The 72089-nt window shown below is 41.1% G+C and overlaps 3 protein-coding genes across 4 annotated transcripts in view; 2 read left to right on the top strand and 1 right to left on the bottom strand.

Moving 5' to 3' along the window:
• Positions 1-1012: 1012 nt before the first annotated feature.
• LOC137884991 (ras and Rab interactor 2-like) lies at positions 1013-33752 on the top strand. Of its 2 annotated transcripts, none has more exons than XM_068727110.1 (13): positions 1013-1152; positions 8525-8620; positions 16471-16565; positions 16808-17006; positions 17088-17202; positions 18410-18482; positions 18688-18779; positions 23332-24750; positions 28404-28486; positions 28749-28974; positions 29303-29434; positions 31905-32108; positions 32452-32541. In XM_068727110.1, the coding sequence occupies exons 2-12, from the start codon at positions 8561-8563 to the stop codon at positions 32084-32086; spliced, it is 2676 nt and encodes an 891-aa protein (XP_068583211.1). In that variant the 5' UTR covers positions 1013-1152; positions 8525-8560; the 3' UTR covers positions 32087-32108; positions 32452-32541. The 2 variants fall into 2 exon arrangements, with proteins under 2 accessions (XP_068583211.1, XP_068583210.1); XM_068727109.1 differs by having other exon boundaries at positions 1015-1152; positions 31905-32068; positions 32452-33752.
• A 4235-nt stretch (positions 33753-37987) lies between these two features.
• Positions 37988-49756, top strand: LOC137885332 (NACHT, LRR and PYD domains-containing protein 14-like). Its single transcript, XM_068727554.1, has 9 exons — positions 37988-38145; positions 39691-41320; positions 42110-42454; positions 42709-42876; positions 42967-43137; positions 43345-43560; positions 45472-45645; positions 46211-46384; positions 49203-49756. The coding sequence occupies exons 2-9, from the start codon at positions 39708-39710 to the stop codon at positions 49216-49218; spliced, it is 2877 nt and encodes a 958-aa protein (XP_068583655.1). The 5' UTR covers positions 37988-38145; positions 39691-39707; the 3' UTR covers positions 49219-49756.
• A 4775-nt stretch (positions 49757-54531) lies between these two features.
• The window catches only part of tmem132a (transmembrane protein 132A), a 20683-nt gene continuing 3125 nt past the window's right edge, over positions 54532-72089 (bottom strand). Inside the window, exons 5-13 of the mRNA XM_068727167.1 lie at positions 67547-67687; positions 67174-67428; positions 66892-67044; positions 66180-66375; positions 65907-66050; positions 62030-62232; positions 60588-60807; positions 60305-60496; positions 54532-56878 (exon numbers count right to left, since the gene is read on the bottom strand). Coding sequence (XP_068583268.1) covers positions 55958-56878; positions 60305-60496; positions 60588-60807; positions 62030-62232; positions 65907-66050; positions 66180-66375; positions 66892-67044; positions 67174-67428; positions 67547-67687 — 2425 coding nt within the window. The 3' untranslated portion in view covers positions 54532-55957. The remainder of the gene's footprint in view (positions 56879-60304; positions 60497-60587; positions 60808-62029; positions 62233-65906; positions 66051-66179; positions 66376-66891; positions 67045-67173; positions 67429-67546; positions 67688-72089) is intronic.

Raw genomic sequence — 72089 nt, forward strand, 5'->3', positions numbered from 1 at the left:
TGCTTTTGTCAGAGGTGCTAAGACGCTGACAGCAGAGGCATAGCAGAACAGGTTAGAGGTTGATGATGATGGTGCAGTGATGATATAGTAATGAAGGTAAATATGGGAAACACAGGTGGTGCTATGACTGGGGGGTAACTGAAACAAGGTCCACTGAAGGCTGTTTAATAAGAATAAACCAAATGTCTCTTTATTTTTCAACTGCCATCATTTATTGCCTCATGATAAACACATGCTCAGGCTTCCATGTAGGTATGTTTGGTTCTGAATTTACATAACAATAACAAGTACATACATAATATATACAATTAGGTTGCAAATTAACCATGAACATCAAATATCAGATGAAATAAACACAATTAAATAAATCTGTATCAATAACCTAGATAATTAACAAAGACACAGATAAATATAACTAAATCTATGGTTTAAATACACTTATACTGCCATCTAGTGGTAGAAATGGTAAACACTTTTACTCTGTGTCTCCTTTTACAGGCTGTGCTCTGCCTTCAGTCAAGGAACAGAATACGGTGGAAAAATAAATATCAGTGCAAACCGCAACCACTCTGCACACACAAATTGTTTGATTAAACTATATTGCGAACTGTATTCTATTAAACAATGCACTGATTAATCGAAAAGATGATTCTTGCTGTTTACATGGATAAATTAATATTAAACCACCATTTTACCTTTAGTTCATCAACCCACATCTATTCATAAAAATATTCATAAGTAGTCAGTATCTAATGATAACATTATTCATGTTCAATATCATACTGTGTAACATTCTTGCAGTAATACCTGTAGTGTCTCATAGTTGTGCTTGTCAATATCAGCTGCTTATGAAAAACAATGAGACACATACAAAACGCTTTTGACGTCAAACTTACAAAATGTAAAGTCAAGGTGAAAAGTCGTCACGACCTCCTCAGCCAATCAGGCAGAGGTGTCATATTACCACGCCCCCCACATCTGGATCTCTCTCGGTCCGTTACACCTACCCGGTGTCTCGGTCTGTCTGTCCGACATTAAACCATGTAACCGAGCGGGTCCGGGGGACAGGGAGGCTCCTCTGTGTCACTACGAAACCAAACCCAACGGCGACAGAGCGGCGTAACGGAGCGGAGCGGAGCGTAACGGAGAAAGGTGAGTAAAGTTGTCTTTGTGCAGCGGGACTCTGGTGGACTCTGGTTCATACCAGCGAGGAAGTGGATCTATGCACTCTGTTGAAAAGGAAGCGTTAGTTTTCTATCAGAGAGAAGCATGTCCCTGTTCATATGATGCGCAGTGACTCTGCAGAGACGATGGAACAGAAGGTTCAAAGCTTTCTAACCTGCTGCTCACTCTTCATTGTTTTCCAAGCAGCGCTGTTGTTTTGATACAGGAGTCATGAGAAAGTTTGCCACAGACCCACCTCCAGAAAACCAGACTCAGTAATCTAACGCTCCTGGTGAAGAGAGGAGGAGCTGGAGTCTGAGCAGGAAGCATTGGGAGTTTTCTGCATGTTGAGTGATGCAGATGGAATGCTGTCGCCCTTCTGTTTTTTTTATTATCTGTGGCTGTTATCTTTTTTTATTTCATGCTGCTTGCTCCCATTTCTTCTGCAGAAGCACATGCTGCATCTGATCACAGCTTCAGGAGAAGACTGCTATTGGGCCCAAATGCCTCAAACATTTCCTGACAATATAAAGCGTCATACATGTGCACGGCTATACATCACACACATGTTAGACCCCCCCCCCCCCCCCCCATACCGCAGTTTTATATCAGTTAGGGAACAAATGATCATGAAAATAATACCTTCCTTTAATAATAACTAAAATAGTCAAAGCATCTTAAATCCTAACGTGTTGATGGAATATTCATTTCTACCAATTTGTACAATGGAATTAAATGTTGACAAAAGTTAGAACAAAAACAATGAGAACATAAGCTTTTCCCACTGGACAAAAACCTTGCTAACACCCACCAACGTGAGGCTTTTGTCTTCAAAGGTTCAGCATTGATTCCCGGCTCAGATCACTCTGCAGCAGTCTGCTTTATTAATCGACTCCGGCTTCGATCAGCAGTGATGGAAACATCACACGATCATTTTTAGCCCATTTTTTTTCGGTGCCATGCTATGGGACGCACTTTGAAGTCCAAGATTTTATTAGATACGATTTATTATTAGAATTTATCAACAAACAAAACATACAATCAATATGCTGTATCCTCAAAGCCACCAGACTCCAGTCAGACACAATTGTTTTACCTTGACAGAAACAAAATGAACGTCATCAAAACTGTCTCCGTTAGTCCAACAATCACCAACTCTGGTGTGAGAGTTGAAAAGAGGGACTGAATAAGCAAGATACAAAAAAGAAGCACCATAACACTTTCACTGATTACTAACCCTGTGTTCAACAGTGTTGTTGAATGTGACATACCAGAGTAAAAACCAGACCATCGCCTATTTTCAGTGGGTTTTCCCATGTGTAAAAAAACCTGCATATACGCATTCAATTTGGTGGAAAAAGAGTAAGATTCTGCAACTCAAGCTGTTAAGAGTCACTGAATAAACGAGTCCTTCTGTGGCTTCTGAGGGACTTTGTCCTGACCCCTGGATTTTAAATAACAATAGTTCTGTGAATGAATATGAATAATAAAATCTAAATCTTTGCTGAAAATAATCGCACACATAAAATATTGTTCCCTGCTCTCCCAAAAAGTCAGCTGAATGAAAGTACATACTATCCCTCACTTGTTTATTTCTCAGGAATTATTCCACTGTCAAGTTCTAAGAGCATTTTAAACATCTTCACACACCTCCACATGATCTGTGAGACCCGTCTAAACCTGAACACAACATGTCGTCCTCTGCTACTCAGTTTTCTCCATGAGCAGTGAGCTGATGTTTATCCATGTAATAAAGGGGACAATTTCCTCATCTAAGCTGCTTTGGAATCTGTTAGAGAGATTAGCTTCACTGAAAGACCAAGGCTTTTTGGCACACAGAGCCCGAGTTGCATTCTGCTTTGTGGAAATGAATCAGCTACAAGGTATTTTAATGAATCCTAACTTCAGTCAGTACTTGGTAGGGTTATGGAGCTGAGGGTGTTTTTGTCCACTGACTGGGACCTTAAAAGGACTGTTAGTTATTGTTGCCATCTGCTGTATTCAGGTGCTGTTGTTTTTAATGGCCTAGAGAGATTGTTCTGCCTTGTGTCTGTGATTTCTGTGCTTTTATATTTTTAAGTAAACTCTGGTCAAACCACTTCTCCCTGAAAGTTCAAGGCAGAACTGAGAACATGGCAGCTTTATGAAAGCAGCCACTCTAGTTTCTGCCGTGAGAGAGTAAACTGTTAGCACTGAATGCTGTCACAGGAGCTAACTGCTAACTGGACTGAATATCCGCTTCATGCATTGATTCAGACCGTGTTGGTGAGCTATGGAGCTGCCAAAAATATGGCTTCTTCCATCCCTCCATTGGAACTACAATTCCCATCATGCTTTGGGGGATGCAAGCAAAACGTATAATGTTGCCATGAAGACAGTGAGTTTGCTTTTTGCTACACATTGAGCTCTGTTTTTGAGCCTATATTTGTTTACAGTTGAGGATTTGTACCATGCTGCATCAGCTACTAGCACTTCCCGTTTACTCTGTAACCACGGAAACAGACAACAATCACTGGGTCACTGGATACTGAAGAAAATCTGATTGTTAATGATTATCAGGAAAGATCTGAAGCTATAAGAGACATCTGTTTTCTGTGATTTCTAAGTGGATTTATTGATCTTTATGTGTGTATCATGTCTGCGTATTGAGATTTGAGTTATGTTTCCCATAAAAGGCCTCTGCAGAGATATTCAGTCACCAGCTACTAACCTGTAGAGGTGTTGCAACTTGGGAAATAGGTTCAAAATCTTCTTTTTTGTGCAGCATCCAGTGTATTGTTTTGAGATCTCCCTGCATGCATTTCTTTAGTAAAGTGGAATCTCATCTCTGACTTGAATCAAACGGGGACATTGAGCCCCCTTAAAGCTTCCCTTTCATTTGAGTTGATTTTGTGCTTTAGTGGTGCATATTCACAGGGAAATATACAATAATTCTGAATACCACTATCTAGTTGTCACACAGTGAGCATGAGGCCTTTGGGGCCCCTGAGGATCCGGGGTTTGTAGTACGGTCTTGGTTAGAGCCAGGCTTGGGCTGAAGTAATTAAAATCCACTTTCCGGTGTATGTTTACCCTTTGCTTGTCTTTCATATCTCCTCCATGACTCAACAACAACAAGTGCTGCTGTAATGGTGGTATTGGACTATTATCTGCTCATCTGCTCGCCTCCCCCTCTTCCTTTATACATCTCAAAAATAGAAGTTATGCAGAGACATTGCCCCCCTCCTTCCTTGGCATGTCCAGTGTTCCTGGTACTAATTTAAAGGGGAGTAGCCCAGAGAAAACAGCCCAGGCTTTTCTCAGTTGACCTTTTGGAAAGTTGTGGCTGGGCGGGGCTGGTGTCTGGTTTTTAGTCCAGCGGCAACCTCGATATATATATGTGAAGTTTGATCGGTGTGATTTTGAGGGTTTCTATTGCAAGCCTTCTAAATCTATAATTAGAGGTTAGGCTGTTAGTCCGACTGGTGTTTGACAGACAGAACGTCCATAAACATTTCATGGAAAAAAGCTGTGGGTGTTTAGACTCCTTCCTGGTAGAGCTGTTTTTAAGGAATAGCCTTTCTGGTTTAAGTAAGTAAGTAAGGTAAATGGCCAAGTCAGTGTATTTAAATCAAACGCACTTTTTCCATCCCTGCCTGTCCTGTGAACACACACACACACACACACACACACACACACACACACACACACACACACACACCCTTCATCTGGTTTGCCTCAGGGCAACAACATGACCCAGGTGTAGGAGTTTTTTTCTGCAGTTCTGACAGCAGCATGGAGCCCAGTTAGCTTAAAGCCTTGTTTATAGTCGCTAAGCACCGTGGTGTGGGACTTCACAGTCGGCTCATGAGCTACGAGCACGCATAACAACGTTTGTGCTCAGCCCAACTTTCAATGCAATACTTGCTAAAACGCCAGGAGGCATTTAAAAAATAAAGGAAATGCACCGATACCAGTATCGTAAAACTATTCTATACATCCGATAAGAAATCCAATACATCCTTTACAGCAATGTAACGTTAACCTCTGGTCAGTTGAGCAGGTAAGCAGAGGAAGAGCAGTGGGAAAATTATTTTAGGATAAGCGATGATAACAAAAGTAGTAACAAAACTTAGATTTAATTAAGAAATATTTTTTGGAATATAGCCGACCCTGTTAACTATTCATTAACTGACAAGATTAGTACAACAAACAGGTTAAATCCATAGTTTAGCACCAGCTGCAGTGTGTGTACATTTTACTTGTCATTGAGTAAATGCTACAAGTCCTCCATACCCAAGCTCCCTTCCTGTGTCTGGTTTGCCAGCTGATGATTAAAGTGTCTCAGCTAGACACCACTCAACTACGGTGCTGAGCCGTTGGGTCTGGTGACGTTACTGGTCTAGTGTAAAGTTAGCCAAACTGTGTCAAAACTTCCGCAAATGTCAACTAATCTTTGTGAATGCCATAACTAACTAATTTTTCAAATGTTAATATGACTGTTATTGTAGAGTATAAATCTATAATGTAATATAAATATAAGTAGGCTACATTAGACCATGCCCAGTTAGAAGAAAGGGCATGTTTATCATTTCATACCATTAGCACAACTTGTAATGCCTCATATTTGTTATAGAGCATCTCTGATGCAGCTCCTCAATAAAGAGGAACAATTGTAATATACTGTAAACTCATATGTCATACTAAAAATGTATGGACCTACTTTATCTCCTTGTTACAATCCATGCAAAGAAAGGAGTTAAATATTTGGAACAACAAATGTATTATAAAAAAAATCATCCTGTAAACAATTAGATTTGTTAATTAATTCAAGCTATTTGCTTTTATCAGTATTAATGGCGGTTAGGTCTAAAAAGACCTACGCATTCAGCAGGCTCCTAGTAACAAAGATTCAGAGGTGCACGACCAAGCACCGTGATAACTGTGAAGCAATGATTAAGAACTGACAAAGAACAAAGGAACTTAGATATAGAGACTAACTGACAAGGGAAGTGAGAACAGGTGAGGTGAGTGCATGACTCCATTCTAACACATACTGTAATAAAGAGGCCATGGTGGGATGTGGTGGTACTTAAAAGCCTGGCAGTTCAGCAAACTTAATATTCATGCATTAGTGCCACAGTTCTATGTAGCATGTACTCACTATTTGCCTTTCAAAACGGCAAAAATTGCACCACACAAACCTGCTTGTGATACCAGCGATATAAACTTGTCATAGTGTGCCATCAACAGGCAACAACAAAGAGAGGAGAAGCTCTGATAACAACACACACAGAGGGAGGGACTTAATTCTCTACTCAGGTAGATGTTACTCCTCTAGATTTGTACATAAATGATGGTTGTTTGGTATATTGATCATTTGAATGTTGAATAGAGAACCTTTTAAAGATGAATGACTTATTATTTCAATTTTTCTGTAGATAATATATAATATTGATATCGTGAATTCTTTAGGACACGATAATCATGTAGTAAAATATCTGATACTGAGACAGCCCTTAAATGTACTCATTGGCTTTCTTGCCAAGTGTGTGATGAGATTCATATCAAGCGTCACATCTAACTCTCGGCACAAAAGTACAACAAGTACATTTCCTAAAATGTTGAGCTTTAAATAGGCCACTTTCTAAATAGGCACCTTCTATAAATGGTTTGCAACACCCAGGCATCAACCTCCAGGTTTTAAAAGTGAAGTCAATGTTGAAGTGTCTTAAAGCTATTCTCTCTAATGTCCATCAGGGGGTGACTCCTCTGGTTGTCTATGAGAAAATGACTCTACTTCTCTCTTGATTTATTACCTCAGTAAACATTGTAAACATGAGTTTATGGTCTCAATCTCTAGTTTCAAGTCTTCTTCAATACAGCATGATGTTCATTTAGTAAATTATGGTCCATTTAGAGTCAAATAGACCATAAAGCAGTGTATGCTTTAGGGCGGGGCTACACGGTGATTGAGAGGTTGCTACCACAGCGTTTTCTGGTCTGGAAGTTCTTCGTGGTTTCATCTTACAACTTTAACCTTTTCCCAGTGTGTATATTATATTATATAAACATTAGTAATAATAATAACTTTTTTTATATAGCAACTTAAAAACAGAGTTTACAAAGGGCTTTGACAGACAAAGCAGCAAAAGTGTGGCAATAAAACAACAGAAAGCTCAATAGTGAGGCCCAACAAAGCACGACAACTAAGGTAAGAGTTCAACCTGATAAAACAGTACAATAAATGAAATGGAAAAAACAGTCAATACAATGAAATAAATTAAGAAATTAATAAAATAAAAGAACTTTGTAAAATAATTGAATAAAATCAACAAATAAAAATAAAACAGAAAAGCGACAAGATCGCATGAAAGTCAGTGTGTAAAAATGTGTTTTAAGAAGTGATTTAAAAGAGATTACTGATTCTGTGAGCCTTATCTCCTCAGGCAGCTCGTTCCAAAGCTGAGGGGTCCTGATGGACACATAAAAGCTAAAAGCTGGGTTGAAACCACTTTCTTTAAAACTTAAATTTAGAAATGGGTCTAAAATTTAAATTTTTAAAAGAAAAGAGGGATCAAGATTAGGTTTCTTTAAAAGAGGTTGGACCACAGCATGTTTAAGAGTCAATGGAACAGTTCCTCTTGCTAATGAGCTATTAATAATCAATAAAATACTGGGCCTACCTGTATTAATAATGTCTTTAAGAAATGTATGGTATAAAATCAAGACAGCGATACAGGTTTACAATTTCTAAAATAACTAGGAATAGAATATCCCTCCGGACATGTAAAACACGGTCTGCGGGAGTAATTTGATTCTGTTTGTAAAAAAGTAAAAAAACTGCTCACACATCTCTTGTGAGGCAGCAGTAAAATGACAGAGGTAGGGAGTGACCACCAAGTCAATTATCTTAAAAATTATTCGCGGATTTAAGTGGTTTGCTAAAATTAAATTGGAGAAGAAGGAAGTTCTTGCTTCTTAGAGATAAACTATGGTGGGAAAGAAGGGCAGCTGTGCTGGAAAATGAATTATGTATGTAGGACATGGGAACTAAGTCTAGGAAAATAGAGAGTGAAATGTGAGAGAGGGAGGAAACAGGGGAGACAGGTAATGAGAAAACAGAGGCTAAGGATTAGGATTAGAATGAGATAAAATAGGATTGAGGCAGTTGTCAGATCAAGGGGCGAGGGAAAGACAGAACAAAGAGAGAGGAGGCAGGAAAATTAAAGGAGAAGAAGAGGTAAATGTGTTAACAGCTACCAGAGAGGGAGGAGGGGGGACCAGCACCTCCATATTACTGGCTGTGGCCAAAGCAGGAATGTCCTCTGGTTGCACCACAGCTGAAGTGTCTGGACTGAAACATACTTTTGACCCACAGAGCTCCTGCAGACGCTGTCCCAGACAGGAAAACAACATGGCCTCCAGCTCTAACCCCCTCAGTGGCCTCACAGACAGGAGCGGGAGCTTCTTTAAGGTGAGGACTGATGGATGAATCATGTAGCTGACTTTGCAAAAAATCACTTTGAAATATAAAACACATCACTTCCTGTGTAACAAATGTGCTTTTTCGGATATTCTGACTCAACGCTTGTTTGTTTAGAACAGAAAAAACCTCACGAATGTTAATCACAAGCATTATGCTGCAAAACTAGGCAACATCTGGTCACATTGTTGTACTTTCTGACATATGTTTTACCTTCATAAAGAAATGTATCATTTCCATGAACAGCATGTAAAACTGGTTGGTGAAATAGACACACCTAGCTCTGGCGGAAGCTAAATGAAGGCCACTTAATTTTTCCACTTGGTGTTTCCTGGACAAAAGCGGTCATGTTTTCCCAGAATGAAGACTGCATTTCCCATGAGCACCACTGCCTCTTGTGGTAAATATCTGGCTGGCACATGCTTTTGTTTTGGAAGTGAGTTAGACTCAACTTCCTTTTCTTACTATTTTTCTTTAGTGACCACTGCCTCTTGCAGGATGCATAGCGATACAGATTGCTGTCCATTACCTGCATGTTGCCCATCATGCTCATGATAACAGAAAGCTTGCTTTGCTCTATGAATGCTGCTAACCAAAGCATCAGCTGGCTTAGTTTTAGCCACCAACGTAAATGTATATACAGTGGGGAAAAAAAGTATTTAGTCAGCCACCAATTGTGCAAGTTCTCCCACTTAAAAAGATGAGAGAGGCCTGTAATTTTCATCATAGGTACACTTCAACTATGAGAGACAGAATGGGGGGAAAGAATCCAGGAAATCACATTGTAGGATTTTTAATGAATTAATTGATAAATTCCTCTGTAAAATAAGTATTTGGTCACCTACAAACAAACAAGATTTCTGGCTTTCACAGACCTGTAACTTCTTCTTTAAGAGGCTCATCTGTCCTCCACTCATTACCTGTATTAATGGCGCCTCTTTGAACTTGTTATCAGTATAAAAGACACCTGTCCACAACCTCAAACTCCACTATGGCCAAGACCAAAGAGCTGTCAAAGGACACCAGAAACAAAATTGTAGACCTGCACCAGGCTGGGAAGACTGAATCTGCAATAGGTAAGCAGCTTGGTGTGAAGAAATCAACTGTGGGAGCAATTATTAGAAAATGGAAGACATACAAGACCACTGATAATGTCCCTCGATCTGGGGCTCCACACAAGAGCTCACCCCGTGGGGTCAAAATGATCACAAGAACGGTGAGCAAAAATCCCAGAACCACACGGGGGGACCTAGTGAATGACCTGCAGAGAGCTGGGACCAAAGTAACAAAGGCTACCATCAGTAACACACTACGCCGCCAGGGACTCAAATCCTGCAGTGCCAGACGTGTCCCGCTGCTCAAGTCAGTACATGTCCAGGCCCGTCTGAAGTTTGCTAGAGAGCATTTGGATGATCCAGAAGAGGATTGGGAGAATGTCATATGGTCAGATGAAACCAAAATAGAACTTTTTGGTAAAAACTCAACTAGTCGTGTTTGGAGGAGAAAGAATGCTGAGTTGCATCCAAAGAACACCATACCTACTGTGAAGCATGGGGGTGGAAACATCATGCTTTGGGGCTGTTTTTCTGCAAAGGGACCAGGACGACTGATCCGTGTAAAGGAAAGAATGAATGGGGCCATGTATCGTGAGATTTTGAGTGAAAACCTCCTTCCATCAGCAAGGGCATTGAAGATGAAACGTGGCTGGGTCTTTCAGCATGACAATGATCCCAAACACACCGAAGGAGTGGCTTTGTAAGAAGCATTTCAAGGTCCTGGAGTGGCCTAGCCAGTCTCCAGATCTCAACCCCATAGAAAATCTTTGGAGGGAGTTGAAAGTCCATGTTGCCCAGCGACAGCCCCAAAACATCACTGCTCTAGAGTAGATCTGCATGGAGGAATGGGCCAAAATACCAGCAACAGTGTGTGAAAACCTTGTGAAGACTTACAGAAAACATTTGACCTCTGTCATTGCCAACAAAGGGTATATAACAAAGTATTGAGATGAACTTTTGTTATTGACCAAATACTTATTTTCCACCATAATTTGCAAATACATTCTTTACAAATCAGACAATGTGATTTTCTGGATTTTTTTTTTCTCATTTTGTCTCTCATAGTTGAGGTATACCTATGATGACAATTACAGGCCTCTCTCATCTTTTTAAGTGGGAGAACTTGCACAACTGGTGGCTGACTAAATACTTTTTTTCCCTACTGTATCTATTTGTGTCTTGTAATGTATTTCATGAAAAAAAATTATATATTACGTAACAGTGTGAGGAAGAGGACCTCTTGTTTTCACCGTGTTCTATCGCCTTCCCTTTAGCTGTCTTTTCTTTATCTCTTTGCTGATCCAGCCATGTTTCTTTCTACTTTCACCTCTTTTTAGTTTGAACAAATTGTGAGTCAAACAAAGCAACATTTATGAAACTGTAAAAATTATGATAATGAGAGCCTAACTAAATACTTGGAGCAAGCCAACTTACCTTCAAATTGCAAAAATGGTAAATGGACTTGAACTTGTTTTGCGCTGTTTTAGTGCTACGACCACTAGAAGCTAAATGTGTCTCCTCTCTGATGCTGTGGGTATCATTCATGTTCTGCCAGGGACAAATAGTCCAAACAGTCTGTAGATGTACTTTACAGTGTGTGAGTTGTGCTCACTGCTGTCTCGTGGGGCAGCTTACTGATAACTGGTCAAGTTGTTTTCATTCACTGATCGCACAGTCCATACCTACGAAAAGTAATGCACCAAGATCGTATATAACTCTCTGCATCGTGAGCCAGGACATACAAGACTGAGGCAAAAGAAGTCAGGTGATGTATTTTAAACAGAGTTGACTAATTTTACCTTATTTTTGTTGCCTAACTTACATAACATGATTACTCTAATCAAGGCTCATGTCAAGTAAACAGTATTTGTCAGAGTAGCAGCTTGTATTTGCTCTGCTGGGTCTCATTGTTTACAAAAGGAATGCCTGATGTTAAGCTGCACACTGAAAAGAATGACGAAATATACAATTTTTTTTGTTTATTTTGGACATTTTCAAGTTCCACAACTCAAATACACAAAGTATAAAAAAACAATAAGTCATTACTTTTGAAATAGTGACAAATCAAAGCAAGTTTATGCTGATGGGAAATGTGTTGGCTGAAGCTTTACCTTATTACACCTTTTTACATGAAATATTACACAATTTTCATTGACTGTATTCACTTAATAGATTACAAAATATGAAAAATCAAGTTGATTAAAGCCAAGGTGGGCAATGTATTTTAGATTTTTGTTTGTTATATTTGTTGAAATTCTAATTACATCCTGATGGATCAATAGATCAAATGCTCTGACAAAGAATAGAAAAAAATCAGCTGTGACTGTCATAAGGGGCGGTAATAAGCACATCCAATCGTTTCCTTCTGCCCAAAAGTAATGATTGGACGGACTACATATCTACCTGTCTAACAACTTTACCTGTCTCTACTTACCTGTCTTCCAACCTACCTGTCTCTACCTAGCTGTCTACTAAACTACCTGACTCTACCGGCCTGTCTACTAAACTACCCGTCTCTACCTACCTGTCTCTACCTAACCGTCTCCTAAACTACCTGTCTCTACCTACCTTTCTCTAGCTAACTGTCTACTAAACTACCTGTCTATACCTACCTGTCTACTAAACCCCTTCAACAAGCTGCTAACTTGACAATAGTGAATGCTAGCAATAGCCATAGTCATTGTTTACGTTCCTTTTGATACTCTGCTTTAAGGTCTTTTTGACTCTAAATTAATCATAATTTACTAAATGATCTTCATGCCGTATTGAAGAAGACCTGAATCTCTACCTAACTGTCTACCTGTCTCTACCTACCTGTCTACTAAACTACCTGTCTCTACCGGCCTGTCTACTAAACTACCCGTCTCTACTTACCTGTCCACTAAACTACTCGTCTCTACCTACCTTTCTCTAGCTAACTGTCTACTTAACTACCTGTCTCTACTGGCCTGTCTACTAAACTACCCGTCTCTACTTACCTGTCTACTAAACTACCCGTCTCTACCTACCTTTCTCTAGCTAACTGTCTACTAAACTACCCGTCTCTACCTACCTGTCTCTACCTACCTGTCTCTACCTGTCTACTAAACTATCTGTCTTTACCTACCTGTCTACTAAACTACCCGTCTCAACCTACCTGTCTACTAAACTACCCGTCTCTACCTACCTGTCTCTACCTGTCTACTAAACTACCTGTCTCTACCTACCTGTCTACTAAACTACCTGTCTCTAACTAGCTGTCTACTAAACTACCAAGAGAGAAGTAGAGTAATTTTCTCATAGACGTCTATACAACCAGAGGCAGAGTTTGACGTCTGTATATATTTTTACCAGTGTTGCTACAGCAGCTGTTCTGTCGTCATCAGCTGAGTCGTCATCAAGGTCACCAGCTGCCTCTTCATTTCACCTTTATTGTGTATTGTACAGATTATGGGAGTATTGATCTACAATGGAAGATAAATTGATCTTCCTTGTTTGTTTCATGATAATCACCTCAGTAAACAATTCTTATGGCTCTCGTTGGATCTGTGATTGTTTTGTTTGTCAACCCAGACAGTGCCCCACAAAATCAGGTTTCATCCTGAAAAACTGTGAAATGTTTGAAAGAATGAATAAATGAAACCCACTTTCAAAGCAAAAAAAAAAAGAGTTAGACCAGGATCAAGACTGAACTAAGAAACAAACACTGAAAGTTGTCTGGCTTTTAATTTCCTCTGCCGTTTTTTTCCGTCCTCACTAACTCTGAAACCGTGTGTGTGTGTGTGTGTGTGTGTGTGTGTGTGTGTGTGTGTGTGTGTGTGTGTGTGTCAAAACCAAACATAGTTTCCCGTTGACTCCATCCATGGCTTTAACAGCAGTCCATGCAGAGAATCACTTACCTCAACACACACACACACACACACACACACACACACACACACACACACACACACAGACACACGCATTCACAAGTTTAAAGGAGCTGAATGAATAATGCTCTGGCGTGTGTCTATGCTTGAATCACTCAGAAACATGTGTTCACCTTCATTTTCTAGCTCAGGAGTTTCCATGTCGTCTGCTCTGGCTCCATCCCCCATTTTCATTCATATAATTCAATGGCCCTCTCTTCACAGAAGGCTTCTCTCCACAGCCACATATATAATAACTCTCGCTGCTGGGCTCCTCCCACTCCGTGCCCCCCCCCCCCCCCCCCCCCCCATACAGCATTCTCCTGTGCTGGAATTGAGGTTGGACCAGTTTCAATTCTCTGTCCAGTTGTTTCACCTGAGCTTTAAAGAGATACAGTGGTGAAATAAGGGAGGTGCATATCTAGTATGTAATAATCCATAGTGTAATAATCACACTTCAATAAGAATTGGTGTGTGAATATGAAATAAAACAGATTATATAAAGTTAATTTATGAAGTAAAGTTATTGTAATAACGTCACAATTTGTTAATCTAACCAGGCAAATCCAAAAACTTTTGTTCTAAATATTACAATCAGATTAGCACTTTATAACCCCAAAATCTCTGTCAACAGCGTTTAGTTTTAGTAGTTTAAACTGACACTTCTGCTGCTTATCATTATGCTAACATGTCTCCTCCCAGTGAGGATGTGAAAGAGATGTGAGGATGGAGGAGCCACATGAGAGATCCTTGGCTCCATAGCGCCTGTTACTGATGACATGCTGCACAGCTGTCAAATCCACTGGTATGCAGAACCCCTTATTGAAGACCAATTTCAGTATCTTCTGCCACATGTGGAGGTGCAACATGCTTCTAGGGTGCATCTGTGTTTCCTAGCTCCAAGCTCCTCCTCGTCTCCTCGTGGTGCATTTAAGGGATTTGAAGATCCTCCATCATGGCGAAGGGGGAGCGATTTCCATGTCACCAGAAGAGAAAGAGAGGGCACGAGGATTCTTACTGTCTGTCTCTCTACAGTGCTGGTCAGTTGTCTATAGACCCTTATCCCTGTCTTCACCAGGGTTCTAATTGAGCGTCCTCAGTTTGTGTTTGAAGTGTACAGTGTTCAGGGCTCCAGTAACACCGTCCACTCATGTTGTAGAGTGTGAGGCTTTCACAGAGCTGGCTCCACTTAGTCGTAGGAGGGGGGAGTCAGAGGGGACTGTGGTGGCTGTGGTCTGGAGCCCAGCTGGTGGAGGACCGTTTGGACAAGGAGGCCTCCTACTGGTTGAAATGTAAACTAGTGTTTCTGTATGATTCTTTGTGTTTGCACTACATGGGTAAAGCTTACCATGTCTAAAGAAGCCTGATAATATCACACTGACAAGCTTTCTCTTCATTACCTCACATTTCTGGTCTTCATTATACTGTGCTCTGCAGCCAGATGCAACAAGGTCATTGTTAGGAAGCCAACTTGATTGCACTGTTTGACCCAGATCATCAGAGTAAAGCAGCCAAATGTGAACATCTGCTCGGATGTGTTTGAGGAGGTTCTGCAATGTAGGATGAAGGAATGTGGACGAGGCTGGAAAAAACAACAACAACAACAACATGAGAAGCAATTAGTTGCTTGAAGTCTTAATGCAGCTGAGCAGTTTTTCCACTCTATTTTTAGAGTCCTAAGTCCTTTTTTGGAGGGGGGAGTTGCATATAACCGTGCTGATTTATTTAAATTCTTTCCGAACGTATTCTCATATCTTTCATTATTCTGCACCAGAGGTTTTCAAAGGAGAGTTGAAGCGGGAGTCAGAAAGGCAAAGATGCTGCATGAGGAGAAAAGGACAGGTGCATGCAGGTGTTCCAGAGGAAACAGGAAGTTAGTTTTTCTAGTTTGTCCCACTGATTTGTTCATTTCATCAACAAGGGGGCAGCACAACACAGCTTATCAGACAATGAAGTACTTTTACCAGATGACAGCAATTTGTGTTGGATATCGCAATTCTTCTTCTCTCATAACTCAGTCAAACCTGAGCTCAGACATAAAACATGTATTCACTCACTTCCCGAGGTTACCATTATCTCTTAATACATCTACTGCAGATTTTCATCCATGGATCACCATAGAAACCATTGAAAAAAGACGCTCCTTATAACTCCAGAGCTTGCCTGAGAATCTTTAGTAACAAAGTAATCCAGTATTGTTGTCTGTACATCTGTGGATACATTGCAAACAGGAACTTCTAATAATTAGTTCTGCATATTTTTAATGGTGTCAATTTGCCAAAATGTAATCAAATGTAGACTGAAAAAACAGGGCTGAAGTTGTAGCCCACAGTGTAACACACTGAATGGCTACATTACACTTCCTGTTCGCATTGGGCAGCAGACCACAAGAGTTTTAGGTATGCTTTGTTTCAGCGATCATAAAACACATTCCACATCTGTCATCAGTATTTATAACGTTGGCTAAAACTAAACACAGTACAAAGACACAATCCTACATGCCATTTTTTTTTTAACAGTTCACTCTGTTGACTAATTAGTGCTAAACATAGATGACATGACAACACATTATCTCCTGAAATAGTCCTGCGTGATACGGGAGGAGCAATTCGTCAAGCCTTCCTGCCAGAGTTCTGCATGCGTTTGTACACAGTACCTCTCACTCTGGATGTTGATGTGGGTCAGTTCTCTGACAATGCTTTTGTCTTGATGTTTCCTTCCTAAAGGAAATGAGATACACAGGAAATGGTTACCCTGCCCTTTGTTCCAGATGTGACCAGCACAGTCCCTCCGTCTCTTGCTCTCTAATTTATGTTTGAGCAATGCTGTCGGTTTCCTTTACTGCTGTTCCCTCTCCTCTTCTCCTTCTTATATCCCATCTCATTCTGTCTCCTTCCAGCTGATTGATACATTTGCATTGGAGATTGGGGAGCTGAAGAGAGAGATGGTCCAGACCTCTCCAACAGCCAACAGAGAGCCCATAGATCTACGAGGGTAAGACGGCACTTCCTCTTATCTTCAACCTGACTAGTCTTGTTTTTTATTGTGTCTGAAAATCTTGATGAGCCACACCGTGTTTCACCTTCATCTTGTTCTGCGTTCTGTCGAATCTGACTTCCTTCACCAGTGTTTGTAAATACCTCTACACATTGGTACTAGTTGTCACCAGCAGATGGCAAAAGAGTTTCACTCTCTGTCTTTCTCTCTTTCTCTCTCTCTCTGTGTGTCTCTGCCAGGCTGGAGAGTGAGGTGAGCGGCGTTTACCTCCAGTCCCCCCACTGTGGGGGGGAGGGGGGTGAGAGGGATTCTGGATACGACTCCCTGCGAAGGAGGATGAGCGTGTTGGACAGGCTGAGTCGAACCCATCCGGTGTGGCTGCTGCTGGCCGTCAGTGAAGAGGAGGCTGGTCGTATTCTGCTCAGACAGCCTCCTGGGGTGAGTGGTTACCGTCCAAATACAAGTGCTAATGCGTCTCATTTGATTATTGTCTAACATTGTATATTTCATAACTTTCAGGTTTTCCTGGTCAGGAAGTCAGCCGCACTGCAGAGAAAGGTTCTGTCTGTGCGTCTGAGGGAGGATCCGTCAGGAACTCCAGTCAGCCACTTCCCTGTCAGAGAGAGCCAGTACAGTAAGGAACATGGGGGGGGGGGGGGGGGGGGTCACGTTTGTTTGTACTTCCTCAACAGTGACATTGAACAGGTAACATGCTGTAGCTAAGCAACTGTGTGCATGTGTGACTTTGGGAACACTTGCACTTGAAGAAGATGTTGACTTATGATCAGAGAAAAATAAGAGAAAAACAACTGTATTCTAGTGGTTAACTCTTATGATCGTATCACACAAAAACGTAATTTCAGTTGTAACTGCTTATCACCACTTCCAATAATTCAGTTCATGGAGCTGTGATGGTGCCAAAGTGTGATGACACACCAGCTGTGGATTTTCCCTGCTGAAATGACAGCACACATGGGAAGGCGGGAAGGAGGGAGGGAAGGAGGGAGGGAAGGAGGGAGGGACGGCCTTTGGCCGGGTTTGTCCTTTAGATGTGGGTCAGCTGCTCTCCAGTTGGTCTCTCACACTGCCTGCTGTTTTAAAGTTAGCCATGCATCGACAGTTTGAACTAAACTTTTAACCAATACAAATCACCAGTTCTTGGCACACTGCTCACTAACAAGCTCAGCGGTGTTACATATCACATTGGGAAGGGTAAATGCTGTCTTTATAGCAAAGCAAAGGTATTGTCCCTTATTGGTGCTGTACATTAAAGAGCAGATATAGGAGTACCTTGATGAAACAGTGAGTGTGTTTGCTGAAGATGGGTTTGAACCCTGCTACTAATGTCTGTACCAAATTCCTCTACTCCTCCTGGAACCAGGACCTGTACCAAATGTTGTGCCAATCAGTATAGATGTGGAGATACAGTATCTTAGAGGATAATTGAAGACTTTGACCTCCTGGTGACGTTACATAAAAAGTCACCTCATCCCTTACAAACCCTGAATATCTCTACCAAATTTCACGGCAATCCATTCCATATTGACAGTAAAAAGCAAAACTGTCAACCCTCTTGCGATCCCTGTCTTTTCTTTTAGTACACCTAAGCAATTAGGGTTTATCCTCTGAGGTCCTTGAACGTCTATACAAAAACTCTCAACAATTCATCCAGTATTTGAGATATTAAGTCTGGAGCAGAGTGAAGGAACTCATTTTGTCGATCATCCCCTCCAGTGACAGAATAAAGGTTCCATTTGCAGATGCCCTGTAAGCGACTACAGCTGACTGAGCTACAGTCTATGAATTGTAATTCAGTCTGGAAACATTTCATTTGTTCGCAGCCTTTTCTCTCGAGGAATCTAGGATCAGCTTTGCAGATCTGTTTCGCCTGGTGGCCTTCTACTGTATTAGCAGGTAAACAATCCATCCATCCTATCCCCAGCTTCTCTGTGTTTTCTTCTGTGTAAACATTCAAATATATTTTTTAAAGTATTGATTAAAAATCAATCGATACAATATCACAAAACATACTGAAGTGTATCAACATTTTCTCATTCTTTCTGATATTCTATTTCTAATCTTTAGTCTCTGTCACATTTATTGTTCATCTTTCACTTAGGGATGTCCTGCCCTTCACACTCCAACTCCCAGAGGCCATTGCATCGGCTAAGACTCAGAAAGAACTGGAGGAGGTGGCTCAGCTGGGAGCAGGTAGCCTCATTGATTATTTTATTATGTCAAGTAAACAACCATACTGGTGGTTTTGCAAGTTTTTAAATATAAACCAGCTAAAACAGCAGAGACTTAAAATCTGTCTGAGAAAGGTAATCCATCAAAGTGAACATTCTGTTGAGTTTTTTTTTTTTTTTTTTTAAACTTCAAGGACTGGTTCAACATTTTAGGAATTTAAATGCGAAGATCGTTAGAAGAGAAGCTTGATGTGGCTTGTGTGTCTTAATATACTGCCAGAGATGGGAGGTGATTAGCCTAGCTTAGCATAAAGACTTGAAGCAGGGGGAGGTAGCTAGCCTGGTTCTCTTTAATTGTTAAATGTGCCAGCATTTCTAAAGCTCCTATTAACACATTTTTAGTTAGTTAATACATGAAAATAAATGCACAAAAAATACAATTTGGGGTGTGATGTTGAGTTAGTTGCTGTGACTATTTGTTGACGAACAACAGCTGCCAGGTTCTGTACTAATGTGTCTGTACAGAGCCCTATACTGAAACCTCCACACACGGACCTTATCTGGCAACCCACACTATAGAAGACTGTGAAAAGAAATGCTGGGCAGATTGATACAATTATTTCTATTCATTGAATAGTTAGCAATTGTCATTTTTACATTTCTGTTTGTGTACAAATTAATTCAGTTCAATTTATTTAAAGATCCCCAAATCACAAATCTGTACACATACGACATCCTCTGTCCCAGGACCCTCACAGCAGTACAGGAAAAACTCCCCAAATCCTTTAACAGCAATAAAAAGAAAGAAACTTCAGGGAGAGCAATAAAGGAGGAATACGTCTCTCAGGATAGACAGAAGTGTAATAGACAAATGAGATATTACTTTTCAATTAATAATATCCAGGGCTGCTGATAGGAGGATTTTTTTTACTTTATACAGAGTCAGGCTAGGTGTTTCCCCCTGCTTCCAGTCTTTGTGCTAAGCTAGGCTAATTGCCTCCCAGCTCCAGCTCTGTTGCTAAAATGTTAGCGCAGGAGAATTACTGACACAACACCTCTCATCTAACTCTCAGATAGAAATTGAATAAATCTATTTGACAACATGTATTATTTCTTAAACATTAAGTAAAGTGGCTAAAGTATACAAGCTTAAAACAGCAGTGTTGTACTTTAATACAGTACATTGTCTTTAACCTAATGGTGCCTGTGTGTGAGTGCCACACCTGCTACAACATGCTAACATTCAGTCGACTAAGCAAGCAAACAGAGACAAAGCAGCCAGTATTTGTGTTTTCCTTCGCTGAGCATTCAGGTCCAGTTTCACAGCAGATTGAGTCACTTCATCTCTCAAAGTTATTCCAGACTCGGCTCTGTGAATCTGCGGTGAGTCAGCTTCATACAGTAGAGCTTTCGACATAGCTCAGAGCTTAGTGTGGGGTAGGAGGGAGTGGCGAGTGGAAAGCTACACTAAGTGTGAGTGCTGACATAACATAGGTACTGACAAACGTGAAAAGCTGCTCTCCAATGCATAGAGGTGGGTGTAATGTCTGATTTATATTCTGGTGGCTGTGTGTTTTGAGCCATACATAGAGAATGTGGATTCCATGTCATTTCTTGGACACACAAACCCATGGCTTGATAAAAAAAATATGGAAGAGTTGAATGTTGAGGAGGAGCTCCTGTAGCTAGAATGAATAAGGTTGTTGTTGTTGCTCTTGGAACAGGATGTGAGGTAGTTGTTTGGAAATCTGCATATGTCACATTCTTTAGTAGGTGTGTCTTTGCAGCTCTCTGCGAGCTCACAAACCTTTTCTGAGCTTTTCCACAGAATAAATTAGTCCTAAGCCTGCACTGTAATGGCTTTCTGCTGCTCTTCCATTTGATGTGAAGGAGTTATAGCCAGCCTGTGGGCCTCCCTTAGCTAACTCATACAGTCATTAAGGGAAACTCCCTCCTCCACTGGAACACTTCTATTTAAGGCTTTAAAGCAGACTGTCATATTGTATGTTGTGGAATCTGGGCACGCACATGTGAAACACGAACACATGTTACAAACCGAGACAAATTAATATTGCAGTGACTTTGCAACAGATTTTCAGGGCCGTTGTTTGAGGCACTTATTAACTGCTGTTGTTGATCATAAAAAAAATTCTCATGACGATTTGTAACCACAAACTGACTTTCGGGATGGCAATGTTGAGTCGGTCCACCATTTTGATCGGGACCGACATTGAATTTCTTCATGTTCATGTCTCCTTAGGATGTATCGTAACTTTTCTAGCAGCATCACAGAGTGTACATGAGTTAATGACTAAATGCTAAACTAGTGACATTCCCATCAGCCTCAGCTGTACATCAGCTAATTAGCTCATGTTAGCATGCTTAGACAATGAACCAAGATGAACGTGGTTAATGTTACATCTGCTTAACATCAGAAATATAACTTGGTCAATGTGAGCATGTTAGCGTTCCAATGTTAGCATTAGCTCAAAGCACTGCTGTGCCCAAGTGCAGCCTCACAGAGCCGTTAGCATGGCTCTAGACTCAGCATGATGCAGTATAAACGCACCACAGCACTATGAAACCCACTCTGAGCCACTAGGGCCCCGAGCAGAGGGGTGAGTTGTAACAATAAAAAGAAAGACTAAGCGTCTCAGTGATCCTGTTCTTTATGCATATATTTATATCAGGTAATATGCATACATTTGGTCTGTGCAAATGAGCCTCATTGCAAAAACAAGCCAATTCACAAAGATCAGCGCTAATAGACACAAGCAGTGAATTTTGTAACTGAAGTTCATTTGTAAGGGATGTCACTCGGTGTGAAAATGTCATTTGCTCTCTGCCAGTGTTCTGCTAACTATGTTCTTGGTTTAAAGGCAAAATTTCTACTTTGCCACCTGGTTGTTTGCAATCTGACACAAAAAAGGGCCAAATTTGCACTGTAATATTATTAGTGAATCATCTTGTTATTAACTGGAATCATGAATTTTAAGTGGACGTCCATGATGTCTTTACTTGAAAAAGGCGTAAGCTTGATTTATGCCTGTCGCATCCGCGATGGTCCAAATTGACGTCACACCATCAGGGATTCTGTGCAGCAGGTTTTTCGCACTGTCTGTGCACATTCAACATTTTCTAACTACGCGGACGTGGATGGGACCGTCCTTGCATAAAGTATAACCAACGCTTTACATAGAGACATAGAGACATTATTTCTACCTTCTCCTGTTTTATATGTATGCCTTGTTAAGTTGTAGTAATGAGCCTTCCTGTTTTCTGATCTGCTGCTAATTTAATGTGCTGTTAATGCTGTTTGCTTTTAATTCATGTTAACACATTGTCTCATGTTGATAAAGTCAGTTAAATGTACCGTCTATGTCATGTGATTATTATATATACTGATATATATTATTATATTATATATGATATACTGATATACAATATATATATATATATCAAAGCATATTGATATAGACTCTGCCATTGTTTGAACACCAGCTTTGATCTTAGAATTTATAGTATGTTCTTTTTTAGTCAAATATCACAGATACATGTTAACATAAATTAAAGGGAACAGCAGTCAGGTCAGTTGTAAATGTGCTATTTGGAGTGGGCTGCCTGCTGTCTACTCTGCAGACAGACTCCACAGTGTCAGGTGGTCATTGTTCACATGGCCAGTATGAAGACCACAGGCAGATTTCAGTCTCTAGACGCTGAGGTACTATAACAGGTATGAATATCAGCTTCTTTATGGCCACAGGAATGCAAGAGTATCGTTTCCATTTTTAGCCTGCGGAAACTGTCGTCACTGGGTTTGTGCTGCAATCCCTGCATAGATATTTTGGAGTGGCATGATTTGTTGCCTGTTCTTTTCAGTTTGGTTAAATCATTGCGTTGTACGTACATCTTCATGCTACGATATAGTATTTCTTTTCAAATTGTTATTAAAGTTGAGAGTGTTAGCATGAGGACTGCCTTGCCATATAGCTGAAAACAATGGATGGATTCAGTGGAACAGCACACAGAAACACCAAAATGAAAGCACATGTCTTCCATTTGTTCTGTCGATATAAAAAAAGGCAGAATATCATTTAAATGAGGTTTGCTTGTAACAATAGCTTCATTTAACAACGGAACATTGTCCTACAACTCAGTAGCATGTACACAGACGTAAGAGAGAGGAAAACCGAGCAGGAAGAAGGAGTGGAGGAACTGGAGCTGCGTGCCGTGTGTGTGCAGTGCCCTCCCACTCTATGATTAGCATGGGCGACTCCCTCTCTCGGTCTCTGGGTGTGTGCCGGCACCCTGTGAATCCGAGCCAAGAGACACGGGCTGAACTCACTGCGCTTCTGCCACCAGCAAGCCCAAAGACTGGCGAAGAGAAAAACTTAGGGAAACTTTAAAGAAAAGTCTGAGCTGTTGGTGAGAAGTAGTTGAGAATGCTGTTTTTGTGCTATTTCAACTTTTTCTTCATCTGATCTTTTAATTTGAACACTCTGAGCCTTGAATTGTCTGAGGAGAGGTATGTGTCTAGCTTATAGATAGTTAATATGTCTGTGTCTCTATTACAGGCTTCTGGGACTCTGCCCTGTGCAGTCAGCGGCGCCCTTCCCCCCGTCCCTGTCGCCCTCTGAGCCGTACCCTCAGCCCCCAGCGAACTAACAGGAACGGGGAGGTCGAGGGGTCACAGCTGAGACACACCGGTGCTCAATGCGACAGTGCACCCCCGACCCTGCGGTCCGGCGCTCCTCCACCTTCCTTTCATCTTGAGAGAAGACATTCCAGTGGTCCTCTGTGTTTTGTCAACCCCCTGTTTCTCCAGACTCGTCGCAACCACCACCACCGGCGTGACGATCCACCTTCACATGCTGTCAAATCCGATAACAACCTAGAGAATGCAGAGAAATCGCCCGTGAAGCTGCTCAGCAGCAGCCAAGGTAGCGAGCAGCACGTGGACAAGATCAAACTGAACGGCAAATCGCGGCCACCTCCCCCTCGCCCTCCTCCCCCCCGTTCGATGCCACGCCGGCGCCCTGCTCCACCACCGCCTGGACCTCCGGCAGCTACCACCAGACCCAAGAGCATGCCAGAGGCCGTTGCTGTGTCTACAAGACAGCAACCGTCGCTCAGCAGGCGCCCGGCTCCCGCTCGACCATCAATGGGTGCCAAGCATAGCAGCCCGTCCAAAACTGCCAGCTCACCAGTCCCTGTGCCCTCAAACCAACCACCTCCTAGGCCAAAGAAGCCTGATCTGGAAGCTCACCGCTGCCACATTGCCCTGGATGATGAAACCATTGCCAAGGCTCTGTCCCGAGCCAAGCTTCCATCCTGCCAGCCTCCACCTGCCGTCCCTGCTGATGTACTACTGGAGAAGAGCGCTGGGAGTCCGTCCACTCCTAAGGAGAGGGGACGCCAGCGGCTCAGTGACATGAGCATGTCCACTTCCTCTTCTGACTCACTGGAATATTCACAGTCTCCTGGATTCTCCCTGGGCCTGGCCCCTAGTCCATCCCGACACCTTACTCATCAAGACCCAGTGGAGGACAGCAGTGAAGACGATGAGGACGGGGAAGAAGACGAGGAGGAAGACTATGGGGTTGGTCTGGAGACGGACCTAGAAATGCGCCACCGCCCATCCTTCAAAGCACGGAGGCGAAGGGTTGGCGTTAGTCTGAGCGGTGGCTCCTTCATCCTCCCCAGGGCCCTGAAGGGACGCTTCCTTAAGGTGAGCGGCATGCTCAGCTCCCTCATGACCCCCGAGAGACGGGCGGTGAAAAGGATCGCTGAGCTGTCCAGGGACAAAAGCTCATATTTTGGCTCCCTGGTCCAAGACTACATCAGCTTTGTTCAGGAGAACCGAGGCTGTCACACCTCAGGGATGGATTTTTTGCAGACTCTCAGGCAGTTTATGACACAGATGAAGGCTTACCTGGGCCAGAGCTCCGAACTGGATCCCCCTATAGAGTCACTTATACCTGAGGACCAGATCGGTAAGTTGGCCAAGAAGGCTGCGAATCTTTAAAACCATTTGAGATTTGTTGTTTGTGTGGCGGGATCGTGGGTCTTGACTTGGTGAAGCTTCTGCGTCTGCATGCGTGGGCACATGTGTGTAATGTTTTAGATATCCCATCTCTGACAGCATTCACTTATCTTCATGGGTTCCTTCCAGTATCATTTGAGAAGTAAAATGTCTTCAGTGTTGCTTCAGAAAAGGATTTCTGAGTGACTTGATTCATTGATGATGTTCAGTGAGTGCCCAGGCTTGTCATTGCCTTGAGACACACTATTAGAAGTTTTCCAAATTAGCCGTCCTCATTACCAGTGTTGGGTTTCAGAAATACCAATATGCTGTGCCCCAACAAGTAATTCTTGGCTCATGTTGGTTGCCGTTAGCTCACGGCGCAGTTGAGGCTTATTTTAAAAAAACATACATTTCATTTAATTGTATTTTAATTAGGCCTGCTTGGTATTAAACCTAATGTTGGTCCTCACTGAAATGTGGCGCTGAATACTGGAAGCTGGCAGATATATTGACTGTTTATTAAAGCAACATTCATTGAACATTTGTGATCATTGGCTTCTTTAGTTGCATGGAAAATGAAAAAGAAAACAGTACTGTATTAGGATTGAATCCCTCTTTCTAATTTCACAGTATCAAAGTTGTTGCTTTGTTCCATTGAGGTCATGATGATTGTAAATATAAAGTTTTCAGGCGTGAGCAGCTCTATCAAAGGGACGTTTCATTCCAATCAGATTATTGTGCACTTGAGTATTTGCATGAATATGTAAGTGTGTCTTTGCACTCATCTCACATCCCTTGTTCATTGTAAACAATAACAGCAAAGCCTTGTTCAGAGACGGAGCAGTGATCCGTTCTGGTTGTGCTGACAGACCACAGATACGCACATTAAGTGGCTCACGCTCACATTTTTTTATAAAGAGACTATGGAAATAGGAATCAAGTTTTTCAATAACAGTCTGGGCTGAGCTGGAATTCCAAACTATTTTAGAGGCACTATCATGAGAGAAATCTACCGGAGGCCTAATTGATAGATGGTTAGAGGTGTGTCAACATTACAGCTATTCATTTTTAGGTGGAAAAACAAAACAAAACTGTGAGCTACAAGCAGCTAGCAGGCAGTCTGGACAACAAGCTACAATCCCACAGAATAGCTTCAAGAGAAAGGAGAAGTGGAGTCGAGCTGACGTCTGGGCTCTGAGTGTTTACAGAAAGATTACAGCTGAAAGTCTGACATTGGAGGAAAGAAATGTTGTGTTTGTAGTAAAAAGGGGAGCTGGAAGTCCAGACCTTTTGAGTGTTCGTAGCAACTGTAATACTTCAGGTCAGCTAGAGGGAGGCTGTACACCTGTCTGAACACACCCTAACTCATGGTCATGGAGGAACAAACGGAGGAAGAATGGGAAGGAAAAGGAAAGCTGTCGTTTGTGGGATGTAAATTAGAAAACTGCACAATTCTGTGTTCATTACTTCTAGTGTTTTTCTCTTATAGTGCTTATTGTTGTGTATGTTGTTGTGTGTTTGTGTGTACACACTGTTTATCACAGGGTCCCCCAGTTTATTGCAGTTGAGGAAGACTTTGAACAGGCTGTAGTCGAGAAAGAGCCCAATAACAAACATTGCTCAACATACAAAGGAAGTGAGCCTTTCTGGGGGGAATCAGGAAGTCCACAGTCAGAAAGTGTGTTATGTGTGTGTGTGTGTGTGTGTGTGTGTGTGTGTGTGTGTGTGTGTGTGTGTGTGTGTGTGTGAGTGTGTGTGTGTGTGTGTGTGTGTGTGTGTGTGTGTGTGTGTGCCTACATGCCTCTGTGCTGCTCCTTGTGCATACATGAGGATCAGTGGGATCTCTCCGGCCTCTGTAAACACCTCAGGCCTCCCCTTGTCCTTCACTTCAGATGTATTAGTCTTGTGCAGTAAAGAACTAACAAGCCCTTACCTCAGGCGACCCACAACACACACAGTGTGGAGGCTTTCATGCTGTAGTGTAAGTGTAGCACATTCACCCCCTGACTCACCCTAAAGTCAGACATTTCTCCACAAGATCAGGATTCTTGTTTGTGCACGCTCGCCTGTTCATGCTGTTGCAAAGCATGCAGTTGGTTGTGTGGAGCTCATTGCATGAACTCTACCTGGAGGCTGGGGATGCTTGTGCGTGAATAGCTGTGTCAGTGCTGCAAGTGAACAACAAGACACAGTTGTGTAAATGCAACATGCTGTACATAGTTGAGGTAGGCAGGAGACTATTTGAAGCCCATGTGTGTAGGTGGGAGGTACAGATGGAGTCATTGTAGAGGTCTAGCTGAATGAATGCTATACTTTTGAGTTCCAAGTTGGATTCGTCACTGTCGGACTCAAGCTGAGACCCGATAAATCTCACACTCTTTAACTCTTCAAAGAACACGTAAACAAAATATGACTCGTGAATGTCAGACTTTGAGGTTGGTTATTTAATACTTTTGTTGCTTAAAGGTCCAGTGTGTAGCATTTAGGGGTATTTATTGGCAGAAATATGTAATATTCCTAACTATGTTTTCATTTGGGTTTCGGTTATCAACCTGAAATGTTTTTGTTAGCTTAGAATGAGCCATATCTATCTACATCTGGAGCTGGTCCTCTTCACAGAGTCCACCATGTTACACCTCCATGTTTCTACAGCAGCCCAGAAGGGACACACCAGACACTGGCTCTGGAGAGAGACTGTCACGTTGTTAAGTTGAAGTGGCAGCTTGGACTTGGTGGTATGAATGCCCCTGAAGGCCTCTGTAGGTGGGGGGAGGGGTATTCAGTAGCAGTCACCACTAAATCATGCACACTGATCCTTTAAGATTGTTTCAAACCAGGAAGTGAAAGCGTTCAGATTTGATATGCTACATTTCTATGAAATGTTTTTTATTTGTGAATGTATATTTTTCAAGAAACAGATGCTACTGGCTTGGTTTGCTCCTGTTCAGTAATGTTTGCTCAATGATGACTTGGCCTTTATTTAATCAAATGAAACTATATGCGACCCCTTTTCAAGGATTTACATGTCCAGCAGGAATGAAAGTGCCAGAGGCTGAGGGATGGAATAGTCAGAAAATAGGAATAGGTGGTTGGTTGTTGGTGTTTTCATGGGATTTGTTGACAACAAGAAAAAGGTAAAAGAAAGACAAGTATTCTCCTTAAACAAGCCCACAGCCTCCTCACTGTGATGCTCTGTAACTGTCCCACAGTGGAACATGATGAAGTGTACTTTGCACAGACATAGTTGTATATCATTGGCTGAGGAGATTTAGGTTCTGAGAGCTGAATATACCACTGTGATGATCTGGGCTGGGCCATCAGCTGACTTTGTACAACGTATTGATTGTGTTTTATATGTGTGTGTATTTATTTATATGTGATTCAGTGTTCAGGAGACCAAACAGTGCTGTGTTTCTAACTTTTATAGTAGCTGACAGAACAGTTTCAGTTTAGTGTGATGTGTCCTCTCGCTGGTCTCACTCAAGAGGCCATGATGCACTTTCAGGTGCAAAAGTTACTTCATCATTCCTCCTTAATGATTTCTTGATCTATATGTGGTAACGTGGCCTGTGTGTGTGTGTGTGTGTGTGTGTGTGTGTGTGTGTGTGTCATCTTCTACAGACCAGGTGCTAGAGAAGGCCATGCACAAGTGTGTCCTAAAGCCTCTGAGGAGTGTGATCGAGACAGCTTTACATGACTTCCAGGTAAGAGATAAGTGGAATCTTGTTCTCCGGCAGGGTTACTCTACCATCCCATTTCACAATATCATAAATTCACTAGTACCCACACTCATAAGAAAATTATATGTTCTTAGCTAGAGAAGGATCACATTGTAAAAAAAAGAAAAGAAATCAAATCCCCAAAAGAGGAGATAAGAGACATTCAAAATAACTGGTCTTTACTGGTCGACTGGGTGAAGTAGCCAAAATAACCATAGCGGCTCGGTTGGTCTGTGGTTCTCTACAGGTGAGCAGCGGAGCTTTGCAGCAGCTGAGGGAGAACCTGGCCCTGGCTAAGACCAAGAGGCCGCAGGAGTTAGGGGTGGACGGAGCCGTGCCCCCCAACCCCGAGGCTATCGAGAAGATCCGCCACAAGTTCCTAAACATGAGGAAGATGTACTCTCCCGAGAAAAAGGTGTCATTGCTGCTGCGTGTGTGTAAACTCATCTACACCATCATGCAGGATAACTCAGGTATGGATAAGTGTTACTCTGCATGTGAGTAAAAACAATATTGCAAGTCAAGCATTTTTAACTCAATTCAATCTAATTTATTAAGTTTCCCTCAGAGGGCTTTACAATCGGTACAGCATATGACATTATCTGTGCTTTGAACCTAGCATCGGAACAACAACAAAAAAAAACAAGGAAGAAATTTCAGTGAGAGCAACAGAGGAAGTCTCCTCTTCTGTTTGGAACATCAAATGTTTTGTGAACCAGATTCTTCAACCTTAGTTTCAGATTGTGTTTACAGCGATGACCTTTGTACCTGCCTCACTGCTCTGTGTCTGCTTCCTACCAGGGAGGATGTTCGGTGCCGATGACTTCCTGCCCATGCTGACTTATGTGGTGGCTCAGTGTGACATGCCTCAGCTGGACACAGAGATCCAGTACATGATGGAGCTGCTGGACCCGTCTTTACTGCAAGGAGAGGGTAGGTCCTGTTGGTTCACTCCATATCTCTCATCCATGACCTTCTTGGTATGTAACACTTGAGAGAAAACACACAATCCACCGTGAGAGGAGGGTACAAGGCTAAATGATGTGATATTGTACTAGCTGTTCATTTAGTACAGGGCTGGGTGTGTTTAGCTTAGCTTAGAGTAGAGACTGTACGCAGGAGGAGACAACAAACAAACTACTAAAACCTCTGAAGCTCTCAAAGTAACAAGTTGTATTTTGTTTAAACTTTAATATTAAAAGTAATGTAGGGTGAGATGCATGTTATATCTCTATTACGTATGTGTCTATGAAGTGTGGAGTGCTGGAATAGTTTCACTAGGTAGCTCCCTCCAAAACCACAAATTGACAATTATACGAACACACAAGATTCAACAGGGGCTGGCACTTTGGACCCCTGGGCCTGTGCCCAGCAGTCCTGTTCCCTAATCCATCCACGGGAGGCATATCTGTTAACTTGTCTTGTGTCTTTGCTGGGCTATGCTAACGACATGCTAGCTTCTGCTCTGTACTTGACACACAGACATGAGATGGACATTGCTCTTCTCATCTCACTCTCAGAAAGACAACGAATCAGTGTATTTCCCAAAAGGTTAAACGATTCTTCTTAGAACCTACAGAAAGCTCTGACCCTGACAAGGACAGAGCACAAAGAATAACCACAGAAACAATCCTTTTACCATGTCAAAGTGCAGGGGATAAACACCGGTTTGATTTTCCTCCACTTCCACTAATATAGTGTTGGCTCTTTCCTTCAGGAGGTCAGGCAGGTTACAGTGTGGTGTGAGGTAGATGTGTATAACCCGGTCAACAGAAGCTCTGTCCAGGAGACACGCTTTGCGGTGGGTCAACAGAAGGATCTTCTCCAGTTAAATGGTTGGAAATGGTTCATAGCAATAGAAATACTCAAAGTCGTCACTGTCACAATCCCCTGGTTGTTGTAGTGATCAACACAGAGTAATGTGAGGTATATCATGGACTGTATATGCCTCCTGTTCTTCGTAAAGCTGCTCTAATTAAAATTTGTATAGAAATAGTGGATCAAAGTACTAGATAGATCAAAGATGAAATATTGGTTTAAATGACCCCCATAGTCCGGCTTTTTGAGGTCTAATGAACCGGAGATGTTTTGTAATCCCTTTCCTTTCTTTTAGTGCTGCAGATCAAAATGACCACTTTTATAATTCAGTAATTTTAGACGTCTGGTTTCTTTCAAAAGTCTGTCACAGGAACAAACAAGCCCAGTTTGAGCTATTGTATCGAGTTTAACTGTGTGACCTTTTGCTAAGGCTACAAGTGTCTCTTACAGAATAATGGTTACACTATATGAGAAGTCATGAAGTCAACTCAGTAACATTTATTGGAAGCTAGGTAACATTAGCCACTATAAGCAGGGGTCATACCAGACCCAGTGAGGCTGTAGTGTGTGGAATGTAGCATGGCTGCGTTTTCTTGCTTATGGGCGACTCTAAGTGGAGAACAGGGCCATCCTTCAATCAGAGGGATCGATAATTTGATCCCCGGCTCCGCTAGTTGCACGTCGATGTGTCCTTGAGCAAGACGCTTAACCCCGAAATTGGTCCCGTAGCTGTGCCTACAGTGTGATAGAATCTGAATTGTAAGTCGCTTTGGATAAAAGCATCTGCTAAATGACTGTAATGAATTCACATTTTCATTCTTAAGAGGAAGAATGTTATATCTTCTTTTAAAAGTTAAACAGTCTCACTTTGAGGATGAACTACTGTGAGAGTATCACAGACTTTTAGAAGGATTCAGCCTAATGCTCCTGGGAATGTCCCTAATCGATCACTGCAGTATAGTGAAGACAAAGCATGACTATTACTACTGCAGTATCATGATCAGCACTAGCAACATCCTCTGACTCCTAAGACAGTTCTAGTATCACATGCTGCTTAAAGAAATGCACAAGATGTTGAGGACTTTTCTTGTGGTAGATGAAGTCATTTTGAAGTGTTTTTGGAAGTTTTGTGATTCTTACATTTGTAGCATTCTAACACAGGTCTTGTACCAGGGCCTTCTCAGCTGAGTGGAGGTCACCTGAAAGCTTCTGTGAGTCAGCTTGAGAAACTTAAGACGTAGGAAGGAAAGTCCTTTTGACATTGGCAGGAAATTCCAGTCTGTGTTTGATTTGAATGGGCTGGAGCAGGTTCAGAGGAAAAAGGAGGCTGACCCCTCCCAGAAGGAAATATTTTCCTATCAGCGTCAACCTGTCTAGCACGTAGAGTAAGCTCATTGTAGAATTTCTCAAATACATGTGGTGTGTCCTAGAGCTTCAGTCCATTATGTCCTGATTCATTTCTATTCCAAAGGAGGAAGTGTTCATCTCTTGCCCATGTAATGTCCGCTGGTTTCATTTCTACATAACTAGCTCAGTTTGGTTTCTTTTTCCCAAAACCCTAAGCCTTTCTCCTTTCTCCCCCCAGGGGGCTACTACCTGACCAGCGCGTACGGAGCCATGGCCCTCATCAAGAACTTCCAGGAGGAGCAGGCAGCGCGGGTGCTGAGCTCTGAGGCCAGGAACACTCTGCACCAGTGGCACAGACGGCGCACCTCTCAGCGTTCAGCGCCGTCTGTGGACGACTTTCAGGTATCGCGCCTGACCTGAACCCGACTTGAACATCCAGGCAGTGAGTCTAAGATGTGCCGTTTCCAAAAAAAAAGAAAAGAAAAACGTCACGTTCAGCATGAACGGTGCTGCGTTTCGACCCTCATCAGTGAACAGGAATAAATCAATAGTTTCTACTAATATCACAGCATGAGGACCTGGAGCCACGGTTCAGTTTAATTTTTTTGGTAGAGATCACCCTCTAGTGGAACATTAAACAACTGCATGTTATTTTCTTTTTTTTTTCTATGGCTATCACTGCATGTCTTTTTCCTGCCTGTGCTCTTGACTCTTGACCTTCATTCATTGTGGAGATTTCCATCTGTGCCAAATGTTAACACAGGACTTGTTGTTCCTCTCCGTAGAACTATCTCCGTGTAGCCCTGCAGGAAGTGGACACAGGCTGCACGGCCAAAACCCTGATCGTCCACCCGTACACAACCACAGAGGAGGTGTGCTCACTCTGCGCTTACAAGTTCAAGATCCCGGACCCTGACACTTTCGCACTGTTTCTGGTCACCAAGGACACCAGCCAGCAGCTGGCCCCGGACACACACCCTCAACGGATCAAAGCCGAGCTCCACGGCCGGCCCCGGGCACAGATCTTCCACTTTGTCTACAGGAGGGTCCCTAACCTCAACCTCTGTGTCCCTGCCATCATGCACAATGGAAACTGCCTTCAAGTTGAAGAGATCCAGAGATTATCACAGTGTGCTGTGCTTGATCCTAAATAATAATTATGCTTTGTGGTATTATGGTGGTGCTTGTAGGTTTTGTAGATAGTTTTGAGGACGTCCGAATGGAAACAGAAACCAAGCTGTATATTGGCATATTGATGCAGAGATAAAATGTAAAATATGATGCAAGGCAAATAAGGTGATTTACCTTATGAGGAACCACCAAGGGGACTGTGGCTCAGTTTGGGTCAAAAAGAATGTGAAGTAGGTTAGGTGCTATCAGATCGTGTATAGAGGCTGGTTTGCAGGATTTTGAGTATGTGAACTATTATAATAGAGGTGAAAGGTTTCTTGGACATGTATGCTATCCTTAAAGCAGAGGTCACACAGTTTAATATTGCATGTTATGTAACCAACGTTTGACTCATTTGCTGTTGTCTCGGGTCCCGTCAAAAGGAATTGAACATACTACATACAGTATGTTGCTACTTTCAGCTCTCATCCAGGGATTAGTCAGTTTTCATCAAAATGACCCAGATAAAAATGTCATGCTAAAACTTTGATTTAATAAGTCAAATTAACTATTAAATTAAGTAAAAGTTATTGTTTTTATTGCTCTTATGTATATTTTCTGCAATTGCTGGTCAATTGTAGCTTGTATGTTCGTGTAGAAATATTTTTATATTCAAATTTTCCATCACTAAAGATTTGTATTCTGATTTAATATTTCTGTACAGGACTCGATAGTGGACTTTGATTTATATCTCGAACGTCCATTTAAAACAACACTGTTTCAATAATTTGTTATGGAGAGCTCAAAGCTGACTGGAATTATATACAATCCTCTCCAATCCTTTTTTTTCAGGACTTTTTTGCTACATTATTTTTGGAAAAAGTGTCTATTTTGACAGCACAGGTCTAAACAGAAGGTTGTAATGTAGGGGAATATGTTTCTTTGTGGTTTGATGTATAAAGTCAAATGAACCATTTGTCATTGTGTTTTTTTTTCTTCTAGATACTGAATGTTCTTCTCAGAATCAGAATCAGAACCATTTATTGCCACGGTTTGTTGCACATACAAGGAATTTGACATGACGGGTGTTGCATAACAAACAATCAACACAGTGCAAAAAGTAGAAACATTAAAATGTACAGTAAAATATAAAATAAAGAGAAATATAAAATAAAGTGCACAAACGAACAGATAACAGGACTATAAACAAGTGAGATGTACATTATGTGTAATGTAAAGTGTCGAGTGTATTTGAATAAGAAACCTAAGAGGGGATGTGCAGGGGAGTGTATCGGTAGGAAATTGTCCTGGGAATGTCAAAGTCAGTGGGGGTCCCGGACTTTGTTGATGAGCCCAACTGAAGACGTTTGTGTCCAGGGTGAGAGGGGTCGGCTACAATCTTTCTTGCTCGCTTCAAGGTCCTTGAAGCGAAGTGAAGTCTTGGAGGGACGCCAGATTGATTCTGTACAGAAATGCAGAAGAACAAAACCTGACTTGTTTCTGATTGGTCAATAATATACAGAAGCCCTGAGAGGCAAGTGAGAAAAAAAATATGGGTGATCCATTTTTCATTTTCTGAGCTAATTTGTTTTCTCACCTGTGTTTGTGGCTTAAGAACAGGTGAAAGAAAAGGTTGTGCCAGGATAATCTTTCTAAGTTCCTTAAAGCTATACTACGAAGAACTTTAATTTTGAGTTGTACAAAAAGTGTACAAAAGTCGTAGTGTTTCCGAGCACCAGAGTCCCTTTAGGAAACCTTATTTTACTGCAACAAGCTCTGACAGTCTGCCCTGCTCAGTCCTGGTTCTGGTTCTCCCGTGCCTCCCTTCCCTCCAGCAGGGCCAGCAATACGGCTTGGTTCTCCAGCAGCGTGGTCATAAAACATAAAACATGGACAGAGTCTCTAGGCAGTGATGATGCAGACCAACTCTAAAAATGGGCAAAGAGGTGGATTGTGGATGGAGTTGAGGCGGGACGCAGCAGAGCAGCTAGCGACCTGAGACGACGCCCACCTGTCATTCAAAGCTGCCAAGCCCTTAACTATGCTCTAAGCCTGAATATAGTTTAAGTTTAATATAACGTTAGGTCCAAGAAGTTGATCCTAGGAATACTCCTAGTTACGTATACTTTCTGGCATGTACAGGGCATGATGGCCTTACTTTCCAATCATAAGTGACATGTTTTCTTCATGTTTTAATTCAATTTCTAACATATATTATATTTAAATAACACAATTTCCTTCAACATATTCCTGAGAGAGCCTCACACACGTGTTGGTGTTTTTAACAGTAAATCATTGACCCTTCCATGATTACAGCCACTTCAAACTGGCCTAAACATAGCTGAAAGCTTTCCTGGAACTGTTAGCGAGCTATCAAGCATCGAACCAGCCTGTCTCTGTGATAGGTAATGATATATTGGATGGCAAAAAGACTAGCTATTGTACAACTTCTAACACACCCATGACATTGTGGAACAAAATGATGAGTAAAAACGGGTAGCGATTGATTTTTGAAAAAGCAGCATCGTTGAATATGCTTGAATCTCAATATTTTACTGCTAACTTAATAACTTTATCTATCTGACAAACAGTGAGACACCACAGGATCTCACTACCAGGAACACCCACAGACCACAAAAGAGATTGTCTTCACTACACGTAGGTTTATTAGCATCACACAGAGTACAAGCTAACCGAGTTGTCCCAGGAGTGATGAACTTCACAAAATACACACCGTTTTATACCTTGGGTCGGGTCTGAGTCTGGGTCACATAACTGTCCCTCGAGACCCGGGATTCCTGCATCCCTGCCACTTGCCTCCTGAATTTGTTACACATCTCCGGGTCTCTAAATGAATTACCAGTCTCCTTCCCAACAGTCTTTCTTTGATTCCTGCCGCAGGTCATAGTGACCTGTATATACGTTTCTTACCCGTTAGAAATCCTACACTCAACACACATCTGCTCCTAGCCCTCTACCTATTCCCTTTGAGTATCCTCCCTTTGCTATAACCCAGGCCGCTGCCCACCCTCCGCTGACCAGATATCCCCAAGTGAACAGTGAATCGACTGACACAGCGCCCAGATGGCTAGAAAAACACATTACTGACATTCTTTCATAACATTTTGGGATGAGTTGTGCATAAGAGCAGGCCCCAAACCTCTGGTTCCTGTTTTACAAATGATCCAGTTACAGTAATCCATCAAACCTTCCTTTATACTATATTTCCTGGTCCCTTCCAAGACCGTCATCAATGGAGACTCCACTGTTGTCTGATGGCTCCCTTTTCCGCCTGGCTCGGCATCCTGTTTCTCATGCACACTATGTGCACACACTCAAGCTGTTGTCTACATAAAGTGAACTTTTTCTTAAACTGCACTGCACTGTTTTTAGCTTTTTAGTGTTTTAATGACTGATTTTAATGTTTCTTAATTGTTTTTAAATCTCCTTTCTTATGCATTATGTTTTGATGCTTTTAATGGTTTTATGTGAAGCACTTTGAATTGCCTTGTTGTTGAAATGTGCTATACAAATAAACTTGCCTTGCCTTGCCTTTTCTTTATCTGTTATTTAAAATGATACAATGCTTCATAAGTGCACATATACTTAGTATTTGTGATTGGGACACATTTGAATGGTGAAGACATATATCAGATTATTGATATGAATACATAAGGTACATTCAATACACATTGTCATACCACAAACCAGAGCAAGGAAGGTGGAAGTCATTCAGGAATGATGATCTATCACAGTTCACTTCTGTACATGACAAAAATTGTTCTCAGTGCAACTTCTTCTGCGATGCATTCTCCATGAAAATAAACTGAATCCTTAAACTTTACTGGACATTGAGCATGTGGTATGAAAATGTATTTTTGTTATTTTAGACTGAATGAAACCTCATGTATTTGTGTCAATAATCAGATATATTATCCAATCGCCAATACAAAGTATGAGCTGTTGTAACCTTTAAGTCACAGGAGAAGAAAAGCTCCTCACTGTGTGACTTTGCATGAGTCATGGTGATTAAGAAGGCTGCAGTCACGACGACAGTGGATTCTTCACTGTGCCGGTTAGAGAGGAGACATGGAAATACAGTATAAAGCGGGGTTTGTTAAATGACTGTAGACAGCTTATCCAGAACATGAACTCACCTGGTTCACATCATATTCATCCTAAAATGCAAGGTGTGAATGTCATACAATGTATTTTACTATGAGCCGAGCTCTGTCTTGGTTGTTAACTGTCCACTTGGAAATATGCTAGACAAAGATTGGTACACAGAAGCCTGGGTGATGGCAGGGTGTGGGTACCCAAGAGATTAGGCTGAAGACTAGGGACAGACTTTGGCTGAGTTTCATCTTAATTGACAGAAACTAGTCTCACCCAGGAGAGTAACGTCACCAAATGTAATGTATTTTTAACAAATTTTCAAATTGCATGAGCTGTTTTAATGTTAATTGTAATCGATTTCACATTATTTAATGTTTATATTTGTTTAAATGTTGTTTAAAACAGAACATATTTTAATAAAACATAATTGAATCAGCTAAATCAATTGAGCAGCTCATTACCATTTTTATTTTTGTGACAAATAGGTCACATTGGTTTTTCTGCGACAATTATATGTTTAAAAGCCTGATATTTTCATTACTTTTCATATATAAAGTTGCTTGTGAAACATGGTTAGAACAATTTAGATGTAATGTAGAACATGTTATCAAAGCATTAGAATGGTTAAATGTGTTGAAACTTACCTTTAGCAACAAACAAAAAAGCTTTTGAAATGAGCAACTTCTGCCAAATGTGCTGACCAGCTTTGTAGCCATTTTGGAAGTGATGTCATTGGTTCACAAATTAACTCACTGTCTAAATGTCACTGTATGTGACATTTCACTGTATGTGACATTTAGGGACTTCAAGAGTTAAAATCAAGGCTAAGATATTTAAAGTGTCTGTGACAGCTGTGTCACCGTGGGTTCTTATAAGTTACGTTTTAATGTGTGCTCTACATCAGCTACCTATTAATATCAGTGTGATATTATCAGTATGATGGTTATGTCTTAGTGTAAAACAACCTTAAACGTAGCCGTGACGTGTGAGCATTATTGTTGAATGTTTAGCATTAAAAAAACCTCAGTCACCAGCAGGGAGCAGCACAGAGACAAGGAGTCTACACTACTACTGAAGTCCGGGCGTAGAGAGCTCCCCTCACATCGTCCTGACAAGTAACGTTAGACAGTTAACGTTAGCTACGTTAATTACATCTGCTCGAGCCGCGGCTCGGCAGCTCCATGGAGTCCTGGTCTCGGTGTGTCTCTGGTTCTTCTTCCCGTGTCTGTCCTGGAAACTCGTGGTTTGTCTTGGTAAGTAACGTTAGGGGCTTCATGAATATGACGTGGGCTGCTCACACCGAGTCAACATGATAACCGTACGCAGCACTAACGGTTACCATGTTGACTTTACAGACTCAGCCGGTCGACTTTCGTTTTCATCTCATTAGGCGAAACATGACGCAGTAAATTGAATACAGCAACATCGTACACCTCGTGTTTAACTTGATTTGAAATGGACTGTTCATCACGAAGTAATGTTGTGGAACAGAATTCTCCTTCAGAGCAACTCTTTGACCAACAGCAGGGAGGAACTGAGACTTGCACAGGGTTAGAAATGCTGGAGAGCCACAGCGACTTCTTTTAGCTGACTATGCTGTATTTTGTACACATACAGATAATAAGACTGTGTGTCTTATGATTGGGATTCTACTGTTTCTGCTTTGTTTCTACCACAAAGTTTGTGTTCAGCTTGCCATACATTGGTAATGTATTGCAGTGTTAATGTATCAATGCTGACTATGGTAATCATATTAAAGTAAGAAAAGGATTGATGCTGAGGATTCTGTGCTCACAGTGATCTAGTGTTCTGCACTTCGTGTGTGAGCAGATCATTTAGTATTTCAAGATAAATATATAATTGTATATCTAACTATCTAACTTATCTTAACTTCATTTCATTTCCTGCTGTGTGTAGCTTGGTAAATAATGTGGTGACATGCAATATAATTTAGACTAATGCAGCGGTTAAAACTCTGGATGTTTTGTTGTGCTCTTTCCACAATGAATATCTTTCGACTAACTAAATAACTGTGGCTGTCTGACACAAGGTGACTCTCCACTGGTCTCAATACAAAGGAACCTAATGACGAGGGCTCGCACACAGTCTGAACTCCACTTTGGTTTATTTGCATCAATACAAGCAAACCCAGTTGTAAAACAATGACGAATGTCCAGGTTGGCGATCTTCTATTGAGACAGAGCTCGGGTTCTGCATGCTGGGCTGATGGTGCATGAGAACAGACCCCTGGGCCTTCAACAAGTTCTGCTTGTGACACTCATGGACGTTCCATACAACTTTGCACATAATCATAAACAGCATTGATCAGACATTTGTCAGCCTGCAGTGAGTGAGATCTACTTTCTTTTACAACTCATAACTGTTTGTGATTATCCTCATATGGAACTCTCATATTTTGTGATGTGCGCTCTCATACTGAGGCTTTGTGATTAATTAGTATATCTGATTAGTTGTATGAGTAAACCAGGATTAATGTAGTCAAACAGAACATTTCAGATTTACACCATTGTTTACTTCATTTCCCTTCCACACTAATCGTGTTGTTTATTCAAGCGAGAGACACTTCACCACAACTCTATAATCAATGGAGATGAGTTTGTGTTGAATCCAACCAGCAGGAGTTCATTTGTTGTCTCTTTGATGCAGACACACTTTAACTGTTTCCTTTGATAACTAAATAAAACTCTTGCAATCAAGACAGCAGTTGCCGTTTTGTGTAGCTGAACATTAGGGTCTATTTTCTGTTTTTTACACTCACCGTCTTCTCATCTTTGCAGGAACCACTGTCTCCGTGATGGATCTCCAAAGTTGTCTGAAATCCACACTTAAGAACAAATATCAGAAACTAAATGAAGCATACTCCGAAAACTCGTTACTTCCTTCAAGACTTTGCTATCGGGAGCTGAAGTGCGACTACCCGTTATCTAATTTGCACCAGCATGAGTTTAGATATGTTGACAATTCCGACCTTCATACTTGGGTTGTTTTTGAAACCGTCCCGCTCGCAGATATTTTATCATGCGACTGCAAACATAACAGCAGCAAAAGAACAGTCATCACCTTAGGAGTGTGTGGAGTTGGAAAAACCACAACGGTGCAGAGTTGTGCTCTGGAGTGGGCCGAGGGGAAAGGGTACCACGACATCCAGCTGCTGTTTCCGCTCAACTTCTGGGAGCTAAATTTACTGAGACGTGAATTGAGCCTTATTGAACTTCTCCAGATGTTTTACCCTGAATTGAAGGAGCTTGACTTTTCCTGCCTAAATGAAAACAACGTGTGGTTTGTCCTTGATGGACTGGATGAGTATCATTTCCCGCTAAACTTCAGCTGTCCAACTGTGAGTGATGTTTCTGAGACATCCACAGTGGATACTCTAGTGACCAGTCTGATAAGGGGGAATTTACTTCCCAGTGCACATATATGGTTAACGACCCGATTTGCAGCGGCAACACTAATCCCTGGTTGTCATTTGCTGAAAGAGACTGCGGTTCAAGGGTTCAGTGATGAACAGAAGGAGCAGCACTTCAGGACGGTAATCGGTGATGATGATCTGGCCAACAAAGCCATCGACCACGTGAAAATATCAAGGAGTCTGGACTTCCTTTGTCAGATACCTCCAATCTGCACCATCATGGCAAATGTGCTGAAGGATCATCTAAAATCCAAGACTGGGTTTAAAATCAATCCCCTGAGTTTAACCCAGATTTACACAAACCTGGTCAAAACATCCAACCCGGACTTTGTTGCCAAGCTGAAAAAGCTGGCCCTGCGTCGAATGGGAAAGACTCATGTAATGTATGAGCCTGATTTTCCAGAGAGTGACCTAAGTGTTGAGGAAGTGTCTACTTTCTCCAAAGAGTGTCCTCTGGTGCTGAGAGAAGAGAAGGGGCTACATGACTCTACAGTGTTTCGCTTCGGTCACTCGAGCATTCAGGAGTTCTTTGCTGCGTCTGCTAAATTGGACGATATTGAAACAGGTCCTGTGCGGTCTGACCGTTGTCGGTATCTGGTGGACCAGGCGCTGAAGAATGCCGAGGGCAAATCGGATGTCTTCCTCCGCTTCATCTTTGGCCTCATTAAGGAGCGTGGCATGCTGGAGCCCACTGATCCGCTGTTTGAGTACACCAAGAAGAAGATCCTGGAGAACATTCTGTCTTACAGCGCTGTGGGTCTGTTCCACTGTCTGAGGGAGTACGACAACAAGGCTTTACTAAGAGAGGTCAAGTGTTTCCTGAACTATGGCTTCTCTCCCATCCTGGATTTCTCACCAACACATTGGAAATTTATGATGCAAAGGACCAGCAATTTTGAAGGGATGAGAGAGAGTTTTCAGATGAATGTGTCCACGAGATGTGATGAAAGCCTCCTCAGTCAGCTACCAGCTGTTTTGAAATCCAAGAAAGCCATGTAAGTTTGTATTTACACCCATTTTGGGTCAACAGTTATTGTCCTACACAGACCAAAAAATATAAAAAGTGCTATGATTACTGCATGTACTTGTTTCACATATGCACATCAAACATTCTTAAACACCCCTAAAACTGTAAACCTTTTATCTTATCCTACATCCACGATTTGTTCTTATGTTGTTACCCATTGATTTCTCGGATCCACCAATGTTTTCATGTTTTTGCTCTTCTCTTCGGTAAGACAACATTTTACGAGATCATTCCTAGACAAGATAAAAACATCAACATAAAAATGCATGCATATCTTCTAATCACATTTAGCTTATTATATGTTTTAGAGTAATTCATCTTCTAAATGGCTTTCGTACAGCTCTCAGAAGCTTTTTGATTTTCCTGTAACCTCAGTACCGACGCTCTGGAGAATCACAGGTTTACTTAAGTTAATTCAGCAATACGCCTCCGTTAACTTCAGCTGAACTTCTTCTCACAGCCTTTTGTTTTCACACAGCACAACAGATGCCCTTATATAGTGTTTAGGGGGCGTTACCTATTCTAATGATGATATTAATAATCAATTTATGATCTCTATGATTCATCATTCAGCAGATCTGGATGGTTAAGAACATTTGGTCCGTCTGGAGGTTACTTCTCTTATTTTTCTCTGAACAGAAACTTTAAAAGAAAATAATAAATACATTGAAGAGAATGTTGCATGAGTTAATTGTTGAGGCCCATTGTTGTATTTATATCTTCATTTATTTCATACGTCTCTTTTATCTCCTTGCAGGCTGAGATTCTCCAACCTGACAGATAAGTGTTGTGCAGCCTTAGCTGCAATCCTGAGCACAAGAGAGTCTTACCTGAGAGAGCTGGACCTCGGATACAACAGCATCAGTGACGAGGGAGTCAGGGAACTTGTGGAGGGGCTGAGCGATCCAAACTGCAGACTGAAAACCGTAAGGTTGCAAGGCTGTGCAATGACCTCGCATGCATGTGAATACCTAGCCACAGCCCTGAGACAGTCCCTGAAACTCCAAGAGTTGGATCTCAGCATGAACGAAATAGGAGATGACGGACTGAGACATCTCGCAAATGGTTTGAGCTCTTCTGAATGCAAGATAGAGACACTTAAGTAAGTGTTGAGAGAAAAAACATACCTGCCCACTTTCTTTTCTTAAAATGAAATTGATCTCAAAACAATGAAAACCTGTCACTTATTTTATTAGCGCAACATGTTTATTTACACACAAAATTAACCAACAAAGTGATCTCAAATTCTAACAATGAAAAAAGAAGCAACTCAAACTAAATGTGGTGATTACAAAAATCTAATAATGTTCTACACATGTAGCATTTCTGTTATGTTGTTATATAATTTTTTCATAGACTATCACAGTGCAACATTGAGCAGAAGGGCTGCTATTATCTGGCCTCAGCTCTGCAGAAGAACTCCAGCAGCCTGAAAGTGTTGGATCTGAGCATCAACATGGTCAGAGACAAAGGCGCCAATGAGCTCTTTAAAAAATGTGATATATCGCAGCTTACAAAGCTGGAGTGAGTATGACCTCATAGAAATCCATTCACCTCATCTTGTCAACATACATGAATAGATATCAGTAATCCAATATCATTTCTCTTTGGCAGGATATACCACTGTGGCCTCACTGTGTTAAGCTGTGGAAGTATTGGCGAAGCTCTGAAGTTCGAAAACAGCAACCTGCTAGAACTCAATTTGAGCAACAACGACTTGAAAGATGCAGGTTTTGAGCTCATCTGCCAGGGCATGTACGCATGGTGTCGTCTGGAGAAACTCAAGTGAGAATGCCTTGCTCCAGTATTTCTCCTTTGATTACTTGCTGAATGAAATAAAAATGCTCGGATAGAAGAATTGATTTTGTCATTGCTAACTTCAGAAAGTTGAAATGAGTGACAACATTTTTTTCTGCTTCATTCAAGTGTACTCATACACACATTCATCATGTACTGATAACTTGAAAATGTTTTTCTCTTTTTTCCCTTCAGTGTTTCAAGATGTGGAATCACTGGCAAAGGTTGCATTTATTTGGCGAATGTCCTGTGTTCAGTCTCCCAGCTCTACAGTGGGTTGATGCAAAAAACAGGCTGGCAAGCAGTGGAGCTGAAAGACCTAGACCTCAGCATGAACTGCCTCGGAGACGAGGGAGTCAAAGAATTCTCACCTGGACTGCGGAATCCGTTCAGTCATCTGAAAACTCTCAAGTAAATCTTTTAATTATTTATTTTTACATTATTTGCTTCATAATACTAGCGCCTTGATTTTAAGTGCTGCCCGCGTCCTTTCTGTGTCCGTGTTAAATGTCCCTGTTCACTGGGGAGCTCCCAAGCTTCAGCGTCTGCTCTATTTCCCCTATTCTATTTATATATTTCTTAATATTTCTCTCTATTTTATCCCTTTTTGTTATGTTTTTTTGAGTTTTTTTGAAAAGCGCTTATTAAATAAAATATATTATTATTATTATTATTATTATTATTATTAGTCATATCCATCAACAACTAGGACATACTGGTAGAAACCACATCTTGTACAGACTTTAACAGAGATATTGGACAATTATTGCCAACTCTGCTGCAAGAAAGACAAATTGCAGAATGCATGGTATGTAGACAGCACAGAGAAAAACTTGGAGTGCTTACTTGAGGACAAGGCTCCTTTCACAGATGGGAGTTGATTATTTTGGCCCCATCGAGATTATAAGTAGGTTTCTTAAAAGGTATGGAGTGCTTTTGACCCGTCTGACCAACCGTGCAGTACACCTGGAAGTGGCACACTCCCTTGATACGGACTCTTGCTTTAATGAGGTGTGGAGAATCGATTGTAGAGGAAGTGCTATGTCAAGTTTAAGGTCTGACAATGACGGAACTTTCATTGGAGCAAACACAGATTTAAAGCAAAGCCTTGCTGATGTGAATATTGTGCAAATCCTCGATTCCCGATGGGATTAAGTGGAACTTTAACACGCCAACAGACTCGCAGTGAGGAGCGTCTGATTTGCTCAATGATCTCGAGGCACTGACACCATACCAAATGAATCTGCTCGAAGGTAAACTGATCTTTCCATCAGGACTCTTTAAGCAGAGTGACTTATCAGAAGAAGATGGAAGCATTATTTCTGCAATCAATCTTGAAATGTTGTGCGAGCGAGCTGTCTCTGTGTGAGATTAATTTTAGCATTTGCAAATGGGCTCAAAGCATACAGAGATTAGCAAAAAGCCTTCCTGTGTCTGCTTCTTATGCAGTAAGTGAACATGTAAAGGAGGGGCTTTCACACACACTGTCGCAAGTTCAGTTTGCTAGAACCTGTTCCTTACAGCGGCTTCAGCCACAAGTCCCTGTTTGTCTGACACCAAGGTTAAAGAGGAATATCAGCAGTCTTTTTCACTGTCTTGTACTTTTGACATTTAAAGAGACAGTGTGTAACATTGAGAGGGCTTTATTGGCAAAAAGCCAATACTTTCTATCTATCTGTGAAATGAAAGTGAAACCTAATTCAGTCGTCCATCGCAGCCATGTTTACACAAGCACAGCATGAACGATCAGCCAAAAGCTTTTTTTTTGTGAACTTCTCTGCCAGCTGAGACAAAGTGGACAGAGGACAAGGAATGGCTGATACAGACTGATGTCTGTGTTCTTCATTCTTTATAAACTTCACTCAGAATTGTTATTTATTTTATTGACATTTTACATTTGTTTCTAGTGAGATATTAATGACTTTATAAAGTGACTTTGCTGTTGTAAACATAACTGTTGCTGCTCTGGAAACAATATTTAGCAATATCTTGTTCTGAATTTATTTGTTTTTGAATTCTTATATATCTCTTTAAAAACAATTATTTAGTCATCTAGTTTCAGATCATTGTTTGATGATCTGAAACATTTAAGTGTGACAAATATGCAAAAAAATAAGAAACCAGGAAGGGGGCAAATACTTTTTCACAGCACTGTATATTGGACAACTTTTAATTCTTACTGTCCGGAACCTGTTGCTCTATGTTGCCATCACCTAGCCAGGTAGATGGCAACATGGTAACATAATTAAATAATTTTTTTCATTACACAAATGTTATGTTAAAAGAGCAGTATACTATGATGTGATTTATGTTCCATTTCAGCCTGAGTCACTGCAGCCTGACTGATGACTGCTGTGCAGAGCTGGCATCAGGACTTGCTTCAAAGGAGAGCGTCATCAGTGAGCTGGACCTGTCGGGCAATGATTTTCAAGATAAGGGAGTGAAGAAACTCTGTGTGGGACTCAGGAGCCCTCAGAGTAAACTTCAGAAATTGTCGTAAGTTTTTGTTTACTCAGTATTTTTCAAAGAAATCCCACAATGGGTCCAAATATTTTGTGAAATTGCAACATATTTTGTTTGTGTTCTCACCAGATGTATTATTTCTATATCGAGATCTTTCTCTGTTACCGTTTTTATAATTCATTGGGTTATTTGAAGGTTATTCATGTGACCTGTGTTAATGTAGTCCTATATTATATGCTGTGTGGCAACTGTAGGGTTTTATTGCTAACATTGAAAAGAAGCTGTATGCGGAAAAGTGTTAGGTGGGCCAAGGCTATGGAGATGTACAGTAAGCTGTAGGCTTCTATATGGACACTTGGGGATGCATGGAGAGGCCAGCTCTGAAGCCTTGAGGTGTGATGCCCAGCCATATGGAACAGTCTATGTTTGAAAGGCTCTATAACTTTACAGTCAATGTTTTGATCCATATTGTCACGCTAATTGAACAATGGTTCATTGTATAATAACCACATGATACATTGACTATGATAGGTTATTTCGAAATAGTGTATGGGTAAAGTGAGCTGTATCATTACACAGTACTTCTGTTTCTCTCCAGACTGAGGACCTGTGGCCTGAGCTCGAGGAGCATTCAGTTCCTCACCGCTGCCCTGAAGTCAAACCCCCAACATCTGGAAGAGCTGCATCTGATGGGCAACAATCTGGAAGACTCAGGAGTCAGAGTGCTTCTGGAACTAACAAAGAACCAGAAATACTGCCTGCATACAATAGAGTGAGTACTGTTATCATTGATGATGTAGTTCACAGCTAACTGTCTCACTTCTGTATCCTCTCTCCTTAAGACAGTCGTTATGAAGCAGTAAAATAGACTAATATATATATATATATATATATATATATATATATATATATTTATATATATATATACACATATATATACACAGTGCTGTGAAAAAATATTTGCCCCCTTCCTGGTTTCTTATTTTTTTGCATATTTGTCACACTTAAATGTTTCAGATCATCAAACAAATTTTAATATTAGACAAAGATAACCCGAGTAAATACAATATGCAGTTTTCAAATGATGATTTCTTTTATTAAGGGAGAAAAGCTATCCAAACCTACTTGGCCCTATGTGAAAAAGTAATTGACCCCCCTTGATAAATCATGAATGAACTGTGATTTTTTTTGGAAAGCTGAGTTCAATTTCACTATCCACACCCAGGCCTGATTACTGCCAGACCTGTTGAATCAAGAAATCACTTAAATAGAACCTGTCTGACAAAGTGAAGTCGGCTAAAAGATCTCAAAAAGCAACACATCATGCCGCGATGTAAAGAAATTCAAGAACAGATGAGAAACAAAGTAACTGACATGAATCAGTCTGGAAAGACCCCAGAACAACATCTCAAGAACTGCAGGCCTCACTTGCCTCAGTTAAGATCAGTGTTCATGATTCAACAATAAGAAACAGACTGGGCACAAATAGCATCCATGGGAGAGTTCCAAGGCGAAAGCCACTGCTGACCAAAAAGAACACAAAGGCTCGTCTCACATTTGCCAAAAAACATCTTGATGATCCTCGAGACTTTGGGCAAATATTCTGTGGACTGACGAGACAAAAGTTGAACTTTTTGGAAGGTGTGCGTCCCGTTACATCTGGCGTAAAACTAACAGAGCATTTCATAAAAACAACATCATACCAACAGTCAGACATGGTGGTGGTAGTGTGATGGTCTGGGGCTGCTTTGCAGCTTCAGGACCTGGACGACTTGCCATAATTTATGGAACCATGAATTCTGCTCTCTACCAGAAGATCCTGAAGGAGAATGTCCGGCCATTAGTTCGTGACCTCAAGCTCAAGCGCACTTTGGTTATGCAGCAGGACAATGATCCAAAACACACCAGCAAGTCCACCTCTGAATGGCTCAAAAAAAGCAAAATGAAGGTTTTGAAGTGGCCTAGTCAAAGTCTGGACTTAAATCTGATTGAGATGCTGTGGCATGACCTTCAACAAGCCTTTTCTGATCGAAAACCATCCAATATGGCTGAATTAAAACAATTCTGCAAAGAAGAGTGTGCCAAAATTCTTCCACAGCAATGTGAAAGACTCATTGCCAGTTATCGCAAACGCTGGATTGCAATTGTTGCCGCCAAGGGTGACAAAACCAGTTATCAGGTTTAGGGGGCAATTACTTTTTCACATAGGGCCAAGTCGGTTTGGATAGCTTTTCTGCCTTAATAAATTAAATCATCATTTAAAAACAGCATTTTGAATTTACTCGGGTTATCTTTGTCTAATATTAAAATTAGTTTGATGATCTGAAACATTTAAGTGTGACAAATATGCAAAAAAATAAGAAACCAGGAAGGGGGCAAATACTTTTTCACAGCACTGTGTATATGTATGTATGTATGTATGTATGTATGTGTATGTATATATCTATATATCTCTGTGTGCTTGTGAAACATCAAAATTCCCCAACCAATAGAATGCCAGGAGTTGTGTTGACCAATGAAATGATAAATGGACTTGTACTTTAGCGCTTTTCTATAATCCTACGACCACAGTCACCCATGATCCCTACCTCGTTGTTTTTTTTTTTTGCAACAGGCTCACATACTTTTTCTTTTACTATAATAACTACACTGGCTTCTATTTATGGGACCAACTTTTTACTTTGCCGTACTCTGACAGGGATGCCTTGAATCAACCACTTCAACTCGCTCTTAGACTGCTGCACAGAGTTAGACTTTAGCTTTCTAATGTTTGCGAAAACCAAGATGGTAACCAATGCAGTCTGTTCATTCTTCTTAATATACCATGGTCTGCTTACGTTAAGCTATCTACCTCGCTGTAGCTCAAATGTAGTCTTGTAGTTCTCTTTCAAGCCTAAACTAAACTTGTGTGACAAGTACTCTATTGTCGTTAGCTTGATTTAGCGTTAGCTCTGTAGCGCTCCACTATGTTTTTGTGAGTCTGGTTACCGTGGTATATAACGTTATTGATTGTCAGCCTTGATGACTTGATGACTAGAATGTCGCTGCGTTTATAAACCAAATACAACGGCTCGTGTAGTATTGACTAGCACCAGTCCCCACTGGCAAAAATTCATTTTCACTGGTATCTGTGACAAAAAATAGTATGTATGTATGTGTGTGTGTGTATATGTGTGTGTGTGTGTGTGTATATATATATATATATATATATATATATATATAGAGCACACTCTGAGATTGAAATAACATGCTCTTGAATAAAGCTAGGAAAAACCTCTATAACTGTGACCTCGCAAAACAAGTTTTTGGCTATACCTCAAAAATTCATATGACAATTATGACAATTTCACACAAATGTATAAAATGATGAAGTGAGGACATTTTGGACAGATGTAAACTACAACATGGTAACAAGAACCATGGTTAGTGGAGGCATACAAACGTGAGGCTGTAATTGTAGTTTATATGCTTAATTTCTTGTCATCCAGTCCTAAATGACTAGTTGAGTTCTGACTGCATGACATGTTATTCACTTTCAGACTAATCCCAGAGGCATTCATGTGCTCTGTCTCTGTTTTCTTATCTTTCAGTGTCTCAGCAGATTGAGGACACAGACAGAAAACAGACTCACGTTTCGCAAACTTGCTCACAAGGGAAGGTCCTTGTAGTTCAGCGCATATTGTAGCAACATCAAGTGCTCCATCTTCTCTGTTCAAGGGATATTTTCCAAAAAGACGTTATATACCCAAAATGTATTTCAAAGCAAAAATCTGTTAGCAATTCCAAACAATTTTTGTGATGTTTCTTTTTTTCTTACTACTTTGTGATGATTTAATGTTTTAAAAAATGTTAAAACAATGTTTTATGGTGCCTTTGTTCTAAACTAGCCTACATATGTTTTGTTAGGCTGCAGGGTATAGAACTGGATAATGAAGATAATCTGAGAAAAGTGACACAAAAATGTATGATGAATGTTTTTAAAACTGTTCAAAAATAGAGCTCAGAGGCGTTGAAATACAAAGTTGTCATAGGTGGAAAATTTACTTTTACTTCAGGTTATAAATGATGGAATGTTGGCACAGTTCAGGCCATCACCTTTATGAAGAAATGTACAAAAACAATAAAAGTGGTGAGTAAAGCAAAATGTGTAAAGGAGGATTAATATGCATATTAGTAAGCAAGTATGCAAAAATGTACTGTTTTTATTGTTTTTCTAGTTTTAGTGGAGGTTTTCAACTGTAACATTAAACCCTATGTTGTTCAATATTTTAAAATATGTGAGAAATATATTTTATTATATACACTAAAACATCAAAACATGAATTGAATTAGTGCTGAGTTCAAGAGAATTTGAGCTTTTTGCACTTGTAAACATCAGGTCAGGATAATGTCAGTTGATGTAGCCACATTCAGTATAAAAACAACTATCAGGTGAAATGTGGTTAGAACAGAGCCTTAGGAGGAGCTACACAAACTGTGAAGGGCAGAAAGTGTGATCACCTTAGATAACTACAACTTATGAACTAAAAAGGAACTGTTACATTTGTAGAGTCCTGCCATGGTTGAGATTATTCCAGAAGTGTGTTACGCCTCTTTAATTTGTTACCGATGCTGAAAAGATTTCCGCCAAGATACACTGGTGTTTCCTCGCTTAGAGCTCCTCCTGCAAACCTCCTCGATCCTCAAGATGCATTTTAGGGCTGAGGTGGATTCGTCTTTTTTCCTGAAGGTAAAAAGACGAATTTTCGAACAAATTTTCCTGAAGGTTATGAATGACCTGGAAGTTTCTAAGTGAGTGCCTAAAGGCGAAGGAAAGGTGCTTCAATGCTTCCTGTGACTCTGGTAGAAGTGGAATCCAAGTTATTTGTGTCTGTCTTGAAACTTAACATTTCAAATGGAGAGTCTGCTGTTTTGCATTGCAACCAAAGTGGTAATTTTACTGCTGAGCACAACTTCAGAGGAAGCTAATGAGTGTAAAACATGCAGCTCTTTGGTCAGAACAACAACTTGCATAATAGAGGATGACTAGATCAGAGAGTGATGAAAGCAGTTCCCTTAGCTAATATGTGTATGTTTGAGATGGGTGGGAGATTGAAAAATACGAAATAATAGATGGCTAAAAGAGAACGATGATTAGAAAGATGATGTAAGAGGTGTGTGGAATCTAAATTAAATGAAGTTGAATGTAATCATGGGGGACTGTTGGTAGTGGGATTGGGTTCTGATAGTTATGGTGGTTTGTTTTGTTCCAGTGGTCCATTGTCATTTGCTGTTTAGCTGTATCATTGCTTGGTTGTCAATGGCTTTCTGTGTCTCTGTGAGGATGAAGTTTCTCTCTTACATGGTTTTGATTCTGGACATACTGTAGATGTAATGGATGCTGATGTACTGTGGGAGTCTCTATGCCATGGTATTGATCTGATGCATGTTTGGTTAACCTTGAGGATGATTTCAGGTGATGCTTGAAATTATGTTGTAGGGTAATGGTATTTGTAGTTTATTGTCTTGTAGTCTGTAGAGTAATCCATTGTGCCACATTTTATCAAATGCTTTATCAATGTTTAAGAATTTTGCCATGGTGAATTATTTTTTGGTGAAACTGCGGGTGATTACTTCTGATAGCCTAAGGATGGTATTGGGGGTGGATTTGTTTTTGTGGGAGGTTTCTTGGTTATACTTGAGGGTTTTGCCTTGATGTATTAGTTAAAAAGGGGTTGCCTTGGCCCTGGTCTGACAGCTCCTTTCACTAAATTCTTAATATTTACTGAAGAAGATACAAAAACAAGGATTATCTTCATTTTCATGAACATTTTTCCTTTGACCAAAATGTATTAATTAATATTACAAACAAGAAATGTATGCAGTTCACATAATCACAAAATCACGCAACAACAGAACAATGTTATGCCCCTGTTTTGCCAAGCAAACTCATCGACAGGAGACGAGGGGCAAACATGACACTTTTCAACACATATAAGTGAATCATGCCTCTGTGAATGTGTGTAAATGAACATAGAAATATCAAGTGTGCACCCCTGGGTGCGCTACTAAAATGGTGAAGGAAATAAGGATGATAGCATAGTTCATTAACTACTTCGCGAGAATGGAAGGGAGCAGGGAATATGTGGTATGTGTGTGCGTTTCTTTGAGCATTAAATCATTGAACACCGTCTTCTGCCTCCTCATCTGCCTGTTCTGCATTTGGGTCCAGTCCTGAATTTCTTTAATCACAACATTGACACAGCGGACGAATTTGAGAAGGTAGTACTCACTATTAACAGCCTTCTGCACTGCAGCAACAACAACTCTAATGTTGTGGAAAAGAAGACAGCTCCAACTATATCTCTCCATGAGGTTTCTTCCAGGCTTTGGCCAGAAAAGTCTCTATCTAGGAACAAAGAGCTCCTGGGAACCACGCTATCCTCCACTCTGCTTTCCAGTCTGCCAGCCTCCAGCCAGGACCGTGGTAGACTAGACTCCAGCCTCCTAGCTACCACCATGCTTGCCACGAAAATGCTGTTCTTTAGCCTCCTCCTTAAACTGCTGGCATCCAGCGTGCTAGCTTCCAGTCTGCTTTCGGCCTGCTGGCGTCCGTCCCATTAATATTTTAAAAAAGTCAAGAAAAAGACATTATTTTTAATAAGTCAGAGCACAGTACAGTATGTTGGATAAGGATGTAAAAAGTCAATTATGGTAAAGCATGTCTAAAAAGCCATAGAATACTTTGTTAAAAAAAGTTATAAGAAAGTCATAGTATAGTGTGTTGAAATAGTTAGAAAAAAGTCAAAGTATAGTTTGTCAAAAAAGTAATGAAGTCATATTATAGTAAGCTCAAAAAAGTCCTGAAAAAGCCAAAGTGTATAATGTCAAATAAATGTTTAAAAAGCTATGATATAGTCAGTCAAAAAAATCATAAAAAGTGTATGTAAAGTATGTCAACAAAGACATGAAAAGGTAATTGTATAGTATGTCACACAAAGATTTTTTATAGTAAGTCAAAAAAATAGTATTGTATAGTATGTCGAAAAAAAGTCATAGTATGTCGAAATTAATCAAAAAAGTCATAGTATATTATGTTGAAATTAATCAAAAAAGTCATAATATAGTATGTCAAAAAAAGTCATAGTATAGTATTTCAAAAAAAGTCATTGTATAGCATGTTGAAAAAAAACCAGTATAGTATGTAAAAAAAAAAGTCAAAAAAGTCATTGTATAGCATGTTGAAAAAAAACCAGTATAGTATGTAAAAAAAAAAAGTCATCGTAAGTTGAAAAATAGATAAAAAGTCCTAGTACAGTATGATGAAAAAAAGTCATAGTTTAGTATGTTCAATAAAGTAAAAACAAAAGTCATCGTGTGGTACAGTCTGTCAAAAAAGTCATAGTTTAGTATTATCAAAAAAAGTCATAGTATGTTGAAATAAATGAAAAAGCCATAGAATAGTGTGTCAAAAAAAGTCATGAAGCTTAAGCGTAAGTTCAGTGAGGAAGACAATCTTTACTCTCCTTTTCATTCATAGTCTCTCTCTCTCCCTGTGATTATGTAGCGTGCACAGAATGACGTCACACAGGCTCAATCTGGTGCTACACATTTAATGAAGATGCTCTGTAACATACAAAAATATGCATTTAGGTGTACAGTCGCTCCACAGCGCGTTCTACTTCTATCCTGTACAGAGATTCTCATCCTCTTGCGTATTCACGCGAGACTTCAGTGTGGCTCTCCGTCACAGACACTGCTCATATCACAACACTGACACCTACTGGCGATCCACTGGATCTACTGCCTAACATGTAGCTGATAATAAATAACGCTGTACCCTCAATTTGAACTACAATGAACACTTCCTCTTCATAAACACATAGGAAACATAATAAACTATCTTAATTTACATTACACCCAAACAATTATTGTACTTTCTGAACGATATATGACTTGTTGTGCCACAATTACTCAATCAGCTGATTGTGGGCGTTTACTTTAAGTTAACCAACCAGATTCTGCACAGTTTGCTAAAAACCAATCACATCGTAGCTGTCAAACTTTAAAAAGTTGTCATTTCAGCTCACAGCAGATGTGACCCTCCTCCACCCCAGTCACCTCCAGTCAGCATCACAGTCATGCTCCTCATTCATCATCAGATTGCAGCAACTCCCTTCATCACCACCACCACCACCAGTGTCTGGACTCCAGGGGCATTAGGCCTTATCTGACCTCAGCATCACTACCCTCGGTTGTATTACTTCGGGAGTCCAATCACCAACGATTTTGCACTATTCATATTATATGCATGTATAATAAATCATTGTTACATTTTAATGAAGTCTCTCCTGATTGAAATATAGTATGTCAAAGAAAGTCATAGTATAGTATGTCGAAATGAATCCAAAAATGTATCTTATAGCGTGTCGAAAAAGTAAAAAAAATAGTATAGCACTTCAAAAAAAGTAATAAAGTAATAGTATGATATAATATAAAAATTAATAGTATACAATGCCAGAAAAAGTAAAAAAAATAAACAAGTCGTGGTATAGTCTTTCAAAAAAAAGTCACAGTATAGTATGTAAAAAACAGTCAAGAAGGTCATAGTATAGTTAGTCGAAAAAAAGTCATAGTATATCATGTCGAAAAAAGTCATAGTATAGTATGTCAAAAAAAAGCCATAGTATAAAAAAGTCATAAAAAGCCCTAGTATAGTTGGTCAAAAAAGTTTTAAAAAGTCATAGTAAAGTATGTTCAAATAGTCATAAAATGACATAGTATATTATGTCGAAAAAGTTATTTTAAAAAATCATAGTATAGCAGCATGTCAAAAAAGTCCTAAAAAGTCACAGTATAGTACTGTATAGTGTGTCCAAAATAAAAAGTCTTGGTATAGTAAGTCTTGGTATAGCAGTATTTTTTATTTTCATTAGGGAACAGAAAAATAGGGACTACAGTTATCGACAAGCAGAGGTACAAGTACATTGGATCAGTTTGACAATAACAAGATGAAACCATTACAAAGCACCAGCAGTGTCAGCCCTTCCTGGGGTAGCTGAACTTATTTGGGGTGAGTCCTAACATGTTAGCTATCTACAAATGCTTCATAGAAAGTATTGTTACTATCCCATGATACATAGCAATCGAGAAAAAAATTAGTTTACACAGTCTCTGGTTACTATGGAAAAGCAACGCCTTCAAGTGGCTCACCTCTGACCAAGGTGCTGCCCGAGGTACAGAACAAAAAAAAGAGTCATACAACCCCTTGTTTATTAAATGCTGGGCCTTTTTCTGGACTAACCCTCCAATGGCTTGATACATTTTAGTAGTTTTATATTAGTTATTATATTATTATTATTGTTATTTTTTTTTTTTACAGAATCATTTTGGATCAAATTTATTCTATTGTGTCAGCAGGATTATTGCAGGGAGCTCTTAGTTTATACAAGTAGCTGGTTTGTTTTTTTCTACAGTAGTATCATTGTTGATGGGGCACATTTTACAGTTTGTAAAATGTCCAAACTCAGGAAAAAGAGAACAAATAAAAGTGTTTATATTTGGGACAATCACCTAACCTCCATAGCAGCTCAAAGACACAAAGTCAAAAAAAAAGAATGACAGAAAAGGACAAACTGATTTTGAAAATTGGGTTAATGTAATTGAGGATGCTAAATGGGCCAGTAGTTTTGTTTTAGCTGGGGCCCAGAATCCAGAATGCACATTTTCTGTTGCTTCGCTTGGCTCTGAAGATGTGAAATGACATTTGCAGATTAAATTGTGACACGTTGCTTTCACATCACATAGTGTATTATCATTTGAAGTGATGCCACAATATTTCCCAACAGCTTGGAAAAAGTGATGTCATGGTTAAGCCCTGTCTCCTTAAAATGATGTTACCATTCAACAAAACTGCATTGTGAATTACTTTAGGAGGGAAACATATTTTGTCATGGATTCCATTTGCTTTTGATGTATCACAAATAAGTGATTTTCAGGAGGTCAGGGTGGTGGATGGGTCAGAAAGCACAGGGCTTAAACTGGGGGACTGCTGGTTGTGTCTTGTTTAAATGTAGTTGTTTTGTTGCGTTTTTGTCCTGTTTCAATATCATAGTCATTTTAAGCCAAACCGTTTTTAACAAACCTTACAAAGTAGTTTTGTTGCCTATAAAGCTAACAAAGTATTTTTGTAGCAAACGTAATTAAGTGTGCAGTTTAGTTGTATGGGAAGTAATTTTGAAGGAGACAGTTTCCATTTGTCTCTAAGTGTAACATAACAGGAAGATAGCATGCTGTTACAATAATTCACTTCATGTTACTTTTGAGTACAGATTTGAGCTTAAATTCAGCTCGGCCTGTGCATATATCAGCAAATGATCTCTACCTCTTTAACATCCTCTTTATTGTTCGTCTCATGCTGCTGCTTTATCTTGTCTTCACCTTCTGTCTTCTTTCTCTCCTCTTCCTCGTCTTCCTTTGTACCTCCCTCTAGTTCTCCTTCCCTCTCCTCCTCCATCATTGTCCTCCTTCTGTCTCGTAGGGCACAGGGCAGACAGTTTGCCAGGAAGAGGGCAGCAGAGAGACAGAGCAGAGCGAGGACAGCCCCCACACCCACCTCCAGCTCTCTAGCTCCCTGTCCTTCATCTTCCTCCTCCCGTATTCCGTCTTTCTCCTGGCTAGGGGAGAAGTACACAGCGCCCTCCTCCTGGCTTGGCATCAGCACAGCTCTTTCCAGATTGTTCCGACTGACCATCTCTCCGTACCCCACCTGGTTCCAGTGTCTATTAGGTCTCTTCCCACTGATTTTGTCATAATAGTCACTGTTTACATTCTCACTTTCGTCTTCGTCAAAGTTTGATGCATAGATGTCGCTGTCTGATTCACCCTGCGTGCCTGAAATGTCAAGCTCAAACTTTTCACCCTCATCATCCTTGTCCCCTACTGGATGCAGGAAGCCCAGGTCTAGGTTGACTCTTATCCAACCAGATCCTCTTGCCAGCCTCCTTGTCCTGCCTCCTCCTCCAGTGTCCGTCCAATCCCTGTGGCCTTCACTGATAGAGTTGGAGCTGATTGGCTGGTCAATGCAGGTTGAAACCAGAAGTTCTGCAGGCAGTAAAGGCCCGCCTCCATCCCCCTGGGCAAAGATGCGTGGGCTGGAACCGGGCGCCACAACAACTACAGTCTCAGCCAATGATGAGAGACGTAGGAAAAAGGGAAGGTCGCTAAAGGAGGAGAGGAGGGAGGCAGTGTCGTCACTGAACTGGACCCAGACACTGATGGAAGCCTCCTGGAGAGACACAACAGGATATGAATGGAAATAAAATTAGGTCTGACAAGTCTTCTTAACTGTTTTACATTATTACTTTAAATAACTTAGCTAGGTATTTTCAACTAATAAACTGCAAATTCTTTAATAGTGGCTTTAATTTACCTCAACTTCACCAGGACCAGGCCTTTATTAATAATGTCCCCTGTTTTTATAAGCATTTTTGGTCAGATTTTTGTAGAAGCCTCCATGGTTTCTGATCTGTTGTCTCCCCCCCCCAGTCTTTGTCTGATCACATCTAAAGAGGGGTAAAATCGGTGACTTAGCTGCTAGATATATGATTGCATCATCTGCATAAAGCTGGCAGCCGGCCTCTGTAAAACTTCATTTATAAACAGACTGAAAAGCAGCAGACCAAGAATTTAACCCTGGGGAATACCCATTCCATTGTTTAAGTGGGTTGACTTTTCTTGGTCAACTTTTACATACTCCTCTTTAGGAACATCACTGAAGATGTGTCCAGAGGCATCAGTAGATGTATTATGTTCACAGCTCACACCCTAAGTTATCCGTGACAACCAGAAAAGACTGGACGAAAACCATGAAAAATGTGGTGACTACTGGAGAGTCAGTGACAACTCAGAGAGCTGGCGAACGGGGCAGAACGGGCTGGCAATCTAATCTGTGTCCTCTGTGAGGACTCCCAAAAAAAGCAACAATGAAACTAATGGAAAGATACCCCCAGGGGTGCCCAAGGGGGGGAGCATGAGCACCCCAGTCGGACGGACACAACGACATCAGATGCAGGCAACGAACAATTAAGGGTAAGCAGTGTGCATGTGGCAAAATCTGCAAGAACGATGTACGGCTTAAAGATCCACCAAGCGAAGAAGCTGCAGCTAAAGGAAGTCAGAGAGATTGTCTGTAAGGCAAGGGTAAGTGTAACAGACTTGGCAAGGGCATCAAAGATGACTCGGAAGGTGGCTTTTTAGCATTTATTTGCCGCCTCAACAACATGAAACACCGTTGCTTTCTGGTCTCACGTTTTCTATACATCCGCTCCTAAACATGCAAAACAACAGAATTTACACAAAAGGAATGCCGCGCTACGTTGACAGGGCAGCCTGAGATAAAAGTAAATGGCGCCAAAAAGGCTAAATGAAACAGCCACAAAACCTATAATTTGAACTGTCAAAAAGGCATAATGTCATCGCCTTAGCAGTTCATTAAGCGCGTAGCATTTAACAGTTCCATTCCTTGAAGAAAACAACAAAACAGTGCAACAGCTCTTACACACAACTTACCCTCAACAACATGAAACACCGTTGTGAGGGGAAGACGGGACTACAGGAGCCTAGGTGGTACAGAAAAGGTGGGACGCGCTTCCTCAGGAAGCGTGAATCAAAATAAAACAACGCCAAACAAAAATAGCTCAAAAGATAAAATTCACATATTCAACAGAATCGTTAGATGATAAATTAAAATATTACAAATTGAAAATAAGAAATAAAATACATTTTTAACTCTGTTACATAAGCTCCACTCTAGGACCAAGTGGCACTTTGTACAAAGTGTTCAAGAACTGTCCCAATCTCCTCTGTGGAAGATCCCAGGTCAGTAGAGAGTGGCTGAAGGGGTTATCCTTAAGGAGGAAAACTCCACCCAGATAGGCCAGTTTCGCATCATCTCTCTGCTGTGTGTCAATGCTAAGATCTTCTTCAGTGCTGTTTCCAATCAATCTACACCTACCTGGCAAAAAACACCGACATCAACACATCAGTCCAGAAGGGTAGTGTTTCAGGGATGCCAGGCTGTCTGGAGCACACCGGTGTGGTGACACAGCTCATCAGGGAGGCCAGAAAGAACAAGCACAACCTGTCAGTGTTGTGGCTTGATCTGGTAAATGCATATGGTTCCATCCCACACAAGCTGATGCAACTCAGTCTGACCAAACATCATGTCCCCAGCAGGATCAAAGACCTCATCACTGATTACTACTGCAACTTCAGGATGAGGGTCTCTTCAGGAGCAATTACATCAGGGCTCAGAAAGCTGAGCCACATCACATCAAATGTCTCATCCAGGCAGTGTATGATATGCTTCCAAGTCCATCACATCTGCACAGTATAGCAGAGTAACCTACATGCCCACTCTTCTCAATTGAGTATTCCTGGACCACATCCTCAGATGCTGTACGAAAGCTCTCGGACAGGGTCGGTACCGATGGAGGCTTAATCAAGTCCTGAAGACCATTGCTGAAGCCATCAGCGCAGGACTTCAGTGGGCAAAGTGGTCCAGACCCTCCAAGAAGGCAATCACTTTTGTTAGAGCTCGGTCAGATCAGCCCTGGCTTGGTCACCTGGAGGAGGGTGTATGATGTTGAAAGACCCACAACATGCGATGATTCCAGGAACATCACTGAAGATGTTTTCAGAGGCATCAGTAGATGTATGTTCACAGTTTGAAGATATGACTCAAACTAATTAACTGCTTGTTTAGAAAAATCATTATGTAGACAACTTAGACAGGAGAATGGCATAGTTGTCAAATGCCTTCTATAGAAAGAAACCCAGCACTGACGACATTACTTCCATCCAAGGAATGCTTTACATTTTCAATGAAATAACAATTACCAGTATCTGTGGAATATTTTGGTCTTAAACCAAATTGGGTGCATATTTCATTCAGCATTCTCCTCGCCTTCCACTATCTGCATGTTACCTTTTTGCATGAGCACAATCACTAAATCCTGTGCTTATGTGAACTTTTACCAACCAAGTTCAACCAATAATATAATGAAATCCATCTATCAATCAATATGGAACTTTTTGCGACAAGGGAGGTGTGTATGGAGCCACAGTGCTCTGTAGCTTCGTAGCGAGGTAGATTCTAAGCTGCCCACATTTTAGCAAAGCATTTGATTTAATTCCCTCTTGTAATTGAATACTGCTAAAATATCTAATTTAACTGGGGAATACATCATCGTACAGAAGCTAAAGGTGCTCTAACTTCCCTTTGACTGGGTTTTAAATTTACACATTTACACAAATTTACCATGTGTACCAGGTCATTTGAACACCACTTTCTTAGCACTGTGCCTTGTGTACACCACAATGCTATTATCTGAACACTTGCTTTGTTTGAGAATTCAAAGTGTCTTCCCAATGAAGACTTTGTGTTCAGACAAGGTAAATGGATAGTATAGCGCCTTTCTAGTCTTCCAACCACTCAATACACTACATGTCATTCACCCATTCACACCCAGTCACACACAGTGATGACAGGGGCTACCAAGGTGCCACATGCCCATCAGGACTAACTAAATATTCACACCAACATTTATACACTGTAGGCACAGCCTTTGGGATCTTCTGATTGACAGATGACCCTCTCTACCTCTGAGCCACAGACGCCCCAATCAATTATCATAAATTGCCTTTCAGTCACCTGGTGATGGTTGTACAGGATGTTGTAGGCAGTTACTGTTGTTGTTACAATGGAAGGGTGGGTTGGGTTAGCTGTGACTGACATGCCAAGACCGCTGACAACTTGCACAGACAGGTCCCCAAGAGTAACGGGGTCAGAGGTCACAGTGATGTCACATCTGCCCAGCACGCCATCCCACTGCTCAGAGACGACCTGAGAGAAAAAGACAGTGGATAAAGATGATAATGATGATGCTCAGTAAGTGAAGATGTTCAAAGGGAATTGATGTACAACTATCACCTACATGGAGTGATGTCTTTCCTGGTTGTAAACCTATCAGGTTGTTCTGGGCGCCAAGGGAAGCCACTCGAGGGTCCTCTACTCTCAGCCAGTTACGGACCAGCTCTGTAACATCCACGAACCAATCAGATGAGCCCAGGAGGTGTGTGGTTCTGCTATAAGAATCCTGAGCTGTGAACTGAGTCAGAACCTGAACGGAGGAGCGTTGATAAACTGGTACACACCTGAAGAGACAGGACACACATGAAGAGCTAAATGCCTTAACTTATCTGAGTGTGTCTGTGAAATAATACACAGATGCATAGGATCATGCTTGTGTCACAATCCATCAGAAAATACATCAAAAGTTAAACATATTAAACTTGGATCTCAGACTCAGATTTCCTGTGACGTTTCTGACCTCTAGTAGCGCTATGGAGCAGTTTTCCTATGAGTGGGTCTTGACTTTGTTGCACATGCACAAAAGGGTGAATTTTCCCGCACAGATAAACATGGGTGATAAGATACACTTTCCTGTAAATGCTTTCACACTATGTAATTGATCGACAGGGGTCAGTATTTCAAAATGATCCCACAAGATTATTTTGGTTGGATTGGATTAAACTCAGATCTGATCTGAAAACTGGGTATTTCAAAGCAGATCCAAGGAATCCTGATCCTGAAGATTTGAATTTAAGATTTGGTGATCCAATCCTACTTTTAATCTGGACAAAATTCTGCATTTGGTTATTTAAAAATTTAAGACAGAGATCTGGATCAATTTAATGCCAAACTTCAGGATCATTTGGATCCCACCTCAGAGATGGATTTGATGTAGATTGACAAATAGTTTAGGCTTCTCTTATTCTAAATATTTTTATCCAAAATGGTCATTACATTTAAACTTTGTTAATAATCAGTTATGATTATCAAAAAAGAATATGCCTTTCAAATGTCAATGTGTTTTAGTTATATTTTAGTTTGGATAAATGTTATTCAATGAAATGTGTTAGGCCACACTTCTTCCTGAAATCTGCTGTAAATACAAGTGTAACAAATACAGGAAATATGTTTCACTAGTTTCACTTAATCATTGTAATGACATTATTTGTACCAAAACATCCAACATATGTTTTTGTGTGAATTATATTGTCTATTTACATAACCACCAGCTAAACTATATTGGCAGTCTTGGTCTTAGTCTCTAAGAAATGAAAAAATCACGACGGTGATAACAGGAGAATTAATTCAGAACACTCACCACAGGACCACAAAGAGATTAAGGTGAGACATCACAAATTCATACACAGTTAACACTGTAGTGTAGAATGCTCAGTTTCATGACTGTTCCTTTATATCTATTTGTGATGGCCTTTCTTTTAAACCCTCTTTGGAGAAGAGTTGCAAAAACGAGTGATTGCTCTGTTGCATAAACCACAGTAAAGACACAATGGGGCTGTCTCCTACCCTGTCTTTGTGAAGTGGTTCCAGCCATCAATAGCGTTGAGAACAGGGTCTGCCAAGGACACTCGCAGGGGCACTGAAGGAGCCCACACCTCCACACACACAGAGCCACGAAGTGCACCCAGTAGAAACTCCACCACTGCACAAGTGTTACCCAACCCTGATTCGCTGCCATCCACAAAGAGGGTTGAGCAATCGCTGGACACCTGTGGTTATAAAGGACATACAGAAGACAAGTGGAGAAGACTCCCATTAAACTGGCAATTAAAGGACATTAGTACAGTATGTACATTCAGTATGCATTTTGTTGTGTTCTATTTGAATGTTAAAACGTTGTTCGTTGTAGTAATGAACCCACAGAGAACTATCACCAACTCTGTAGTTACCCTCGCCTCTACAGCGTTTTTTTAAAGCCTCTTTCAGGTTATTGTTTTGGTTTCACAGACAGAAACTTTCATGCTTTGGTTCTGTCTCATGGTTCTCATTAACTTTTTTTTCCAGCAGCAGCAGGCAGCTTTTTTCAGTGTTCATTTAGCCGCTAAAAAGCCAAATATTTCCCTCAGGAGTTGGATTAGACCAAAAACAGAACTAACAGAGAGTGGTTTTTGGACTTACATCCATCAAACCAAACCATACGTGACTCCAAATGAATAATAATATTGCTTTGTGTCTGCTGGATGTGAAAATAAGCTGTTTGCTGAAACGTTAGCGGTAACAACTTTATGAGGCAATAATATCTCAGTTTACTGAATATTTAACTTTTAGGTAACGGTTTGATAGAAAAATAAAAAAAACTACTTAAAAAAAACTTTCAAATACTCAAATGTCAGGAGAACAAATATCAGTTTAGCACAAATAACCATATCATTGAACATGGTATGAGTTCTACCATTGTTCATGAGTTCAACATGGCAGTGAATACACTAAAACACACTTTATAATTTCCAAATTCCAAATAAAATCAGCCCATTGCACTGTTCAGTTACTTAGTAATCTAGCTATACCCGCTGGGACAAACTTCCAACAGAATCTTTCCATGCAGAATTCTGCAAACAAATAGGAAGACACAAAAAATCATGGTGACCAAGAAAACGCGTACAGAAAGTGTTACCAAACATTCAATCTCAAGGATCCATTTAATAGCTTTGATAGTCTTTTATGATTTCAAAGACCATCCTTGACCCCAAGGTACAATTGAAACCTGTGATTTTTTTTTTGGAATGGACTTGTTTGTATTTCTTTAAACCCGAAGGCTGGGTCATCAATGTAGGAATGGGTGTGAATGGGTGAATGTCATGTAGTGTAAAAGCCATTGGAGTGGTCGGAAGAATAGAAAGGCGCTCTACAAGTACAAATCTATTTACCATTTACAGTTGTCTTAGCCGGGGCAAAGCACAGAATGCAGTGATGGTGTAGATAGTGCAGATGGCAGAAGGGGAGGAGAATGCTGCGTGATATGCTTGGCCAATGGCGGGCTTATACCACAGTCTAGAGATCTGATGAGTGAGCTATAGCTGTGTCCCAATCCAGCAGCTGCATCCTTCGGAAGCTGCATTTGTAGACCGGTTGAATCACAGCAGCTCTTACGAGGCTGTCCCATTTCGAAGACTCTTTCAATTACAGCCGACGAATGCAGCCTTCTTTTCCCAGATTCGGAAGACACATCTGATGGATCCTTGCGGCCCAACATATCCCAAGATGCATTGCGTGCCGATGAAGATTTGATTTGAATCAACATGGTGACAAGTAAATCAGCAGAGGGAGAAGCGGCAGTATTGTGACGATTTTACAGATAATTTATACTTCCTATTATATTCATAAACGGACCAACAGGAACTCAGATAGAAAGGTTGTGAACCTGAAATATCACTTTTTAAGTCCAGTAACGTTACAAATGTTGAGATTAACTACACGGATAAACTGAACTTGGTGTGAAGCAAAACTAACTATACATGTTGTTATGTTTTAGGTAGCCAGGAGCAAATGGCTGAGTTCATCAAGCTGAGCGGGGAGAACAATGGCCTCTTCACCGGGGCCAAACATTCTGCAACCGCAGCTGGAATTAAGCCAGTAACGCTAGCTAGGTCATTTGCAATATCTCCATTTGACCATCCTGTACTTGAGGTTACAGTTAAATTAGCTCTCATCCTATACAAAGCCTTTACTAATAGGACAACCAGTAGAAAGGACAATACACTTTTGATTTGTTTTTTGTTGCTGTCACAGAGATGACAGTTGTGACTGCCACCTTTTTCGTATTTTTTTAAACCAAAAATAAGGCATCCATGTAAATGATTTCTATGTGAATTTGTGTATATTCTGCTGTGTAAAATTTGTTTGCATCCTTGTGTTAACATTATTGATAATTGTTTCTCTTTTCATCATTTTCTCAATGTGACAATTTTGGAGAAAATGTTCCTGCAGGGGAGGGTGACTTATAGCAAAAATATAAAGTATGTGCATATGTGTTACTACAAGTTAATAAACACGTTTGCTGACATTTGTTTTGCTGTTTTTGTTTTTGTTAACTGTCTTGATTGATTTCCTCTGCCTTAGGATTGCAAAATATACATATTTGTATATATATATGTGTGTGTGAATGAAATCAAATAAAGTTATTGATAAATACATTGTTTTAATTACAAGAACTATAAATGATTGAAAATGAGTTGCAACTGATTGAATTATTAACTGATTATTAATTTAGAAAAACCTTTACAGTATATATACTGTAAAGGTTTTAGTTTAATGTGTGTATATATATATATATATATATATATATAAGGCTTACGGTTTGGTACGCATTACTTTAAGCATTACGCATTTATGCTAAAGCTTAAATTATGGGAAATATAATGTTCTCTCGGTGGAGCCACTGCACTCAACATGGCACCACACCACGTAACAGACAAGCTGCTGTCTGACACTCCCACCACGGAAGAACAACACTCCGGTGAGCCACGTTTGTTCTGGGAGGCACGCTATGCTAAACTAACTTACCAGGAAAACCAACAGCAGCACACACGCTACAAACTCTCCCCACAGCGTTTAGGTAGCTATTCCCTACTAATTCAAACAGGGCTAAAGGTATATTTATAGCCGCAGATATGAGACCCTTCTCTGGAGTGGAAAGTGCAGGCTGTACGAACATGCTTAATGTTGTTTAGCCCTGTGACACTACTCATTCACAAGCTCATTTCGCCAGACCATAATTCCTGCTTTCTAAAAGAAAACAAAAGCCTAAACAGAGAATCAAATGACCGAAGCACCCGCTGCTGCTCTGACAACAGAAAGCCGGACGTCACGGACTACACAAAGCTACCTGACTTTATGACACAAATAGGCAGTCCAGCAGATCTCTTGCCTCCTCCAAAGATCAGAGAGATTGTGACCTTGTGAACAGCAGCCCATGTGTTAAAGACAAAACAGGAGTTGCTGCAGCTTCCTGTACACAAATTAATCCAGAAGTAAAAAAATATGGCATTTCTGCTTTTTTGCTGTATTGAACCATGCCGTACTGAACCGTGGCACCACTGTATTGTATTGAACCAAGCCAAGAATTTTGTGAACCGTTACACCCCTAATATACCTGTATATACCTGGATTCTAGGCGACGGCAGCAGCAAGGGGGGGGGGGGGAGCTGTTGACGCAAACAGGAAGTTCTCTGTAGATCAGACCGTCTCATTTTGGAGACACTTGGTTCAGCCAAAGGCTGCGTCCTCTGAAGGACGCTAGATTGGGACACAGTTAATGTTTTGGCTTAATCTGTCCTAGACAAAGATGATGTTATTCTTCTGAATCTGGGTAACGAGCAAACCTGTACTGTAAAATATCAGACTGATCTTTTGACAGATTTGTTTGTTTTTGAGTGTGTTGCACCTTGACAGTGTTCTCGCTGGTAGAGTGGCACGTGACTGCAGAGGTGACATCTGATACCTTCCCATTATGGTTTATAGCCAGCACAATGACAGGAAGTGACACTGGCTGGTTGGTCAGTATGGCTGTATTAATGATCGTGTTACTCTGAGGATAGAGGATTAGAAAAAATATGTATAAACAGATCAGATTGTATGAATCTTTAAAAATTTGAAAGATTATAAAAATGATGATCCATGGATTGGGATTAAATGAATGTCTGAATAGATGAAGTACCTCTGTGATGGGAGCGATGCTAAAGATGTGTCGATCAGCAAATGAGAAGGTGCTTACTGCTGCTCCATGTGGTGATAGGGGTTTTATATGCCCAGAGTACTCCACCCACCAGTTAGCAGACACCGTCATGGCAACACCGAAGCTCTGCCTCAGGCCGTGGACTGACAGACACACCACCTGCTGTAGTAAAGTGGGACTGCAGGGCAACAGAGATCAGAGACTGAGCTTCTAGTATGTATAGATCTGTCATGGTCCAAACTTTCCTGACATGGTGAAAGTACGAACTGACCAACTATTAACCCAGCAAATTGATTGTGAGTACAAAGAGGCAGCTCTTAGATTGGCACATCGGAAGGTTACTTCAAAGCCATGGCTGAGGAGCTTTTTTTAGTGGCTTAGAGACTTTTTAAACAACCCGTCTCCACTCCAGCTTGCAGCTAGCCTTGACTCCACTCAATTAACCTTGGGATCCAGACACATTTATGCAATGGACAGAGGGGTGTACTAAGAAACAGGTGCAACAGAGCCAAGCTTTCTTTGCGTTAGCTGGCTCAACAAAACCTAAATGCCCAATCAGTGATAATGGGTATCCTGATGGTGGTTATCAACTTTTTTTGTTAAACAAGTTAGCTTCATCAGGCTGTGTGCACGTTACTATATAAGGGGGCATTTAGTGTGTTTGCTGGCTACTGTGTTTGAACTCTTGACCTACTTGTGTGTGTGCTTGTGTGTGCTGTGTTTGTGGCACAGGATAGACACCACGTCCTGTCTGGAGCCTTGGCTTCTCTCCAGGGTCACTGCCCACAGGTCAGAGGTCAGAGTTTTCTGTGCCACCATGGACACCAAGCCCTTCTTCACCTTCAGCCTGAAGACACACACAGATTTTGAATGTAAAACTATCAGAGTGGTTGGTAGCTAGTGATAAAGACTGTAATACAAAACAGCATTTTAAGATTGTGAAAGTAGTGTTGTAGTGATATAATTTTGTGTTTACCTTATGACAACAAGTTCACCGCTGAAGTTAGCTCTTACATTCAAAGACACTCTGATTGGCTGTCCTATCAGGACCGGGCCCCTGTGATAGCGAATCATGACATGGGGGTCCAAGCTAAGCTCCTCCTCTTCCTGCCCGTTCAAACATGTTTCTTCTTCTTTGGTTCTGCTCTGCTCCCTCTCTTCCTCCTTCAGTGTCACTGCTTTGATATGGAAGAGCTGCCTCTGGGACTGCGCTGCTCTGTCCTCCACACATCTGGATTGACGGTCAATTGGTACAAAAGATCGATAGATTTTGGAGAATGGCAGAAAGACATTAATTCTCGGGCAGCAAAAAAAAAGTTCTCTCTACATGTTCCTATTCATTCACATACCCTGGTGGTGTCAGATTTAGGTCGGCCACAGTGTCGGAGGAGGAGTAGTAAAGCTGTATTTGGTTTCTGATGGGAACCCGTTGGTATCTGAGGGCCCATGGAACATGCCCCTGGGTGTCCTCATCAACACCTAGAGGGTATCTGAATGAAAGCATACATTTATTTGTCACACAGGCAACTGATCATCATCATCTACAAAACATAAAGGGAAAACAAGGATCCATGGAAACTGCTTCAAAGACCTCTGTCCATGCACAATTTTCCTGCTATAAATGGAACTCTTCCTCCTGCCTAAACATAATGGGCTTCATGCAACAACCTTTTCATTTTCTCATCCCTAAGGGGCGATTACTCTTTAACCGGGTTCATTCACTTCCACTTGTTCATAAATTAGACCCATTCTCTTGTTTTTTTTGTCATGTTTTTCCAACACATTCTCACACCAATACATCAAATAATGCAGCTTCGTCAGTGGCATTAAGTTCCAAAGTATGACGCTCTTTGTACTCCTCTAGCGTCACTTTTGCATGTCTCAGTGACCGGGTGTCCATATACGCTTGTTACAACATAAACTCCAACCCTCACAGGAAGTTAGGTTTATGTAACAAAACCAGCATGGTCGGCTTAGACTTGACTATGTATGTGAATACCACATGTGAGTCACGTGAGTGTGACTAATGACACTAATGACTTGTGTGACTAACGACTGACGTGAAAGAAATTACGAAGGTCTGTTTTGTTTGACCCATCCACCTCCCCTCCTGCCTGCCCTGTGTGGGCTATTGCTTATTTAACCTATGTTAGTTACTTTAATCATACGCAAATTTAGCATGTATACGTGACGCACCCAGTCTAATGGGTGTGTCGCGTATACATGCTAAATGTGCGTCGATGTCTGAGGAGCACTGGCTTGAATTACCCTTGAATCCTTCTTTATGACAACAAATTACTCTCCTCTGTCAGCTTGAGCTCTTACAGCCCTATAGTAATATCTACTACTGAAAGTATCTGTCTCTCCCGGTCTTTATCCAAACTGAAGGCAAGGTATGTAGACTCACTTGACGTAGATCTTTTCAAAGAATTACTTACAAAAGTGCTGAATTTAGTAACTTGGCGTCCAACAAGGCAACAGGATCACTATTAAAACATTCCAAAAGTATTATGAGCTTGGATAAACCACATACAACAATCTTCTTCAGCACTGCAAATAACTCAAGTTAATAATGCTGATCGTCCGTCCGTCCACCCATCCATCTATCCATCCATCTATCTATTCATCCATCCATCCATCCATCCATCTATTTGCTTCCGCTTATTCAGGGCCGGGTTGAAGGGGCAGCAGGCTTACAAGGGTGTTCCAGACGTCCCTCTCCCCAGAAACGCTTTCCAGCTACTCCTGGGGAACCCTGAGGCGTTCCCAGGCCAGACGAGATATGTAACCTCTCCAGCGTGTTCTGGGTCAACCCCCTGACCAGTTGGACATGCCTGGAGAACCTAAAAAGGGAGACTAATTTCGGCCCCTTGTATCCACGATCTCATTGTTTTGAAAGCTTTGCTTTCCGGCTTAGCTCCCTCTTCACCACAACAGTTCGGTACAATGCGCGCAGCACTGCTGAGGCTGCACCAAACCTCCTGTCCATCTCGCACTTTATTTTACCCTCAGTTGTTAACAAGACCCCATGATACTTGAACTCCCTCACGTAGGGCAGTGACTAACTTCCAACCCGGAGGGTGCAATCCACCGTATTCTAGCAGAAAACCATGGCTTCAGATTAAGAGGTACTGACTCACATCCCGACTGCTTCACACTTGGCTGCAAACTGCCCCAGTGCGTGCTGAATGTCACTTTCTGAAGGAGCCAATAGAAGTACATCATCTGCAAGAAAGCAGGGATGAAAATCGGATGTCCCCAAACCGACACTCTCTCCCACCCGGCTGTGCCTTGAAGTCCTGTCCATGAAAATCACAAACAGGATTGGTGACAAGGGCCAACTCTGGCAGAGGCCAACACACACTAAAAATGTGTTCGACTTTGCGTTGAGTATCCGGACACAGCTCTCATTTTGGTTATACAAAGACCGTATGGCTCGTAGCAACGACCCAACGTACACTGTATTTCCGCAGTGCCCCCCACAGGACTGCCCGAGAGACACGGTCATAGGCCTTCTCCAAGTCCACAAAACACATGTAGACTGGATGGCCTAACTCCCATGACCCCTCAAACAGACCTACAAGGGTAAAGAGCTGGTCCACTGTTGTACAGCCAGGACGGAGGTTCGACAATCGGTCGGAGCCTCCTTTCCAGTACCCTGGAATAAACTTTCCCGGGGAGGCTAGGCAGTGTGATCCCCGTTAATTGAAGCCTACTCTCTGGTCCCCAATTTTAAAAATGGGAACCACCACCCCAGTCTGCCACTCCACAGGCACTGTCCCCAACCTTCATGCAACGCTGAAGAGACGTGTCAGCCAAGACAGCCCATGTCCAGAGCCTTCAGCATCTCAGGGTGAATCTCATCTACCACTGGCGCCTTGCCGCTGAGCAGCTTTTTGACCACCTCAACAACCTCTGCCAGGCATATGGATTCCCCTGTGTCTTCAAACTTGGCCAGGTTGAAGATTCTACCAGTGGGTTCTCAAGTTGCCGGCACTACAGGCACAGATGCCGATGACCTTCTGACTACAGCTCCAAGCAGCTGCTTCCACAGTGGAGGCTCTGAACATGCCTTACTTGTAATCCATGTCCCCAACCTCCCTGGGGATACACAAGAAATTCTTCTGGAGGTGGAAGTTGAAGATCTCGTGAACAGGGGTCTCTGCCTGATCTTCCCAGTTTACCCTCACCATTCGTTTGGGTTTACCTGGTCTGATGATCAGTTGACAGCTCTGCTCCTCTCGTCACCCGAGTTTCCAAAACATACGGCAGCAGATCTGATGATACGATTACAAAGTCAATCATAGAACTTTGGCCCAGAGTGTTGTGGTACCAAGTACACTTATGAACCGTCCTATGCTCGAATATGATGTTTGTTATGGCCAATCCATGAATAGCACAGAAATCGAACAACAAAGCACCCCTTGAGTTTAGATCAGTAAGGCCGTTCCTCCCAATCACCCCCTCCAGGTTTCTCCATCTTTACCCATATGAGCGTTGAAGTCCACCAGCAGAACTATAGAGTCCCCAGTTTGCGCCCTTTTCCAGAACACCACTCAGAGACTCCAAAAAGGCAGGGTACTCCGAACTTCTGTTCAGTGCATTGGCACGAATAACAGTCAGAGACTTTCCCTCTCGTCTTGCAGTCATATAGAGGCAACCCTCTAATTCCCCGGGGAAAACTCCCATACAGCGGCGCTCAGCCTGGAGCTCGAGCAGTTGAGAAATCGCTCTTTTTCGCTCATCTCCAGCTTTATACTTTTCTGCAAATGCTGTGTGCTTGTTCTGGAAGTTGTTTGCAAATTTCTCGCCACAAATCAAGCATACAGGTAAGCCAGCATCGATGGCAGAGAAAGCAAATTAATACGTCCACGCAGAATTAAACTCTCTATTTTCCTCTGTGACTTTTCTTTTTTTATTTGATTTATCCACTGATAGTTTACTGAGAGCGGGGTTCTACAAATCATGATTAGCCACTTGCAGGGAAAGGTGCTTGAAAGTGATGTAATAGGATGTGACGCACATTTTATTTTGACAAAATATTTAAAAAAATATATTTTCAGTGACACAGTAACACCTCAAACTCCAAGATAAGAGTTTGAAAGCTCCGGGGTGGCCTCGTAAACGCATACGTTTAGAAAACTTGATTGTTTTTTAGCAGCCACGTTGTGTCCCTGATTAGTCACACATTACAGGTGTTGCTGACCTTGTTGTCTTTACTAGCAGCTGTTGTCCAGTTGAAGTCTGCATTTTTGCAGAGGAAGCAGCTGTTATTGGAGCGATTAGTGAGTGGCGTGTCTTGTGGCGTTATCAGACCTACGGTCTGAAGTCATGGTTAGCGGCTTTGAGGACGATGGACAGAAAACGGAGGACTTTCCTGTCCTCAATAATGCTTATTTTGTTCTGCACAACTATTGTGAAGTCCGCAGATAAAATGTAAAGGAACAAAAGCAGTAATTGCTCTCCAGTAGGACAGAGACTTCAGCCACCAGCACAGCTACGAGTGAGAACAGACAACAACAAAACTGAGATGGAACGAGTGAGAGACATGTGTTGACCAAATTTATGGACCTATAATCTAGTAAACCTTTATGTGTAAGTGTTGATTTTAAAGTAAATTTGATGTGTGAGAGAGAGAGAGATAGAACAAGACCCGCAACGTTGTAACTAAGTCTGAAAAATAAAACTTCTAAAACTTTCTACGAAATTTGTCTGTTTGAGCTTATAGAGGAAGATTTTAGAGGAAGATCTTAAGTATCAAGCACGACCTTCATTCTTAAAGACTACTTTATTACTCTGCCATATTTTTTTAACTTAGCAACCAATCTACTTCCTGTTTACACCGACACCAACTCGCATGCAGTGTAAGTGAATAGTCACGTGATATTCGTT

The sequence above is a fragment of the Cebidichthys violaceus genome, unplaced genomic scaffold (genome assembly GCF_023349555.1).
Source record: "Cebidichthys violaceus isolate CVI_PGR_0920_01 unplaced genomic scaffold, fCebVio1.0.p SCAF_4, whole genome shotgun sequence".
In the NCBI taxonomy this organism is placed as follows: domain Eukaryota; kingdom Metazoa; phylum Chordata; class Actinopteri; order Perciformes; family Stichaeidae; genus Cebidichthys; species Cebidichthys violaceus.

What these genes read in the sequence shown, in the direction of transcription:
- LOC137885332 (XM_068727554.1), top strand. Translation starts at nt 39,708, where the DNA reads ATGGATCTCCAAAGTTGTCTGAAATCCACACTTAAGAACAAATATCAG. An exon ending in TCGCAGCTTACAAAGCTGGA is followed by an intron (nt 42,877 to 42,966) that starts GTGAGTATGACC and finishes TCTCTTTGGCAG; the next exon opens with GATATACCACTGTGGCCTCA. An exon ending in AGTCATCTGAAAACTCTCAA is followed by an intron (nt 43,561 to 45,471) that starts GTAAATCTTTTA and finishes GTTCCATTTCAG; the next exon opens with CCTGAGTCACTGCAGCCTGA.
- LOC137884991 (XM_068727109.1), top strand. Translation starts at nt 8,561, where the DNA reads ATGGCCTCCAGCTCTAACCCCCTCAGTGGCCTCACAGACAGGAGCGGG. An exon ending in GGAGCGGGAGCTTCTTTAAG is followed by an intron (nt 8,621 to 16,470) that starts GTGAGGACTGAT and finishes GTCTCCTTCCAG; the next exon opens with CTGATTGATACATTTGCATT. An exon ending in GCCTTCTACTGTATTAGCAG is followed by an intron (nt 18,483 to 18,687) that starts GTAAACAATCCA and finishes TCTTTCACTTAG; the next exon opens with GGATGTCCTGCCCTTCACAC.